The following is a 72,089-nucleotide window of genomic DNA, read 5'->3' as shown; positions in this document are numbered from 1 at the left end:
TGATGCACTTTGAATTAAAAGCGTATATTAGTTCAGGCTTAGGTGAAGTTATATTATATTGACTGTTGTCCTTTACAATAAATGCCATTTGTGGCTTGCTTTATGATATGGCTGTACTTTGATACATGGATTTTGGGGTTAAATGGCATGCAAAATCCAATTAGTTTATTATATCAAGGCATCTTATCTAATTTGTGTATTCAGTAATAAAGCCCACTCAGAATTTGTAAGTGTAGTTATTTTAAACATGGAGATTTAGTGACTAACATGATAAAGTCTCTCAGAGTGGATATTAATTAATATTAATAAGATTCAGGTAGAAAGAGTTTCCATTGGTAGTTTTTCAAACATTTTTATGAATAGATATAACAGTTTCAACTGTCAGTTAACATTTCAGAAAGTACCATCTCTACCATATTTAAGCATAGTCATAATCACATTTTTATTTGGATTCCAAATGCCGTCGTGTTCCAAATTCAGTGCAGACTCTAAGCTAGTTTACTATTTCACATCAAGTTGAGATAAAGTTTGATTCACACCAGCATGTTATCTTACATGGCAGGACACTGAGAATTCCCAAATGACACTGCCCTCTGTTGGCTAAGACATAATCAACCATTTGTTGTAATGCCACACTGAACTGTAAAACTAATGTGTTATCAAATCGTTCCCTTACCTTCAAATTTGGAGGGCATCCAAATGAAGTGTATGAAATAATTTCAGGGCAGAGAACTGTCCCTTTCATTTCATTGCATCACTGGTACGCTACATTTAACATCACCAGTGAATTACAAGTGAATGGATACTTGATTTCATACTTCACTGCAACAAGTTAATCCTTTTCACCATCTCAATATGAGGCACCAAAGTATGTTCAGGGAGGGGGCTGTGCTGAACACATTAAGCTATGTACAGTTTGAGATTTCTGTTCAAACTGACTGTGACCTCATCAAATTGCCCTCATCAGCTTCCAGTCCCTGGTAAGCACAATGTGATTGTTCACACTACAGAGAGCTACAGACAGTGCAATATATGCTAGGATTTGCCTGAGACTTTGGCTGTTGTGTATTTTCAATTAATTTTAAATTAGTATGTATTTATTGCTTCATAATACAAATACCAACAGCTCTTCTCAATGGATTGCTGATTTAGTAAGGAAGAAAACCACATTTCATTCAAACAATTTGTAAATCAACCAATTTTGATTTGCCACTGGTTGTGAATTTTCAAGCTGAGCTACAGTGCTCATGGCAAATGGAACAGTGTAGGTTCCAAACATTTATTTGTAAAAACATGAGTTACGTTACCGTGCACATCAGATGAGGGAGGTGGTTATGCTGCAATCCTATTTAAAGAACATGAAGTGTATTTTTATAACCGGACACTCTCGTGTGGGTGGGTATTGATCTCCTGCTAACTGTTAGCACTGAGCTGTAAATGGAAAATATCTCAGACAAGACGATCAATTACAACCAGAAAGCCTCCTTGATGGCTGTAACTGTGGTGACCCCTTTGCCTTCAAATGGACACAATGGAACTTTTCCAAAAAATATCATACAATACACTCAGATGATTGTGTTTCTTTAATGACGGTAAAACACATGGGTTTTAGAAAAGATATGTATTCATGGATTGTATACCAGTTTGCTCTGTACATAACAGATGTCACAGTAGGATGTGTGTCCTCCTGTATTCAATGGTGAGGAGAATCATATATAATTCAGAAAAAAGAAATCAATCATTCAGCAGACATCCTCATCCAATCAGCCACTGCCAAGCAGAGGAAAGAGGGATACACCACTGAGAGCACTGACAGATTTATGTTTTTCTTCCCCCTGAATTCAGTAAGACAAGGCAAAGCATATTGTCATTCACCGAAATGTAGGGGAAAGAGAGACTATGCCACGCCATGTATGACATAGACAAAGTACTGGATCAGAGAGTCATCTAAACACTGCAACACTACAGAAAGGGTGAATATGGAGAATGGCTAACTTAAACACCATGAGGTGATTCACAAGGTGCCCAGTCCATATCCCATACTCTTTTCAAAACACAGAGCTGTACAGTCATGCATTGCTTACAGAAGTACCCTAAAGAGGCATGTCAAGGCCATCACTGCCTTTGAAGGTACAATGCCAGCTTTCGACTTTGGCATTCTTTCAGCCTCTACAGAAGCTCTGAAACCATGTGGGTTTTTACTGAGAGCTCATACATTCCAGTGGGAGATGAACCTCATAAACATGCGCGAATACATACATGCAGCATGACCTAAAATGCTCAGCCCACAGCGTTGTATACAAATGCACATTCCTTTTTTCTCTCATGAAAGGACATGCCGCCTCTTTTGAGTGTGCCGTGCCCTTTCTCTCTGTTGCTAAGCCCTTCATGTATTCAGGTTTTGTTCAGCGGCATAGACTTCTCCCAGGAGGCATTGTTGTCCTTGTGATTCTCCTGGATGCAACATCACATAGACAGCAACATTGCTGCATTCACACAACACAGCTCCGAGGATGCAGAGCACAGCATAAATGGCGACATACAATAGCATGATACTCAATGTATTGAATTCAAATATTTTTAAAGCCAATGCTGAATATGCATTTTCAGCCTGAATACCTGAATCCTTAAAATGATTTTACAAGTCTCTGATGAATGGATTCCAGTGTAACCCTTGGACTGATACCCATCTGCCATGTTGTTATTGTCTGTATAAATAGAAGGAAATGTATCTGGTTGCTTTATTTCAGCATTACCATAAAAAAGAGAAGAAGCAGTTTGCATGGATGAATGATTTTTAATTGCAATGTTAGTTACAAATGAGTTGTAGGGTGTCACAATGCCTCAAAACACATCCTTTAACAAATGATTCAATTCAGCCCCACACCTGGGGGGGCAAGCACAAAATTGCCACCAATAATTATGACTGGTGTCAGAGAATGATGAGTAATAAATGATTACTCAAATTAGTCGACACATTAGTGAAAGCTGCATTTCAATACATTAAGCAATCTATAGGAGGAGATAATGATAGAAAACGGTAATTGATGTTGCAAATAACACGGAGTAAGTAATAATACCTGAGTAATAAGTAATAAGTAATAAGTAATAAGATAATTACAGCGCTGAAGTGTCTGATCAGCACCACATGAGCAGATTTGCATATTGGCATGAGCCAGAGTTTTTGATGAAAATATGTTTTTTATTGCCTTTTATGTCCAAAATGGTGGAGAAAAAGTCTGAACAAAAAACAACAGGGTCCCTTCACTTTTCATGCTTGGCCCCTAAATATACATGTTCAGTGACCACTGTCACGTTTCATTAGCTGATGAGACCGTGCAATTTCAGCAGAATGGCGTCTCCTCAATTTGGGGTAAGCCTTCCAAAGGAATTTATGTGTTAAAAGGTTTTGGTTGAACAGTCCCATTGTCACAGTTCGATATCTAAATTGAGAAGGATGGAGAACAAGTAAAAACTACGGGACAAGCAAAAAGGAAATGAAAGCTTCGTGGAAGAGACCACCCGGTGTTGACCCCTAAACGACCACCTGCTTACCGAAAGCTAAATAAAGCAGGCATGAAAAATTCAATTCATTCTGTAGAGCATTTATGAGGTCAGGCACTGATGTTGGACGAGAAGGCCTGGCTCACAATCTCCGTTCCAGTTCATCCCAAAGGTGCTCGATGGGGTTGAGGTCAGGGCTCTGTGCAGGCCAGTCAAGTTCTTCCACACCGAACTCATCAAACCATGTCTTTATAGTCCTTGCTTTGTGCACTGGGGCACAGTCATGTTGGAATAGAAAAGGGCCTTCCCCAAACTGTTGCCACAAAGTATAACATTGTCCAAAATGTCTTGGTATGCTGAAGCATTAAGATTGCCCTTCACTGGAGATAAGGGGCCTAGCCCAAACCCTGAAAAACAGGTGTGGCCAAATACTTTTGTTCATCTAGTGTATGTTATTGCATCTGTAACTGCTGTTTGTGTGTAGGGTTTCCAGTCTAAGTTACATGTTGCAGTATGTGTGCATTAATATTCCATATCTGAGAGCTGTGGAATTGCAGTCCAACCATTTACTGCAATTTGGCTGTGACTGAAAACAAAACCAATCAATTAAAAGTAAGATGAAAGCAAAGTATAATACATTATCTGCAATAAATCTTTCAAACAAAGAGTTCATTTTTTTTCAACTGAGAATAATTACTCTTAAATGGATGTATAAGCTATAATCTTCAGATTCACTGGCTTTTGATAGTCATAGAATTTCATGCAGCATTTTGCTATTTAGATAGAACACAGTGGCCTGATGCTTCATGTTTTGTTATAAGCATATCGCACAAAATGCAAATGGTTGCCAAATCATCTGACTTGGATAATGTAAATGAAGAATTGGGAGGAGAATTTTTAGACAATCCCTAGGCAATTAACAAACCCATCCCATCCCAAGTATAAAAAACACTCACCACTTCCTCTTCATGTCACAGCATGGCTCCTATACCCCATCTCTTCCTTTTCCTATTCATATGGATGATGTATGGAAGGAGGGGTCAAAAACCTAGGCTCACAGCAAGGTGCGACCCCTTCCTCGGTCTTCAAGTCAAAGAACTAAACCTCTGTACCCTCATCGACAGCAACACCTGTTATTGCATTAAAATCCATACCTTAAAATATACTCGTTGGGCCACCATACATGTCTTTATTTGTACAATGCCATATTTAAGTGATGATCTGTTGCCATAATACAGTCTGCTCTGGGGGTTCTTTAATGAGTTGGCTTAGAGCTCCAAGGTTTGTAATGACTCTTACTGTTCTTACTGTCTTGTCCACATGCCTCTTCCTGCATTTTCATTTCAGACAGTCACCCTAATGTAACAACTACAAATAGAGTGATTTCATTTTGCTTATCAGACAGTACTTAAATAGCTGCTGTGGGTGGCTTTTAGTCAGCATACTACCTGAAAGTGTATCGCAAGAATAATTATACAGCAATTAGATCAGGCTCATAAAAAAACCGAATGGTCAGTATAACTGTTGCCTCTCTCTTTGCCACCGTCATATAATGTATCTGTTTCGGTTCCCTGATTGTGTATTTAATAAGCATCATTTTCTCTTATTGAAACTCTGAGTCCAACTTGTGTGGTCCCAATAACTTTGGATGGTTGTCATGGTGGTCGATCAGAGATGTATGGGATTCCTGTACCTGTTCTATTAGGAATTGGACCGCCTTCCAGTTTCTCAGAACAAGCTGAACTCAACTCATTTGGCCTGCTCTCAGCCTGTAAAGTGGCTGGCTTAATTTAACTTTCACTTTTATTGGATCAGTGTCATATAAATCAAACCAATCTGCTACAGACATGATCACTCATTGGTTATTAGCCTTGAAAACAGTTTTGTGTCTGTCAAAAGAGGTAAATTAGAGTATTAAGATTTCCTGTTACTTGTAGAGTTTAATCATCCTGAAAATAGAGACACTAAATCAAGTTGTCTCATTATTTTGGATCAGCTCTTTAATGCATAAATTAATTGAATTAACAACAATAATAGCTTCCATGCATCATCCAGGGGGGGTGCAACACACCAGTTTTGGTGAGCCCGACCTTTACAGGCTCATATATAAATGCCTTACATTCTTAATAATAATAATGATAATAATCTTTTGTGGTGAATAAAGAAAATGTACTCTCCACTTCCCATATAATTGGGTAAAGAAATGAAACCATTACTACTGGTATTTTAAAGAAGCCCTATAATTCAAACAGTAGGGAATAGGTCATAGAATCATTTTCCCAATTATTTTATTCCAGTGTAATCACTGTGTACAAGACTATGCAAATTTGCCATCTGCTGTGTCGTCAATTCTCCCTTAGCTTAGTTATAGCAAATACATTTTCCTTCAGTTAGGGCCCACTGTTGCTCCTTTTTAATGTGGAAAAGCCTATTGGGATTTCGCAGTGATTGTTCATTGTAGCAGCTTGTAAAATACTGGTGCCAGGTAAACAATTTTGCCTGTAGTTTATCAGCTTCTTCATTTCTTATTTAGCCTCATTGAAAAAAGAGCAATTCAGCACATTATAGTTGTATTAATCTTGAGCAATTCCTTACTCGTTTACCTTGTAGAAAACCTTAATCACTTCACACTTTGTGTAACACCCCAAAGACACTTGCATCATCATGTATTTGACATCAAAGAAAACCTGCTTTTGGTTTCCTGGTCACCTCTGTTCTTGTAGGACATTGCGGCTTGTGATTGTTAATCTCACAGACCTGCATCTTAGGTTGATCTTTTTTCACTTTTTTCAATGAACATAATGCTGATTAATACAACACACCTAATGTGCAAATAATGGATTTGTAAGATTTATCACTTGTTATATACTAGATGCATTTAATCTGTGGTGTTTTAGTCATATATAGCCCAGGGTGCACAAAGAAGCTCAACTTTTTGTTGTTAAAGTCTAGTTAATTTGTTGACAAGGACATTAAAACTACACACATTCTACAAAAAAAATAGTCTACCTTAAGTATAAGCTTGTATGTAACTATACTTTTCTTTGCACCTCTCTGTACAAACTTAGTTAGTTTGAAATACTGCTTTTACCCAGTCTAGCCTTTACAGATGTGTGAATACCTTTCTAAAAAGCAATGACACATGATATCTGTATCAAAAAAATCAAAGGAAGGGAAATGGGATTGGAAGTCAGCTGATGTTTGCGTATGAGATAACCAGAGCTCACACACACTTAAAATGAAAAAGTATGGCCTGTAGGGGGCGATCTTGCTGTGTGAAAATTATTAAACCAGTAGCAGGACACACGGCCATGGTTATTGTAAAGTCATTTAACTGCGGTGAAAACAACATTCAGCCTCTGGCATTAATTTTAAGCATGTAGAACATGAAAAGGGCGGTCTGGTACAGGAGAAGGTAGTACCTGGCAAAACGTTTGAACTAAACTTGCCAGAGAACCTTTTTAGATATCAACTTAGCCACCTTTAGAAGTTAATTAATGATGTTATCAATTTAGTGATGGTGATGGTTATGGTTATTAAACTGTGTATACATTGCCCCATGTTTATTTGTTACCTTTGAGTAATAAAATAAACTAAATAAAGTAAATAAAAACAACAAAAATCATGATATACCAAAAAGTGTGTGCTGGAGATATGATTGTGCTTAAAAATACCCTGTGCAAACTATTAAGATTAAAGGCATTCTGTTCACAGAATAACAATAATGAATATTTATTATTCATAATAATGAATAATAAAATAACGAATTTTATTGAAGAAAACACAAGGATCCATTGCTGCAGCTGAAGCAAAATTTGATTTGACACTGAGTGCTATGTCACTAAACCTACTAGATAATATGAAAACTACCTCTAAAAGGTACTGTGGAGCTGGCTGGAACCCATTCATGCTGCAGTTCAAAAGGTGGTATGATGCCTAAAGGCAACTTGTTCAGTGTTGTAAAAGGGGTTTCTTGTGCTTTCTTGTCACAATCATTTTTATGATAATCAAATTTCACAGAAAGTTTAATGACAGTGATGACAAAGACACTACCTCTCCTAATTCAAAGCAACAGCAGCTGGTTTCACACCCCTTTGTCTAAATTCTGGAAAGCCCTGGTCTACAGGTAAAAAAATGTCAAGCAGCTTGAATATGAATTGTGAAGGGCATTGTATCAGATTTATTGGCTTGTCATGATCTTCATAAACCTCAATCAGTGTTCTCACAGTATTTTTTAATTGCAGCACATTGACATAATTGGAGTAATTAGATGCTGAACAGCCACCTAGTATCAATGAAATGTCTTCCACCGCCATAATAGCTGAAAAACTCCACGATTGAATCTGGTTAAGTCTGTCCTTCAACTGCATGCATGGAATTATTCAAATGCCACATCTAATTAAAAGAGCTATAAAAGAAGTTATACACTATATACAACTGTTGCTCAGGTATTGTGATGTGTCTTCAGTCTCTCCTCTTCTCTCAAGCCTGCAACACAGTAATTATGGACACATTGCTCTGATGAATGATGTCAATATCTCTGACTGACCTTCCCACCACAGACTAATTTAAAACCACATAAAAAGACCTATTGTTGTACAGTGTTAACTGCCATGAAGCTGACTGAAACTGCATTGATAGTACTTGCCATTCTGAGCAGAACTGGTAATCACATTACAGATCTTATTGTTGTAATCTGCCTTTACAATAGTGTAAACTGCATGCTGCTATGACCTCCAGCATTCAGTGATGTGAAATCTTCATACAGTATTCACTGAATAAATACTGCAATTTCTGAGGGTTGAGGAGAACAGGACATACAATACAAATACAAATTTCCATCAAAACTGGTGCTAGGTCTTCTCACTGAAAATGTTCAAACAGCCTCAGCAGCTTGATATTTAATCCACTGTGTTTTCATAACAATCGCTAATGAAACTGAATGTCATTTCTGTGGACATATTTCACACTGGTCAATGAAATGCAAGATCTCATTCAGTGGTCATTCAGCGGGTACAAATGCAATTACTAATGGATAGATTGGCAACTCTCTAGTGTTGTCTAGTGACTAACATAATTTCAAATTGTGAAAAAAATCTTTGTTCACCTACAATTATGCTGAGCAATTTGTTGGTTTATTTGATATATTGGCTTACCAGCTGCTCCAGAACTAGGGTAAGCCACTGTCGGCAGAACTTGCTTACACTAGGCTTGTTAGAGAACACCTTCAATCACTTGTCAAAATATAATATGCAATCTACATATAAACTTTGAATGACATTTTGGAAATGATATGGCAGTATCATTCAGGGGAGCTCTTAAGGATCAAACTATTGGCCTCTGCAACTTTATAGTTTGCCTGATAGCAGCCTTCCTGGTGCTGGAGAAAGTCTGAGCTTCAGATCTGTGTTCCCAAAATAACAACCACAAACAGCATGATCAAAGCGTCTCTCGCTTCTCTCCTGGTTACATTTTCCCATCTTTAGCACGGATGTATCTGTGCACGTTGTTATCTTTAACCTTCAGATTGGAGCTTTGTCATGGCTTCCTTTGAAACCCTAGATAACCCTAGATAACCTTCAAAGAGACACCATTAATCGCAGGCTCATTTGATGATCCCTTGATGTGTAGAATGCATACACTGCATTGTAGGAATTCTGCACCATGGTGGGTGAAGTGAGGGACTTATGGAAATATGACTTGGCACGCTTCATCAAATGAGGGAAAGATGAAAACAAAGCAGCTGTTGATGCTGTCTTAAGCAGTCTGCCTAGATTGAATAAAAGTGAAAGAAAATCTTTCCTTCATGGTTTATTATTCTTTCCCATCCAGCTGAAATTACAGTAGTTTATGAACCTTCCATAAGGGAATCACAGCAGTACAATGTGTCAATTACTTAGTGAGAACTGAGCTCTTCAATTGGCATATTAGCACACACAGCACTCTCAGATTAAAATAAACCAACACATGTAAAACTTTCTTGCATTGGTTATACAGAGAGATCAGTTTGGCCGTCCTTTCTGAAAATGACTGTGGAGTGTTTGACCACTGAGCACTGTCAGTTACAAGAGGGTAAGTCCGGAAGAAAGGCTTTAAAAGGGGTTGATAGTATTATGAAGAGAAAAGATGCTGTTGATGCGGAGTTATGGTTGGAGACATTGCTGAAAATTGCATGAGGTTCAGTTATCACCTGAGACTTCAGTTAAACACAATGAACTTGATACTCTCCCTCAGCTGAGGGAATACAGACACTAAATGCAAAGCCACTGTTCTGCAACCCCACTGTAGTTAGTTTAAAATACTGTAAATACAGCTGTACTTGCAGAGTAGGGAAAATGCAGAGGCACAATTGCCTTGTGTCCTTAGGTGATAACACCAGATACAAGAGGCTGTGCACTTCAGAGTAGCTACAGAAGAGACAGAATGAGGTTTAACTGAATGAAGAAAGTGGAGGGAAATGAGAACAACGCTAACACGAGAGAGGCAAGCGAGTGAGGAGACAAGCCAAGAGGCAGAGTTGTGCTTTAGCTGAAGAGTGCATAAAACACGAGACAGAAAACCAGAGAAGAATGGTTACCAGAAAGTAAGACACAAAATGACTGATGACAGCACATGGAGTCATAGAGTGCAGAACATCTGAAATGTAAATATGATAAAATCATGAAACTGTTGTGATAAGGCCTGAGAGTGAGCCTGAACAAGACAGTGGTTAAAGAGAAGGGGAAGGGAGAGACGGTGACGCATGTGGAGTGACACAGAGGCCAATAGAAACGGACAAAAAAGAAGGAAGACATAATTTATCAGATCTGGACAGATGACACGCTCAAGTTTGAGATTAAATCTGTGGACCACAGGGGGATAAACCATAACAAAATTACCATGCATCACTTGCAGGTGGGGAAACCCTCTAGGAAACATGATCAGTGTGTTGGGGAAGGTAAGGCCAGAACCAGTCATAAGAGATTTGAGAGATCTGGAGATCACTGGGAAACAGCCACAGAGATCAAACAGCTCTTAAGAATAAGTTAAGGGAGAGCAATTCAAATACTTGAAATTAAAAACTTCAGAATTCCAGTACTGCAGGATTCTAGTTTTAAAAGGGTGTGTTGCAATGTGGGAAGCTTTACATTACATGAATCAGAAATAATTATATTTGAATTTCACATTTGCAGATAATTTCATATTTCACATAATATACTAAATTAACTATTCAGGTCCTCATGAGTGTCCAGAAAGTTTGTATGTTGATATTATTAGCTGCAGTATGTAATGATTAGTTCAGACATCAATGGATTGATTGATTTCTGCAATCATGGTAAAAAACAGAAAGAGGGGCTTTTTAACACATCAATATCACCCAGTCACATTTGTGCAGTATAGGCTACTGCGATTATTGTAGTCAAGATGTTTTTGTTGTTGTTGTTGTTTTTATGGCCACAGATCTCACAAACATTAGAATAAGCCAGATGTTGCAGTACATGCTGCAACATTAATTACCTCCATAAACCCATCTGTGAAATTGCTTTTTATGCAAATATATACAGCATAAATTAAGTTGTAATTGATCCCCTTGAACAAAGCACAGGTCTTTCTGTTGCCAAAGTGCTCTTGATTATTCAACCCAGGTACAAAGTGCACATTTTTTAAAGATGCAGACGTTACCATTTGTGTGCCTATAATTTCACCTTTTCCTTTATTTTGAGAAATTCATGAAATGAATCCCTCTCTGATATAACTTATGATGGATCATATGCAATAAACAAAGAATATTTTCAATTTCATTAAGATTAATCTTTGTTTGTTTAGACACCCCTGACTTAAGGCCCATGAAATCAGCCACAGCTGAGTTTCACTGACAGTTTGTAAATCCAGCCAGATAATATTGTAATGAACACACTGGACCCAGAAAACACACTCAGCACAGTTGTTTTTGGACAACCATAAGGGCATAATGGTTGTTTTTGTCATATCTATCACAATAGTGCTAGCATTGTGTCCTATTGTGTAGGCTGCTGGATGGTGGTCAAAAAAATTAGGCTGTTGGCACAGTGATATTTTGGGCAATAGGCATTTTGGAATCCTTTAATGCCACCTGAAATATGATGGTAAGACTGGAGCAGTGTATTTTTCTAGTAGTCTAAGAGGCTTTCATATGCTTATATCATTTTAAAAGCTAAAAAAGGTAATATCTTGCCAATGTGTGGCATTTTAGCTTATCTGCCATAACTCACCTCCATTATCTCAAAAAATTTGGTGCTGACTGTATCTGCACATAGACAGGCAATACAGTTAATACTTGTTAATACTTGTTCATACTTCATTTTTACTTGCTTGTCAGTGAACCCGTCAATATGTTTATTGTTAGTAAGACATTTCTCTTTAACAGAAGGGGCTAAATATAAATCATTGGGTACATACTAAGTTATATTATTTACCAAATTGTATTCTGCTCACAGCAGGTGAAACAACAAGTGGGCAAAGATACAACAGCAATGGGAAATGTTACTACATCTTTTATAATGTTCTGAATGGGCAGGATATTTTACGATTTCTCAGTTATGTAGTGACTTCCTTCCCTTTATAGTATTTTAAAATTAAAATGACTTGAAATGCCCATAACATTATAGGCTGAATATTGTCTTGCTCGCAATATGTAGAAAAAACACAGTAGCCCTATGGCAGTACAGAAAATGTCACCTCTTGTGAACCACAGACATTCTAAGTAAGGAAGGAAACCAAGTAATACAGGAGAAACCTGAAAGAAAGTCAACTACTTTCAACAGTGAGGAGGCTTCTTTTAGTTTATGCCTGACAATTGTGTAAAAACATGGATCTGCTGCCCTCTATAGGAAGAAGTCCTTCATAAGGTTTTGAATTTTTGTTTTATTTTATTGCGTTTCCACACCATTCCTTGCATTTCAGTCATACTATACTGAAAATGACAGATGAAATGATGGTATACATACAGGCATTTTCCCTCACTGCCCTTGGCTTCTGTTCATTCTGCTCAAATTCATCTTCATTTGCCTTCATGCCTTCATTTCAGATTATAATGCATGTTCATTTTTAAACTCAGTTTCAATTCACAGCTCAGCTGGTGTGGAAAGGAATACCAAGAAAAGCAAAGATTTGACAGAATATTTAGACTCATTTGGGAAAAAAAAGTTGTTTTCAATCTCTTCAGAGACATTGGATTTTTTACTTTTAATCTTCTGAGGAAAATGTAAGGAACAGGGACTCCCTTTAGATCATTGCAGGCTGAAATCACATTTTTTACAGTAAAATGAAAAGCTCTGCAAAATATTTACACTACATACACTGTACATAAATATAAGAACAACACTTACATCATTACACTTACATAGGTCAACTACTTAGTTTACTGTTTAGAGAAAATCACAATCATTGAGAGTAACTGAAAAATGTGGTAACACATTAATAAAATGAGGCTTCATTTACAGACAGAATATATATATATATATTCACCAAAGGTTGGTTTCCCAGTCTTTCATTCATGAGAAGGTTCCCTGTAAAATGCAGTATGATGGATCAACTGACAATCTGTTGCAGTCTTCCTTGCTTTAAGAATGGGAGACACAGAATGAAGGGGCGAGGGGTAAATTTTACAATACTACTGTTCTTTGTACTTAACATGAATTTAATTTGCAAAGAAATCCATATAAACCATTTAACTTCCACACGAGACATGTACAGTCTGCTATATAATTGGGCTCATTTGGGACTCACTGTTGACTCTGAAAATCTGTTAAAATAATTTGTACGGCTAAATGCACTGGATGGACAAAATTTAAAAAAGTCAAAGGGTGGGGTCTTTAATGCTAATGTTGCATATTGTTTTTAGAATATGTGTGCTGTTATTTTTTTTCATTCATTTGTTATCGGGTGTTTGAAGGTATCTGTGGTGATTGTTTCCTCTGAAACATTTCTTTATATGCATACTCTGCAATACAGTTCATTAGAGGCACTATTGATTATTGCATAACTTTGACTCTGGCTGCCATTACAAAATTATGCCAAAAAACTGAAACTTCTCAGACAGGTGAACATTCAAAGGAGACAAATGTAATGAGTGCTCTCTAACCTCATGAGTGAAACTAGTTACATGCGTATCTGTTAAAACAGATCATTAAAAAATTAATCTTCATAACAACTGTGGGAGAAATAACACATTCACTTAGGTATGTTTTACTGATTGGATTAATTGCAACCTTTTCATTTCATTTTCTCATTTTTGCATTGCTTGTGCAAATAACTTCCAATTCTATACGTGGAAACAATGTTATTATTGTGACGGCAATATTGTTGAGTTTTCGTTCTTCATATAGTATAGTCACTACAAAAATATGGGAGGCATCCAAAAATGGCATATGAAAAACAGTGGCAGCACAGATCTGATGTTCTCTGCGGTGTGGAGAAAATGAAAGTTCTAATAGAATATTTCTGAAAAGTGCACAGGTGTACATCACGATTCACACTAAACCTGCTTTTGCCATTTTACCACTCAGTCAAGTTGGAATGGACTCTGTCTCACGTCTACCAAGGACAACATTGTAAGCATCCTGAATACTGTATCAGGTCTACATACCAAAATCTTCAATTTATTATCTGTAAAAATTTATTCAAAGTACTTCTTTGTGTTAAAAATTACAAGCCACATATCCACATAATACTATGTACATTCTATGTAAAACTGGGTTTTGAAATACAATACATATATTACACTATTTTAAAACATCTTTTTTATACAGAAACTGGTCAAACACAAAGATGAAGCGCCCCTCATTTCAGGACAGCATGAAAACATATGATAGATATGGTAATGAGTACTATTGTATATGATTTAACTTTTAACATGTTTAATAAACTTGAAAAACAATAAACATTAACAAACAAGGTGCTGGTGATATGTTTGACACCCAAATGGCAATCAAACATTAATTACTTAGAATGATAAAAAAAAGATCTACTCATGTGTACACACTTGATACATAACAGCATATAATACTTAGGTAAAAGAAAAGTGGGAAACATATTGGTCTTTCTTCATATTGAATACAACATACACAACATAAGAATTTCTTTCTGCTGTTGAAACCATAGCTCAGGTTAACATATTAATCATACTAATATTACTGTGTCACTTCACATAGAGGATGCTCCAAGGGAATACTGCATTTGAACCTTTATAGCATCAGGTCTGTATTGTACTCAGTTGGAATTTTAAGTGCAAATCTTCATTTTCGTTTACAACACTGCATTGGTAACATCTGCTGTTGCCCCACCCAAATATAAGAGTGGTCTTTTTCTATCTGTTTCAAACTGGCTTCCACGTGAAGTAATGGCCAATCTCATCCGCTTTACTGGCCCTAGTAAGAGTACAGCAGATGATATTGGTTCACACTGGCTGCTCATTTCTGCTACGTTTTTAAACACTGCATGTAGACTTGCTCCAATTTTGCTGTGTGCACAGGTCATTCTGAGACACACTGGAGTCAGTTTGAAATGTATATGCAACATATATGCAAATGCTAACTAAAATATGCAACATAGCATATAGATATGCAGTGTATTCCAAGGTCTTCTTCTACAGCTCTCAACCAGGAACACAGTCCATCATTATCAATGGATCTCATGGCAAACACTGGATGCATGATTGTGCAATATTATGGGAGATTTATTATTTATTTATATTGCTTACCTCTACTCACATGAGAGGGGTTTGGGTAGTAAACATATGTCAGAGGACACACCTTTTCACATTAGAAGGAACCCATGGCAGTGCTGTTACTCTACATCTCAGCAACAAGCTTACTCAAAAGGTTGATGGATCATTATGATTGACAGATGTCATTAAAGTGTAAAAGCAATGTTAAAGAAGGAGTTTCCTTTGTGTTATTCACGTTCCTTTTGTGTTTTATGAGTTTTATGTTTTATGATTAATGCTTTGAGTTCATGTGAAAGTCGTGTAAATGACAGGTGCTGATAAACAGAATTCTGTGTAATTGTATTGTACAAATTGTTTTGTTGAACAAGCAAATAAAAACAATCTGTAAAATTACATTAACATTAACATATTTTGGATGATTCAACATGAACTTAAAGCATATTTATGACTTATATACAAGTTGCTGTAGATGACAGCATCTGCTAAATGATAATATGTAATGTAAATGTAATGTAAATTAAATGTAAATACATACATGTAAATACACTCAGTAACCTGTTGAGAGCTGCTCCTTCTGAGATTATACAAATCTTTTTCCCCTACATTACTGTGTTAAAAGTGTAATGTAACAATATGTAACTCAGCATGTAAATTAATTTTACAAGGGGGTAAACGCATTAAGAAATGTTGATGAATCTATTGTACGGACAGACTGGAATCCCAGGTGTCCTCCAGGTTGACAGAACTGCACGATAGGAGTACAAGAGACAAAGTGATGAGCACCACATCACGCCATTGACACCCTGTGGTGAATACATGGTTGCCCCCTTACACTTTCACCGGGTTGAAAAAAACAAAAAAAAACTTTCCTTTCAGGAAAACAAAAAGAAAAGATCTGGTTTTTGTCTTAGTGTAAGGTGCTAAAAAGATACATACCAATAATTACAACTCTGCAGTTTATAAAATACTGCAAAATACTTTTTTTATCGAAGCAGGCATATTAAGATATAATTAACATAAAACAACGAAAGTTTTTAATATAGATTTAAAACCATATTTACTTATTGAGATTGCACTTTACGGATTGCTAATCACAGCACAGAATGCACCAATAACGTTCTTCTAGACCAAAGAATAATCAAAAACAAATAAACTTGTAAGTAAGTAGGTGCTCAAAAAATTCACCATGAGGAGAGTTGTGGACTACTGACTAAGCCTCCTCTAATAACTTTATATTTACGTGCACTTTCAGGGGTGTGCACGATTTAAGATCATGTGCTTCAAAATCCACTTCATGAAAACAAACACCCACACGCACATATGTGTATACATATATGCAGTATGTGTACAAACATGTAACTCCTTGATTACCTTCCCATTTGAGGGCATAATCTCATTAGCTGGTTGATTGGGTTGTAGGCGGTCAAAAATCCACTCCACTTCTGTCCATAGAACAGGACAGACACGGAATCTCTGTCCCATTCGTTCAAGCGTTTGGAGTATTGTCTCTGAACATTATTTCCAATGGAACGATCCAATATCTTGCAGACTTCGTGTGAGGTGCTGGAGCAGAGAGCGGCAGAGAAATGTGATACACTGTGCAACAATACTGTTCTTAGAGGAACCTGCTGATGTCCGTTCCGCCGTGCGCTGCAGGGGCTTGATATTGACCTGGGTCCCTGTGTGAACACAGCAGTTCTGTCCGTATTGTTCTTTCACATTATAGATGCAGAAAAGCAGCCTTTTGTACAATACCAAAACAGTAATGCATATTCAAACCGAAAGAGAAAACATTTTTATGGTTATACTGACATTAATACCTGTTTGTCCAAATGAAGAGCAAAATGCTTTCGGATATAAGAGAAACGTATGAAACAGTGCACAAAAGAACAGCTTCTTTGACTCCACGCACACGAGAATCTTGCGGCTTCTGGGCCGGGGCTTCGGACGCTCCGGGGAGCCAGACCCCGGCTGCACTCCCGGACGCCCGCCTGTCCACCTCACTCATCCCTCGCTCCAGGACACGGAACGGACGTGGGAATGCGTCCAGCTCAGCTGAACGCCGCGCCCGAAGAGAGCCAGCTCTTCCGCGTGTCCGGGCGCGCGCGTGATCGCGGGGTCCGCCCCTCCCCCCTCGTCCTCAGACCAGCATGTGCCGTCGGCGGTGCAGAGCCAGGTGGTCGGAACGCGAGAAGCTGCGGTCGCAGTCCGCACACTTGAAGGGCTTCACGCCCGTGTGCTTGCGGTAGTGCCTCGTCAGCTCGTCCGAGCGGGCGAACTTCCACGTGCAGCCGTCCCAGGTGCACTTGTATGGCTTCTCACCTGTGTTACCAGAGGAAAACATGCACCAAATGTTAAATAATGTGCGTGTGTGTGTGTGTGTATGTGTGTGTGTGTGTGCATGTATGAATGTTTATGTCTGTATATCTGGCTAAAGTGTCTATCAATCACAGTGGGAAGCTGTGTGGTATTATATTGAGGTTGTCTTTATAACAATATAATATAACAAGAATATAATGTAACAATATAATAAGACTTTTGGTTCAATACTGTGCTGGAGATACCATGCTGTCTTGAACTTAACCCTTTTACTTACACTTGCAGCCATTTATTGCATGACTTAGAATGTGGAAGAACTGCAATGCAACATTTAAATTTACATTTGCAAAATACAGTTTACCATACAAAAAATATAAATGCTGTGCTAGTGAACTTGTGGTTCTTTAATATGGAAAAAAGCTGCAGTCTGACATGGTAACAGAACAGAGTGACTCACCAGTGTGTGTCCTCCGGTGGGCTTTCAAATGGGAGCTCTTTGTGTACACCTTATTGCAGCCGTCGAAGTCACACCTGTGGATCCGCCTCTTCTTCGAGTCCGGAGATTCGGACCTCCGCGGACGCCGCAGGCTCTCAATACTGAACGGTGACATGGAACTGCGATGCAGCAGAGGGAAAGACAGCAATACGTGTCATTTGCAATGCTTACAGTGCAACCTAAATTGCATGATATATGTTATCAACTTCTGTGACCAGACTTTATTCATGTGGCACGCAGTGATCCATTTTCTTACTCGTGGCTTCTAAAAGAAAGAGAGAGAGAGCAGAGAGAGTGGGCTGGAGGATACAATAGAAAGGAAAGGGGTGGCTTCAGGCAAGAAAGTTAGATGGTTGGATAAGCTTGTGAGTGAACTTAGTGCTGCCTCAGTAAGCAGAATGTAGCATTTATCTGATATAATTACATGCATTTAATGCACTATTAAAGGCATATGGACATGAATTGTTTGCTTGTTGCATTTTTCCTGTTTTTATATGTGGTTACTCATGCTGTATATATAGTGTGGTTTTGTGGGGATCTCTAGAATGAATTTCCCGAATGTCATTCTTTATATGTATGTGTTCATCTGTACCTATATAAAGGGTTATCCCAACTAATAATCCTTATGTTTAATTGACAAGTCTCCATGCAACCTATCTTCAAGTTTTTTTTTTTTTTGGTACTGTAAGCCAGTAAATGTGATATTGATATTTTGAATTGATCTGCATAGCAACTTCCATTTCAAAGTTTCCAGAGCAACTTACATTGCTTGTATATCATCATTTATAACACAGAACACATACCAAAGCAATGTGAGTTGACTACCTTGCTCTAGGCTACAACAGCAGGGGCTCACCTGGGAATCGATCCAGCAGACTTTAAGCTGGAGGACCTATTCCTTTTCATTATACTGTCAGACAGCTACAGTATGTCTTCCTTTTTCAGCAGGTCATTTTCTCTACTTCATTGACATTTATCCTGGCATGAACCTTTCTGAAACATTAAGAGCCTCCTTTGCATCCTACTTTCCCCCACAGACTTCATCTTTACCCAATTTCTTTTGCATATCATTAAGATCAGGGCACCAGCTTTCACACGTGTGGATGTTTTCCTTCAAGACTTCAAGTCTGTGCCATAGTCCACAACTCCTAATTGAAGAACATTGAAGCATGAATGGACCCAGTCCTGCCTCATTATTCAGAGAATACTTTTTCCATTACTCAGCTTGCTTCTGACCACTAGATGGAGCCATTTCACCTCTTTACTGAGACAGCCATTGAAGAACACTTCTGGGAGTGAGGTCATAAGTGGTAAGGAAACACATACTCACCAAAACAATGTTTTGCACTCTGGTTGGGGCTTTTTTCAAGGAATTTGTATCATTGAACGTTGATACTTAAAAATAGCTTTGTGTTTTGTCCCAATACGTTTAGCCAACAGCGCACTAAGACACACATGATGAAGCTTGGGGTCTCACACTATAGTGTGAGAATGTGAACTGAGAGAAGTTACGGTTTACATGCACCAGGTTAGCGTGTAGCAGTGTGTTTAGTCTGCAGACAAAAGGAGCAGCGAGCACACTGGCTCTCGGCGCAGGCAGCACTGCAGCTCACAGGGGGCATTTGGACACTGGCGGAGAGGAGCCACGTCAGCCCGACCCCACCCACTGAAACAGCACAAACACTGAAACGCCCCTCCGCACCCCTCAGAAAGCTGACACGCGTCCATTTCCTCACAGTCTCGGCTCAGAGATGAACAACCACAAATATGGTAGGCCCCCTAAAACCCTCCCCTCTGTCGCCCCCCCCCCCCCCCCCCCCAACAGCTCTCCCCTGTCCTCTCCAGCAGTGACTGACACGTACGGATGGTGATAAGGCAAGAGGGAGTGACGGGGGCTGGGGTCACATGGGGGGGGGGGGGGGGGGGGGTTGACCAGACAGCCCTTCTGGTGAACTGTCTCCACCACACACAGCCCCACTTCCTGCTTCTCCCTGGCTGCAGGCATCACCTGTTGCTCTTGGCGGCCTGCCACGCTCGGGGCCTGGCGGAAATGAGCGAATCGCGCAGAAATGAGGCCGGGCCGCTGCTCCTGTGGAGCAGGAGGAGGCTGTGAGAAACTCCACGTCGGCGCGTCGGCGCGTTGGCGCGCTAACGGCTCTGAGAAGAGAACCGTCCAGGGCATGCTAAACATCTCAGAGAGGGCCAGGTTCAGCATGACCCCTGCTGTTTCGGGAAAAGGGCTCTGCAACTGACCACGTTCCCCCTTAATTCACAGAGGCTCTCAGGCCTGGCAAGTGAGGCAGCGAACACTGACAAAAGGACGATCGCGGAAGCCAACTCATTTCACCCGCCTCGAGAGCAGTCTAGACACAAACTCTTCTATGTACAAGTGTACAGAAGATTCATTTTTATGCATTTTTTACTATTTGCTGCAGCGAAAGAATCAATAGCTAATTACTGCACTGAGGCAGAAAAACAATAACACTAAAACAAATGAAATTAAGTGCCTCAAATCAATTTCTCATTGCCCTGTTGATTTTGATTAATATTTGATTAATATCGCTGTAGTTTATATACGAGTGCAACAATGTGCAATATCAAGCACTGTAACTGTACTTTTAAGCATATAAAACCCCTCTAACTCATTGGCTTCAACTCTCTGTTACCCTGGCATGCGGCTTAGCCACTTCCCCTGTTTGGCGCTAACAAATGAGACAGAAGAGGAAGTGTATCTGAGGATAGGTTTGAATGAGCTTACTATGTTTTGTCCTGTACAGTCAATTTCCCCCCCGGATCACCCGTCAAGGGGGTTCTACTGTAGCTTCTGTCCCATAAAACTGAACACTTTGCCAGAAGTGACTCCATATTTCTTTTTATAAGACTTTGCATTTCTCAAGAACAATCAGCTAAAACAATCCACCAGACGGCTAGAAATATTCCAGTACGTGAGCCTTCAAAAAGACACAGAGGGTTGAATACAAAAGAGAAGGTTTTGAGATGTTTCCCTTGAAAACCTTTGCAAGAATTGATGCATCCAACCCAGAGTCCCACTGAAAATGAACATAAATCATTCCAGAAATGTTATTGTTCATATGAACGATCACATACATATGTAAGAAGACTTGCTTACAAAGACACACACACACACACACACACAAACATCTATGGTCAGGTAAACAAGCCAACAGGGGACGGGCAGTCAACAAGACACAATGCTACAGTCAGGTTATAAATAATGTATAAGCAACAGAGTGACCGACAGTGCTTGTTAACTTCCACTCCTCGGGCACTTTTGTGCGAGGGTCCCAACTCTACGCTCACCGACCGTCCCTGCACCTGCTCCGCTGAGAGGGCCCCCGGCCCCAAGGGGCCCCCCAGACACCACCAGAGCCTCACTAACAATAGCCGACCAGCCGTCCTCAAGGGCTTCATGAATATGGAGGGGGCAGGCGGAGGAATCTGAGTTACACATGCGCTCCCAAGAGGAGCATCACTTATTAATGGCCTTACCTTGGACTTCACCACAGGCCTACACTGCAGAACTACCCTGTACTGTATCAGGTACTGCTCAGAGCCTCATATCCTGACTGAGCTGATGGGTATAAATTCTCATTGGTGACCATTGTAAATGTAATTATATATAATGTAATATGTAATGTAATATCCTTCGGTCCTCCTTGAAGGATAACATACTGTGAAAGAAAAAAAACTTTCATGCCTCAAACTGCACATCGAGGGCAAAATGACTGAACAAAAAAAAAAGAGCGCAAAAATTGTGTGTATCAGACAAAAATGGTTTTTTTTTTTTCGTTTTTTTTTGGCTGAGGATGTGTGTCATGAGAGTAACTGAAATCTACCCACCTGTAATGACCTTGTGGGGAAAGCCAGCACACTGACTCTGTGAATCTGTGGTCTACAACTCAATCAGTCTATTTGATAGCACGCTCTTTGTGGTTAAAGGAGCACTTGTCAAAATGAAACTGAGAGCTTAAAAATGAGAGAGAGTTTCTGTGTGAGTGCATGTGTGTGTGTGTGTGTGTGCGTGTGTGTGTGTGTGTGTGTGTGTGTGTGTGTGTGAGAGAGAGAAAGAGAGATAAAGAGACAGCGAGAGAGAGAGAGACAGACAGACAGACAGACACATCCAATGTACTAGGCTGTCATGACTAGCACAAACTCAACTCATTTTAAGTTCTGTCTTTGCACAAGATCCAAATCATTTCAACTCAACTGGTTTCCACAAGCAGTTTAATATTTCCAATAAAACACTAAACCCTGCCAACGAGATATATAAACTTGAGAATGCCTGCTGGTCAGTGATCAGCTTCATGTGAATGTGGATATGAGCAGGGGCCTGGTTTTGGTGGACCCTCTCTCTGTCCTGTGAAGCCAGCCAGCGGAACGGGACGTGTGGCAGAGTCGTTGTCACCTTGGAGAGCGGGGCTCTGTCAGCACCCATGTGAGCAGCAGCACCCACGTGGGGTACTCCTGTCACTTTTAGAAACAGGAGTGAAATCAGAGTCCTGCCGGCTGGATGGCTCCTCTTACACAGAGCGCTAAGGGCTGCCACGCTCACACACTCAGCGCACACATCACCATCTGCCCCGCGATAGCAAATCAGCTGTTCCCTGATGCTGAGCCTCAGCTGAAAACACGCAGAGTGAAAGAGTGTGCCATGACAATCTGCCCTAAGCAAAAAAAAATACACACACACGCACACGCACATATGCATGCACACAAGCATACACACATTTGCATGCACACACACGCACACACACAGCCACGCATACGCGCATACACACATTCACACAAGCATATACACACACATTTGTGAACGCGCACACACACACACACACACGCACGCATGCACATAATGCCACATAAGGGTCATTTACCAAAGCAACATGTTGTGTGTAGTCATTTCTCAAAATTCAGTCATTACTGCAGGGGCACATTGTCACTTGTCTTGATCCTGAAATTTGTCACAATGGTGTGGCATCAAGTCAGGACATTAGTTTGACAAGGTGAATTCTGGCAGTTTTATTGTCAGCAGAGAAGTCGGGGGTTTTGATCCAGGCACCAAGCCTGAGGAGGTGGTAGTCTGTGACTCATCTGATTCAAAACAGGCGAGATCCGTGTTAGACAACCAAAAACATGGCGGCTTTTGAAAATGGCTTTGGACAAAAATCCACAAGGGATCCCACACAATGAGATAACTGCTTCAGCACTGTGAAGGAACTAAAAGACTGCATCTGACACAATGCCATTACTGGCCCTGACAGAACCATCACGCACAGGAATCTGAGAAATAAAACCAAGGCAGTTTCAGTCTCTTACCAACAAAAAAAGAGAAATAACAGGGGAGAAATAGACAGTAGTACTTACTCTTGTACTGCTCTGGCTATGGAGAGGGCATTGGATCCTGTTTCATTAACACTGTCCAAGGTCACATTTGGCAGGTCATCATCGTCGCTGTCACTTTTGATTTGCTTCGGCGACAGGCCATTAGGGTCCGCTTTCCCTGCTGTGGAAGGAGCGCAACAAAGGAGGAATTAGGCGGTGAACGGCAAGGCTGAACCTGAGCAAGACGAGGAGCCGGTCTCTGAAGACGTGAGACAAAGGATGAAAGCGACCTGCTTCCAGGATCTCCATTACAGCATCGCTCACAGCAGCCGGCAGGAATCATAGATGCAGAAAGAAACCGCAAGGCTGAATAGTGATCAATCAGTGAAAGTGATGACACAGTGGAAATGTGAGTTACCTTAGAGTGAAAATGTGGGAAAAAATGTGAAAAAAGTTCACGCATACTGTATGTACTAGTCTCTGAATTTCAGGTTGTTGTTACGTGAACAACATGATTTCAAATTTTCTCAAGTGAAAAACTGCTGATGGGTTAAATCAATGGCCTATCAATGAATGCTAAATATGCAGGAAACACTTTCTCTCCCTCTCTACAACTGACAGCTATCACTTTGTGGTAGGCGATCTGTCCTGCAAAAAAATGAATCTTTGCTGAGATTTTTGCTGGTCCTTTGCTGGTCCTGGTGCCCAGAATCGATGCTTTACACACTGTGCCCCACGTTTGGGACACCAGGCCCTCCTGCTGTCAGGACACCCTCCCCCAGCCCCTGCCCCCATCTCCACACCCCCCCCCAGGAGCAGCCTGGAGACTGTCCTTCCTTCTGGGGTAGCACTGTTGCAGAGGGTCATTTCCTGTAGCCAGGCGTACCTCCGTGCTATCGCTGACTTCCCCCGCCCACGGCCTAAAGAAAACAACAGCCCCAACATCACACTACAGACATCCTTATCTGCAGGCCCGGGGCAGGGAGCTGCTGATGAATTCAGATTCCTGCGCGGTGGTCATGCGACTATCCAACAATGGATGGCGTCAGATTGGCCTTTATTTAAATTAAGGCATTTTTTTCTCACTTCCTTTTATTTTGCATTCACAACCTTGCTGGAACTGACATACCATAACACCAGAATGAGTCATAACGGTTAAAAATGAAAGTATCATCAAAATGGATATCGTGGGAAACTACATCGGCACCCGTTAAAGGAAAGCACAAAGTATGCAATTTTGGTAAAAATACCTGAAAACAAAACTAATCCGTATGTGTAGAAGCAGATTTATTAAAAGAAAAACCGGCCATTGCTATAATATCATCACATTGGTTCTGTATCAACAACCGTGAATAAATTCTTATTGTATTATGTATTAAGTATGAACTGTGCATTGAGCGGTCAAAGCAGAATTTACTTGATGTAACTACACAATGGATAATTTGTGGCAAGGTCAACTGCAGATTGCACTACCAACATGTGTATTAGCAATAAAAGCATACCAGCTAAAGTTAAACCACAATCTAGGCGACCAAAAAAAGACTCTACGTTCAAGAGGATCCTCTTGGAGAGGGACTTTCCCGAAGGGGCAGGGAGGAGAGGGGACAGAGCCACTGAACTGGGCTCCAAAGATAGAGGCTTTATTTAGTATCGAATTAGTCTTGGAGAGCATGAGCTGTTGTGTGTTCAGAGAAATGTCACTTCCCATTGGTTGGGCCGAACGTGAACTTCATCCAAGTGCGGCACCACTGTGACCCATGCCCTGCCACTGAAGCCCGTCACAAACCACCCCCAATATTTTGCCCAATTAGTGACATAGTCTCCACAGAAACCACAATCAGCTGTATAAAAAGGACTGCCAGTGACTCTGTGGCAATGAACTCCTTGGACAGTACGCATTACGCATTGGCGTAATACAACACTACAGCACAGAGACAAAAACTCCCTGACTCACAATATGCAAAGGAAAAAATATGATAGCATAGCTTACATTAGAATATGTATCTTATTTTTGACACATTAGTTTTCATTAGTTTATATGTTGCATTATACGACAACATTAGTTTTCTTGACATTTTCCTCAGCTATTAATGTAATTAATTCTTTTTATAGAATTTCCAGTACATACCCATGATTCCATTCACTTAATTCCATGTGCTACATACACTTATGGATTTGAGAAAAGCAGCATTGTTTCAATGTCGGCAGAATTTTACACCCATCTAGGTGGTGGCAAGTATCTCAACATCCAGCCACACGCAAACAATAGGTTCTTCGTGATGCATCCACGCAAAGGAGCCAAGATTAATGTGATTCCACACCAATCTTACCCTCTGACACAAAGATGTGTTTATCAAATACAGGAGCAAAAAGAGGTTTTAAAACTACATAAACCTCTTGATTTTTTTTCCCCTGTTGTTTCTACTCTGTGCCTGTATCCATGGTAACTACACCAGAGTTGAAGAGAAAAAGCCCTCTGGAACAGAATAGCCAGCCTTCGCCTCCACTGTGAGTGTGGAGACGTGATGTTTTAAGGGGTGGGGGGGTATGGGGGCGTCCTGGGGGGGGAGGACAACGGTTGCTAATCCACACCTGGCAACCCTCACCTCATGCTAACCCTGTAAAGCAACACAGAATGCATCGGGAAGCACTACCAAAAAAACGGAATGTAACACCGGAGGGCGTTGGCCAGCGAAACAGGATGTCTGTATTTTTTTGGAGCAGCACCCGCCCAGTGTTCAGCGTCAGTAAGCCAAATAATGAAGAATCTCCCTGGTAGCACAGAGCCAAAAGTGCTTTCACTTCAGGCCAGAGCAATATAAAATTTGCCCGAATTACAACTGTCCGCATTGATGGAGTCATATTACATCCTGACTCAAAAAGCAGCAATTCCTTCTCTATGTCTTGCTCCATTAACTGGCTCTGTTGTGATCTTGTAAAGTAAGCAAACCAGGACAGCTAGATGCTAGTTGGCTTATGTTAGTTCAATTGGGAGCTTTTGTACTGGCTTGTTAACAACACCATGAAAATACTTAGTCACCCACTGTTATTTCAGTGATTGAAGAGCTACACGCAGCCCCTTTTTAATCAGGGCTACAAAGACTCTGCACACATTCAGTGATTTTGGAATGGAATGGAATGAATTTTTTTGTGGAATGTGGATCAGCAGTGAACGCACCATCCAGATCATTTAAATGACAGTGACACCCTGCAAAAACTGTGTGACACTGACCTGACAAAACAGAGAACGGCAAAACCTATTGGAGTTTTGGCATTTCTGGATAGTGGCCAGGATTCAAAATGGATAAATGAATAGAGGACTCTTGTTTTTCCTAACTCCTGCTTTTGTGTTTGGTAGATTCAATTGTTATTTAAGCTCATAAGTTAGATCAGAGGTGTGTAGATAAGAATATCAGAAGATGCATTCATAAAAGACATGCACTGTGATTCAAGATTCACATATTACAGCATACTGCTGTTATCAATGAATGGTTTCATGCTGTTAGCTATCTTTATTCATAACACTCAAATCACAAGTATACAAGCTATTAAGAGAGGAACTGTCAGTGAGTGTGCCTCTGATTGCTAGCTGACAGGGTCTCAGTTTTCATAAATATATTCCTGGTGCCCTAAGTCACAGCGGCAAATTTAAACAAAAAAGACAAGAAAAAAACTTCATCTTAATTTTAAAATGCATTTTAATAAAAATGAACTGTATTCCTATTTCACCCCCAAAATGTTCAAAAACTGCCTGTAGGTGAGAGTAATCTCTTAAACCTACATTAATGGAATATCTGCACGCATTTTTCTATTATAACCATGAAAATGGATGAAATATTGAATGAATCTTTAAGGGGATAATAAGTGGGTCATATTATTAGGCATTATTAGTGCATACAAACCTACAGAATGGAAGTTAAAAAGAAGTTAGACAGTGTAAAGCAGAGTGGTATAGCAAGGGTCCCTTCATGTCCTACGCCATGCATTAGATGCACACTGCTGTACAGTGACTTGCTGTGTTTATATTACTCGTATCCACTGTCACACTTCAGGCCCCTCCCTAGTTTGACCCAGTTTCCCCCATGTTGTTGACTCGCAGCTTGGATAGAGAAAACGTTTCTGTGTACCTAAGCGCAGTGCCACCCATCTTCAACATCGGTCCCACCCTATTACACAAACCTTGTTTTGCTTTTTTTTTTCTCCCTATTTTCTATGGCCAACAACCAACACTTAAACGCCCGTCTCCCAGGATTCCAGCCCATGAGAGTGGGAGAGGCAGGAATTCGAGATAAACAACAACTGTACAACAGACGGGTCCCTTGTGTATCGGCTTAGGCCTCGGCAACATTTGACAGCAACACCCAACCTCGCTTGCGGTGACTTCGAGCAGCAATAAAACCACACCCTCCAGGAAATCGGCCCCGAAAAACAGCAGTTTCGTGGGACAAGCCTATGAGATCTCAGAGAGCTATGACGTAAGACGGGTGGCTCTGAATGAAGCCGCTGTAGCATCCAACTGGGCTACGCCACCTGGACTGGAGGCAAGAGCAGACAAAGATCTCACACTTCAGACAGGCTCCTTTCATCGTACAACCTCCTTCCTGATGACCGGGAAGGCATCACTGCCGCCGGCTGTTCCCCCCACACACTCTGTGCGGAGGAATAATTTCAATGAATCATTTTTTTTTCTTTTCATGGTTGACCTCAAGTGGAGGTGAGCAGACAAAGACACAGTCTGAACGCAGGAAAGCTCCACTCTCCTTTCTATATATGAGGAGTGTATTCAGCCCATAAATGAGGAGACGCGCCGGTAAATGAGGAAGAGAAATGTCTCCATTAATCAAGTAAAGATTTATGAGAAATTTTTATGAGCTGGTTATTTCAGAGGAAAATGCAGAGCTTTAGTGCTGAAGGTGGGCAACAGTGCCATGCCTGTGTTAGATAGCTGACCTTACAGTGAACCTTGCCGAAGGGCTAGTGTTGTAATGCATGGTGCTGAAGGGTGAGAGGGGGTCTCTGCTCGAAGTACCTTTTCCCTGACTCCGGCCTTCCTCCAGCAGAGGTAGCATGATGGTGGAGTTGATGTTCCCCGGGGAGCGCACGGCGGTGTACATCAGGGGCACGGACTGCACCACCACAGGGATGCGGTGCACCTGGCTGGGCAGCTTGCCGGTGTGGAGGTTGACGGGGCTGGAGGGCGGCGGGACGGGGTGGATGATGTGCAAAAACTGCTGGCCCCTGGCCCGGGAGGGCGAGGCCACCAGGGGGCCCGGCGTTAACACCGTGGGCACCCCTGTGGAGGAGGAGATGGAGGTGATGACAGAGGGAGAGGAGGAGGAGGAGGAGGAGGAGCAGGAGGACGGGGAGAGGGCCGACGTCACCGGAGAGGACCGGGATGAGAGGGTGCCTGACGGGGGGGAGGTCCGGGCTTTGTTGATGGACAGGTCCACAGGCTCAGTTTGCGTGTGAAACTGCTCAGGGGAGAGCAGGTCTTCTGGAGGCTCAGGCTTCACTTTGCTCAACAGCAGAGGGACCGTCTCCATGTCCGGGTAGCTGCGCACCTTTGGGGACTGTGAAGGAGAGAGAACAAACACCGATGCAATTTAGACCTCCAGGTCTGAACAGAACATCAGCTATGCATGTACATATACGTGTATAGATAGATAGATAGATAGACAGACAGACAGACAGACAGGCACGCAGACAGACAGACAGACAGATAGACAGACAGATAGATAGATAGATAGATAGATAGATAGATAGATAGATAGATAGATAGATAGATAGATAGATAGATTGATTGATCGATCGACATAGGGAGAAAGAGGGAATTTGCAAATGACTCAAGAAGGACAACTTCTACAAAAGTGGACAATTACTGAAAGTAGGTGATTAACGTTTTTGAGGCATTATGCCAAACAGTTTCCCTCAGGAATTCTTCTTTGCAAATTCTTCTTCTTTATGTCGCAATGACCAGCGGGGGCCACGTCCAGCTTTTCCATTTGCTCAGCCGGCCCGATGAAGGAATATCGAGATTGCCCGATAACAAAGGCGTAAAAATGAAAATAATAGGGATGGCTGTGGGAGAAGGGGCTGGAGAAGGCAGACGTCGGTTATCTCTCCCTCCTGCTTTTCATCACCCCAACAGGAACACATCCCCTCTGGCTCCGCTAATATCTCCCGTCAATCTCTCCTCTGGGTTTGGAAAAACACCGCGCGGGCCCAGTTTCCTGACCCCGCGGACTCCCGAAAAGCTATTCTCGTCGGATTGTTTAACTTCTCCTCTGCTGCTCGGCGAGAAATCAAAACCCCACGCCACTCCCTCCACCGTGAGGAGTGTGCAGCTCAGAGCTGCTCCAGTGAATAAATTAAGCTTTTAATATTCATGTTTGCTCTCTCGCTTCTCCCTTTTGATCGTTTTCACATCCATGTCAGCTTTGTTCCTGCATAAACCCACATCCCTTAATACTGTGGCCAAACACTGTCCACACATAGGTATGAGACAAGTTGTATATAAACACAAACTGAACTGATACAGACCAATGTGGATATGTGGCTTTAAGTGCCACTCTATGTAAACAGCAAAAAAAAAAACCAGCGTAACTGGTACGGCAGTCTTGTAGGGAGCCTCTGTATGAAGCACAGTAAAAACTATGCTTTGGCATGCTCATAATCTTGGGGGACCGACTTGTTAAGTTGAAGAAAAAAGTTTTAAAAGTTTCCAAAAAGCAGATGTGAAAAATGCCCTTGCGGTGTATTTTGACATTACTTTGTTTAAAGACCCGCATTTCTTTCTGTGCGCGTAATGCTGGACGAACACCAGGCTGCGATGAATTACTGCAGTTTTGTGTGTGAGCGCTATTTTTAACCCAGACTTCTACAGTCATTTCTAACCTACAGCACAGGAAATGTCACAATCTCATGAATCAGCAGCTCTCTCGCTAAATACATTGGACTCCATTTCGTTTTACATCAGACGCAGCGCGGCCTCTGACTTCAGTTTTAAGGTTAGATCAAAGTTAGAGGCCGAGTTCACGCGGGTCCCCGCCCGCTGAGTCACGCGTGCATCAGTACCTGGCTGGCAAAACAAATATACAAGCAACAAATAAAAATCATCATAATGGCCTGAGGGATATGAACAGTGGACCATATCTGAGGTCACTGCGTGTAGAATGAAATACACTGAGAGAGAAGTCTGAGAGAAGTTTTCATTTGAACAAATATATAAATAAATACAAGCTAACGCTACAATTAAGGAATACTGTGTTAACTACTCAAACCTTTCAACAGGACTTTTTGATATTACTTGCAATAGAATTACTAATCTGTATTTGTTCATTATTGCTTTGTCTTTGTGCCTAAAAATTGTCCTGAGAAGAAATGGATCGATAACACTAATAAATAAGACTCGTGTCCTTATAGTGAAAACATTAATCGCGTGACCTCAGCATAAGAAGTGCAATACGCTGTAAATTCCCAAAACAGAAGACACATGTTTGTGTGGTGGGAGACACATGGTAACAGACTTGCTTACAGACTGTGCTGAGACATTGAGGGCAGAATTTTCACGGCTGTGGTCTGCAGTAAGTTTATGTCATTGGACACAGCACACTTCAGATCAGTAGGTAAGAGATGAGAGAGAAACCTCACAGGGTCTTTCCGAACACTCTCGACAACAATAGAGGTGTTCAGCCTCTGCTGGTAATAAAGGACATGCAGGTACCTCCTTTTTATTCAGAAAACATCGATGAAAACTGTAATTCACATTGCAACCTGATTGTGGTTGGCAACATGCAAATGAAAACCGTGCAGAGCTTTATTTTTATCATTTTATCAGTGAGGCCTTTAATGGTATGTCAATCAAAGCAGAGACTTTCCCCTCTTATCTCAGCGGCTTCACTCTACCTTCAACATTCAAACACTCACCGCATTCAGGCAGGGCTGTCAGAGACCAGCAATAAAAAAGCTAAAAGCACATTTCGGCTAGCGTAGCTGACAATTAGCCACTGTCCAATAAGCTGTGCCGTCACGAGGGAGAAGCACTCACTCTCTGCGGCCAGACGTTGACTGTGCCATCCTTATCATTTTAATGAGACCCTCCTTTTATCCGCATGTGAAGGGTCCCTGTCAGAGTGAAACCGGAACGGCCGCAATCGCAATTTCTCCAAAGCAGGGTGGCGGGGGCTCGATTCTGACGGCTCAAAACACCCGCAGTTTAAAGTTTTCTCTGATGATGTCTTCACCCTGTCAAATTCAATCATATTCAGCCTGACTGCTAAGGTGCTGAGTCCTTAACTTTCAATAAAACATAGCATGTATCGATAAATATGTAATGCTGTTATTTCTTAAGCTCTTGTACAGTATTTTTTTAATCATGATGTTCTGATGTTCTTAGGATGATGTGTTAAATTGGACATAAATGTAGTATTTGCATAATTTCATAAATTTTTCAATACTGTAAATGTGCCATAGATTGCACTCCCCCTTACCCATGACTCAGGGTAACCCCAGCTGTAAACCCCCAATTTGGATGCCTTGTATTATCTATCATAGTTTTTGTTCTTTGAACATGTGTGTGAGGGATCATTTTGTTTATTTGATTTGAAAGGCAATGTTGTGCCTCAATGTTGTTGTGAAATAATAAAGCCTGCATGTTCTGTGCAACAAATTATGGTATTTTGAAGGGTTACTGTCACAATCATTAACAGCAGCTGCAAAAGGTCATAATAATTTACCTGGCTTCTTCACATATTCTCTATTACCCAGTTTATGCATCATTTTTATGTGATGTTGCCCAACTTCACTGATAAGGGGTCCAGGGTTTTTAACTGAGGAGTCAACTCAGGATCTTCTGCATTTAAAGTGGTGCAACTCTGAGGACCTGAAAAAGACACTTTACAGGGGCTCCTGACTGTCTCAGTTACTAAGGTGTTTGTTCCAAGAGCAGGCAGACTCCTGGAAAAGCATAAATGCATAAAAAACCCTTCGCAGTTTTGCATTTGTTTCTTATTGAAAGTGTCACATGGTTCATGAAACCAGTACAGCCTTTGGCACTGTCTCTTCAGAATCATTTAGTCTTGTCTAATAATAATCAGATTATTTCCCTCTGTTAAAAAGCAATGTCCTGTGTGTTGAATTTGATTTTTTTTTTTTTTTTTTACAAAATATCATTATATTCGCACTTCACAAAATGTTAAGAAACTCCGCAGATTTGGGATTAAAAAACAGCTGCCTTCACTGAATGACACACTGCTGCATTCCTGTATGTGTCGTCTTGATCTTCTTTTCACTGCTAGTCTGTTCTTTCAGCTGTCTGCCCTGGACAGTGATATCTTTCTAGCGCCATGAAGCATTACAGTACTTAAGTACTTGTCATGAATCAACGTGATGAGCACTTAAAGGACCGTTCCCGGTGATTTAGTGAGACTGAGGGTCACGGGGTGAATCTGTTGTCACATAAAATCTGGATTTATTTTGATATGAAGATTTATAGGTATTGAATACATTTCTTTCACTGTGCACCGGATTGGAAGTGATTCCTTTGACAAACAGGACGGAAATTCTTTCCATCCACCTTTCCCGACAGCCACAAACATGTGAATAATGATTTACAAAAAGATTAAAAGGGTAGAACAGGGTTTATCTGTGAAAAATTCTTTTACAACCACTTACATTCAAGTTTTCAGCTTACTGTGATCAGTGTTTCTGTCTTTAAACGTTGACTTTGAAACACGCAAATTCATATGTTCATAGTATTTTACTTCACGTGGAATAAATATACCAACAGTAAACTGAAACTAAGATGCAAATACATTTCAACCAGCACAAATATCTGATCATGCGAAGGTTAATGATGAAGGAAAATTCCATATGCATTCCAGAAGAACGTTCAGAGTCACTTGAATCAACACCGAGGCGTTAAAATTATCCCGAGACAATGGAAGGAAAAACACACAGAACTCAGCATCCGGCATGGAAGAACATGCATGTGCGATATTTTAATGACCACATTTGTCCATTTATGAATATGTAAGGAGCTCCACGAAGCTTCAGCGTGTGCATTCTTGTGTGCTGAAGACATTGCTTCCGCTCGCTGAGAATTCCACTTATTTGCATAATCCTTCCGCTCATTTGCATTGCCACAGCACTGCACGGGGGCTGCAGACATCTGAATCCCCGGCAGCCCATCCCACTGACCTGCAGAGCGGTGAGTGCTTTTTGTCTGAAAAGAACTCTACGCTGGCGCTGTGACTCTCGCTCAAATCTGTGAGCAGTTTTTGCTCCTATGGTCACAGAAAATGTAAGGGTTTTGTTGTTGTTGTTTTCAAGAATAATCCATAGCACTAACTTTGTGTAGTGAGAAGAAAAATATTAATTTGTGTACAGAGCACATTGTGATCTGCCGTGCTCTTTCCCAACCCTTTCCCTTTCAGGAGAAGAGCACAAAGGCCCTTTTTCCCCAGTTAAACCCTTTCACCTTTAAAACCAAACAGAATACCCCCCCTTTGCAATCTGTCCCTGCTGCCACACAACTCATTGGGAGTTAATGATCTGTTAAGTAGGGATAAATACAAGGGGAGCCTACCAGCATGCCCTGGGATCAGCACTTCACATCCACTACTGGTGGAAAGAATGCCGGGCCTCTGTTTTTGGAATTAAATATATCATTAGGCCTTGTAAGTGCCATACCGAGTCACATTCACAGTTGCATGGCCCTGGGACACAGTGGAGTAAGTCATTCGCTGTGGCTGTTCAGGGTCATGACGTGAGTTATGAACTGAAGTAAGTTCAGTACTGCATTTTCAGATTGTAGCCTTTGCTTGAAAGCATGGCTTTAAATTCAACACAAGAGCCGCAGCAACTGAATTGATCATCCTCCATACGGTTGGGAGTTACAGAATGGAACCGCTCAGCTGGTCAGTGTTACATACGGACAGGGCGGGGTGGGGTGGGGTAGCTGCGTGATGGCTAACCTCTGATTTGCATGTCCTGTGTGTGACAGCACTGGGCCTGCGTGAGGTAGTTTCTCAGGTTCGCCCCAGGTGGGATTTCAATGTCCCTGCAAAGGCAGCGTGTGCACTGAGTTCAGGTAAAAAAATGAGTCCGGTGAGGAGAGCCCTTTTCCTTGGGCAGACATCTGTGAAAGGACATTGCTGGCAGAATAATGCTGTGGTGTTTGTTTTGTATTAAGCTCTGGTTTAACTTAAACTCAATTTCTCAGAAGGTTCATGAGGCAGTTGGATCCACCTTTGCAAATAGTCTCATAAGCATCTAATTTAATAACTATGATTTTGTGAGATATATGTGTATACACACACACACAAACATTCACACACGCACACACACACGCACACACACACACAAATATACAGAATAGAATGTAGAATAAAATGCACCCTAAACAAATCTTAATTTAAGATTATCAACAACCAAATCAAAATTTACACTAAACTTAAACACTCACCCTTATAAACATATATGAAGGTAATGTTAACTGTTTGTCAGCAATAGAAAAGGAGAAACCTCTCCTTCCTTGCCATTTTTCATTAGTTCACACGCATCCTGCTCCGTCGCCTGCCTCATTCCTGAGATACTGGTTAGCCTGGCGAATCTTCTGAACGGCAAGTCGCCCACTTAAGAAGGCGGGCCGTTCCCAGCAAGGCCTTGGCAGTGAGCCACACGAGCGAAGGCCGTGTTTCTGCTGTGCGCAAAGCCTGTTGTTCTGAGAAGGCACGTAGATTAGCTCAGCACACTTCAAAGCCGGGCCTGTGAAGCCCGCGCATATCCTGCAGCAAAGTGATGTCACCGCACACGTGGGAATCGGCTCCACGCAAATGCGTTCAACGGCGAGAAAACCACAGAGCCTGAGCCGCTGAACATTTAAAGGACAGCCTCATGGATAGCTGCCTCATGCAGTTCCACATTCCAACACGGTTTAGCATGCTGGGTTCTCTTATGGATTATCGTGGCAATGGCATATCAAAAACCTTGCCGGTTTGATTCCCCACTGGTGTACTGCTGTTGTACCTTTACCCCTGAATTTCCTTAGTAAATATGAGTGTCTCCCTGGAAAATAACATTGGCTAAGCAACTAAACATAAAGGTGGTTCAGGACCATTGTATATTAACATGAAACCTTGCATCCAGAAGGTTTCTGGTTCATATAACTGGTGTGGCACTGCTGTTTCACCCTTGGAAAAGGAATGCAACCTTTAATGTTACTTTCATGCATACAAGTACATACAATGCGCTTGCATGAATCAATCATATATAACAATAAAAGCTCTTACAGGGCTAAGCAATTAAAGCAAATTATCATGAATGATGTAAAAACATACTTCCACCAAGCTCTGGCATTAAAATACCAAGAGCAAAAAACATCCTCAAACCATTTATCACTGGATATCGCATCTTCTTCACACATTGAAACGGACAAAAGGAACTGAATTCCACCACAGCATCATTAAGGCATTGCTTCTGTTGCCTAGAAACAGTACAAGCCAATCTGTAATGCTTATTTTAAAAAAACCTACTAATATTTTACAGCAAAGCAGTGCACTTCCTCACCAATGCTGAATATAGTACCAGGATTTGTTTCCATTGAAAACTGGCATTCTTTAAGTGCTTCATTGAGATTGTATTACAGGAATGTTAGACGAATCTCACTCAGTTATTGGAGTTAGTTGGGGGGTTGTGGGTAGATTGAGCAACAATATTAAAATAGAACAGCAAATTTTCCCTCCTCTTTATCACTGATGAAATTTTGGCCAACCTTGACTGGTTTATTTCTGTTCAGGTGTGAGTGGCTGATCTTGTCCAGGTTGGTTTGTACCACTTTGGGAAAAGTGAGGGAGGTCAATCATGCGGATGATGAAACAGCTGTTTCCATACATGTTTTATACTGATTACTCATGTGGTGTTTGTGAGATCAGGCACTGCCAAGACGATTAGCTCTACCCCTATTCGTCCCCAGATGGAAACGGTTTAGACCTATTGGCAGTCATTTGTGTCTGATTGCGTCAACACTTTAAAAGTAAGGTCAGGTGGTCTGGCATCATGTGACAGGAAGTGTATTTGGGGAAGCGTGAACAGAGCGAGCCCCCGATTGTCTACCAAGGAAATGACGGTCTCCCTACCCATCAGTTTTTGTTCTGCTGAGAAGGATGCACTTGGGGGGAGTGTGTGTGTGTGTGTGTGTGTGTGTGTGCGCGGGGGGGGGGACCCGCGAGAATTCCTGGCCCAGCTGCGGCTCTCCGCAGTGCTCAGCTCAGTAATGACTGGTATTAGCCCTCGTGGACGGGGTCTGGGAGTAATTATGAGCATCGGAGGGAGGAGAGCGGGGAATTGCCCGGAAAACAATGGCTTGCTCACCCCTCGTTCAGATTCCAGAGGCTCTGCTTTGACTCTGACTGCAGGCATCCCGTCCAGCATCAGCATCCTGTTATTGATGGCGCCTGTGGAGGGGGGGACAGCGAAGAGGTGTAAGAGACCAGGTTACACTGCACACCCCACATGGTGTAAACACATCATCCTTCAGTATTGGTGTAAAGATGACCATCATGTCCACAGTCATTGCAAGTGTGTCTGTATGTGGATAAAAAAGTTTCCTTCTGCCCTGCAGAATTGCTTACAGTAAAGAACACTATTGCACCTTTATGTACTGTGTAGAATTTAATACTTTATGATTCTGCATATTGTAACAGTACACTTTACAGTAGATGAGATATAAACACAGCGGGGTATATGCATATTATAGTGATATTAAATCTGTCACAAAGAGAACATTGTTACTCAATTAATAAGTGCATACTAGGACGTTTTCCATACAATTCGGCATTCACCATTCAAAGATGGCAATACCTACCACAAAGTCTTATTCCTGGACTGTATTCCATTAAAGAAAAGCAAAAAAGGACGCTGCTGTCAAAAATTGCCTTGATATTGCCATTCAAATGACACACTTTGGCATGTCTGTTCATGAACAGGTGGAGAGGACTGTACAGTAAGATGTGTGTTACTGACTATAGATTTTCAAGATGCTTCGTCATTTTATTAATGCAAGATTAAAAAAGATAATAAACAAATTAAACAGTCATCATAGCATCGTGCATTGTCTAAATATAAGGGAAGCACTGGAGCACCCTGTCTTCATGGAGCACCTGTGGAAAATCTATCACATGTTGGCTAGGCAATGCTAACCGTGATAGATCTTCTGTGGTTGAGGATGTGATTAACATGTCTGGTTCCATTGGCAAAGTAACAAAGTTCAGAGTTTGTCTCGTTTAAAACTAATAAAACACACAATTTTGTCTGCAGTGAAGCAAAGCAAGTCACTGTCCTTGTTTTAGCCGTTCTCGCTGACTAGATGCCTCAGTAGGTCTAGCCTAGTATACAGCTCATACCAAGCAAAGCCTGTGTCTCTCACAGCTAATTTATAGCTGATCTCCTAGCGGGTTTGTTTAATTTTCTTGGGCCTTGTTTTGGAGTTTCCGCCGCATGTGTGCAGCAGAACGGGGTAGAAGCAACAAACAGTCATGTTGGCATTCGCCCTCAACACAGAGCCCCCCCTCTCCAACCCCCAACTCCCCCCCCCCCCACCCCACCCCCCAATACGCGGAGAAGGGGCAACTCATGTCATTAACCTCTCCGGATATCTCAGGAGGGAACTGGTTTCACAGCGCAGCCACTGCTCAAGAAACACCCCTCAGGCGTCTTCGTGCGCGGACAAAGGAGGAAGTGGCAGGGTAGCCGAGACTACGTTGCCCGCACGAGGAGGAAGGGGTGGGTGGGGGTGGGGCGGTGGCGGTGGCAGCGGTGGTGGGCAGAGCGAGAGGACACAAAGGGAGATAGGTTTAATGAACTGTTAGAATCTGATTACAAGCTAATATAGCTCTTGGAACGCCGCGGCAATATTAAGCAGATGAAATGCCTCAACAAGCCTCGTCAGCGAGCCACTTCTCCTGTCTCCTTATCCTCAGTTTCCTGTGTTCAAGCTATTTAAAGAGCCTTTAACAGAGACATTTCAGTTAGCATGAAAAAGGATGCAGACATGCGCACTTTCAGCGTGACGAAATTAAGCTACTCCAGAAAGCCTGAAAAATCCCGAATCTTCCATTCTTATGTCCAAAATGAATGCAAACTGTGATTTTTACTTCAGGTCAGGGGAGATGTGATGTCCCATGGATGGGGTCTCTGTCATAACCAAAATCAATGAGCGGAAGATTGTCACCTTGATGTGGGACCCGTGAAGCCCACTGCAAGGGAATGTGTTTCAGAGTTCACACAGAAGGTCAGAATGCAGAATCCCTCCCGCTTCTCGCAGGAGGCTGCGCTGTACCTTTTAGAGAAGACGGGGAGAAGGAGAAAAGCAGAGGCAACACAAGTCTCCCTCAACTGGTGATGTCCTGAGGTAACCCACACTGTTATTATACTAGCCGCCATTCGCCAAAGAATGCAAGCAAAGCGAATATGTTCTAAACATCGCTCTTACACTCCGCATTTGGCACCGTGAGCCAGCTCTGGTTTTTTTTCCCTCCGAATTTGATCAGATCTTCTCAGATGAAAGTGCAGATATCGCACGTCGTCAGGCTTCGCAGGATGTCACGCGGACAGAAGGCTCAAATCGAGGAATCGCAGACTGTCCTACTGAAAGACGGCAAGCTACATCTCCAGTAAGATTGCACAAAAGGGCCTTTCAGTACAATAATATGCTTTTGGCTTTCAGTGTTTTGTCTGTTGAATGGTATATGCCACACTAACTACAGGTATCATCCTCAAATTCACTCAGTAGGTTCAATTTCTCCTGAAATTATTATTGCTTATTTATGATATTGTATGCTTTAATTATTTGGCCTGCATTAATAAATCTCATCCACCCATCCATCCATTAATGGTGTGTCTCCGTACAACTAAAGCTGCGGTTGGACTCGCTCTATACGACTGGGAATACTGGAGAACAGACAGCCTGCAGAGGGAAACAGGCTGGGTCTTTCCTGCAGACAGACATCGGCTCTATAATTCTCTATAATTATAACACAAAGCAGTACGTGACAGCACACCCGCATCAATCGCACAGCTCCCTAAACTTCCTGTTACACCCTCCACTGAATGCACAGGGGGCTTCAGCTCCTACACACAATGCCTGCGTGAACCTCACCCCGTTTTGCATAGACAAGCAACCCTACAGAGATTGATGTACACAGATTAAATTGCAGGGCCCTGTACGGGCCACCAGTTTAATTTGTGTGCCACCTATTAAAAATAAGTGATTATAAATTAGATGTAAATGTAATTTCAGTTATGAAAAACATATACATGATGAACACCAGCATATCTTGCAAGCTAAGGCTTTAGGCAGATAAGATGAAGTCATGTTGAAAAAATTGTACAGAATTAATAACTTATTTATTACAATTGTACCAGATGTCTGATAGAAATAAGCATGAAAACAGGTGAAATAAGCATGAAGACAGGTGAAATAAGCATGAAGACAGGTGATCGCTCAAAAGGATCTAAACTCTTTGTTCCCCACTTTCAATGAAGTTCCACATTTGTCAAGAATATTTCTCTCAGAAATAAGTAGTAACGAGCAAAGATCAATTGTTTGTGACTAATAGGCTATAGATACATTTAGAAGTCTAATCTTAACTATGAAAAAATTGCAGGTCCATTCCTACATGGATATATAAAATATTGCCCTTTCATAGACTGACTGCTGGTGTCTTCAAAGAAAAACTGCATATAATGTTCAAAAGCACCAGATTTCAGGCCTGTATTCGGTACATCTCTGGTTAAAATCTTGGAATTTCAGCGTGACTGGAGTGTCCTTTGGCTTCTGGTCTTTGTGGACCAAGATGGTGTAACCATGGAAACAGAATGTGCATTAAGACTGATGGAAACCGGTGCAATTTTGAGGAGAACATAAAGAGACCAGTTTTTCTTGGGTGACCACACAAATGTCAAATAAGGTTACCTGACAGAGGAAAGCAGTACTGTAGACTGAACATTCAGTGCCAGGAAGCGTAGGCTCTAATTATTACAAAATGGGGAGAGAGACCAGAGGGGTGAGGAGAGACTGGTCTAGGGGGTTTCTTTACTGGGCTGTGGACACCTATTTTGGATGCAAAATCCCTATTTTGTTTATCCTCCTTACAGATAGCTGTGATATTTTCTGTAATATTTAAGATAACAATGTGAATTTTAAAAAATTCAATTCTTTCTCTATTCTTACACATATTTATCACCATCACCAGCCTAGCTTGAACCAAATTTGGTTGCAGTATCCGCTCATAATTTTGATTTAACTCAGGAAGGCATGCAGCCAGGCTGTGGTCTCATACCCTGAATAAATATAAATTAATAAGTAAATATAAGGGCACTGCTCCCTTAAAGCAAGTGCAGTTTGTCTTGCCTGTTCTGTGTTAATTGAACTTCCAAGGAGATTATTCCTATTTCAGTCTGTATTATATCACAAGCTCATATTTTATGTCAGATACTCCAAAATGTTTTTTGTGGGATGATGTGGATGTGATCTTATCATTGAGAAAATGGAAATTTATGGACACTTTAAACTAATTAAATGGAACTGTGCATGTAGTCTACTGTTCTGCAACACCAGGCTACAGTTGACACTGTACAGTGTGCGGATCCATACGATTGCCTTCTTTGCGATTCTGTGACGTGGCGAGAGCCCGCGATTCTGCGAATGTGTAAACGACTTCCTCGAGGCTTGCCGATGACCTCTGCTGCTCAGAGCCAGTTCATCACCGGGACCGGCGACAGCTGAGAACAGGGGGAATGAGGAAGTGATCTTTTTTTCCATTCGCTAGGGTCTTCGTGTGTTTGTGTTACTTTGGGGGGTGCAATTATCCCATTCCCATCTCAGATAGGGTCAAAGGGAAGAATCAGCACAATTCAATGGAGGGGGGAGGGGCGTAATGATTAGGGATTTAATACTGTGCTGAGAGATGGTCTCGGCTGCCTTTCTCTGTTGTGGTTTAAAACACCCTGATGGCTATTGGTGCAGGTGAAGGCAATCCCCGTTGCAGTGGGTTAATGCCAAGGCAAGCTGAACAAACGACTAGCCGATCAATACGAGGTGACAGGCCTCTGAAGGAAATCTAACCTTCTGTGACCACACACCACCCACCCCCGCTGCAATCTCATTTAAAAATAGGCAGCAGTTTGCTTATATTGTGCCGCCAAGTTTATTGTGCAACTCTTACATTCTTCCAGCATGAACTTAACTGTGCTTCCTTGATGACGTCTTCAGTGATTGCCTTTCCACATTGGTTTTTTGTGAGGGTGTTTTTAAAATGTCGTAATCTACTCAAAATAAATGTAAATTCCAATCTGCAATTGTGTTTTTGTCAGAATGAGAATATACAACAAATGGCAGTCAAGCAAGAGAATCAAATTTAATAATGTCAACTAATGGCAGAACACAGTTTGCTTCTTTTCACTAGTTTATGGTGGGTTTCACTAGCCAGATTAACCTTGTCCCACCACTTTGGCACCCTTTAGAGGCTTGTAAAGTGCTTGTGAGTTCCTCAAATGATATCAGTGGTGGTATTTACTCAGTTGTGGGACTTGTCTTCAGATGCATGAGACTGTATTGGAGGATTACATTCCTTTTGATTCAGCACACCTCTGTGATGTCAGTGGATATATGCTTATCCTATATGTTAATCAGTGTTTGCTTTGCTGGGGTGCATTGTGGGACTTGTAGTGTAAAAACTGACTGGCTACATGCAACTGTATCAGAGGATTGCATTCCTCTCATGTCAGTGATCCTGTGTGCACACTAAGAATACTACAGAAAGCCGACCTCAGTGAAGTACATTCAGCGACTCCATAAAGGCTAAAACACATATAGAAAATACTAAAAGAAAAAATAGCTAGAATACCAAAGAAAATTATATCTCTCTGTGCTAGTTTGACACTACCACCTAATTTCTTTTTTTTTCTGGAAAAAAAAGTGCACATCTTTGTGGATGGACTTTGTTCCCACAATGCTTTGTTCCCACACTGAGTGCCCTGAGCAAGTCTGTGCATCTGTGACACAGAGAACAGTCGTGCTGCCACAGGCGGTGGGGGAAACAAAGAGGAGGAGTCGTGGGGAAAGTGGACCACAGCCAAAGCCACAGACGTGTACAGAAGACAACCCCTCCCCTGTACAACGAGGAGGAAAAAAAAAAACTGAAATGGGAAAATAGAAACTTATTATCATTATTGTTGTTATTATGGTTATTATTATGATGGTTATAAAACAGTATGAATCATACCAGTGACTTTTTCATATTTTCTCATTTACAGTACAGTTGCGATCGCAGCAGAGACTCATTTAAAGAACAATTGTTTCACTAAAACGTGCATTAAATAAAATGCTCTTTGGCCAGTCGTTCTTTTGCTGGTTGTTAGAGCCAGTAAGGCATTGCTCTTTTGCGAAACCCCAGCAATTGTTTCGCCACAATGTTGAATTGAAGGTGCGGGTCTGATGGGAGCAGAGGGTTGCCTCTGGCCCGAGTGTGTGTCTGACTGGGCTTACAGTCATTTCCCTTTCTCTGTGCCCCCAAACCCCCCAGAATGCAAAGAGTCTGCCAAAAGCAAACCCCAGCAAAGCCTCAGAGAGACTGCTTGCTGTTCGTGTTTGCTTACACACTGCACATAGACTTCCCTGTTCCTTTCCACTAAATTGTTACACAAGCCTTCATGATGTCCTATGGATGTTGTCCTATGGACTGTTACATAGTCCTATGTAGTCTTTATGAAGGCCAGATGTACAACTACATAGCACATTAACATACTATTAATGCAAAAGTAAATGTAATTCAGTGTAATACTACAAGCAGGCAGGTACAGTATTTGAAAAGTAAATGCAACCTGTGTGATTTTTATGAGGGATTCCATATGAGCATATCTGAAAGATTTGACGGTCTTTTTTACCTGAAAATACTGGGAATCTGATTGAGTAATTCTGTTGTGCTGTTCAAATATGTAAATTGCTTTCACCAGAGCAGCGCTGCCCACGCACACATCCCCCTCAGACAGCTCCACAGCAGAGTCTGTTCGACAGGCTCTCTGAGCAAAGGGCCCGGCAGAAGAGGAGTTCACCGCAGACGGTTGCACAAAAGGGCCCGGTCTGTCCGGCCGCGTCCTCCGCCGTCATCCTGACGACACACCGTATGAATTCAAACAGACCTCCGGTCATTCAAATTTCCACCACTCACTCGGCACCCCGGCACTGGGGCCAACTGTTTCTCCAGCCCTAGTTGTACTTCGGACAGCTTTTTTTTTTTTTTTTTTTTTTTCTCCTGCGTCTTCTTTTCTGGCACGCTGTGAATGACTTCAGATTTTCCATTTCATAAAGTGCATTTTCCTTGGCGGGCGAGCCAGCCAGAGGCTTTGGATGCTATCGGGACGTTTCTGGATCAGGCTCAGGAGATTTATTCTGTGCCGGTCTCGGTACCAGCGCAGACCCATTCTGGCCACGGCCGCTGCAGTGCGAGACACGGCTTTGTTCAGCCGCACACCCTGCGTACAGCTGGATAACAGTAATGCCTGCCTGTGGTTAACTTCTTTATTTTAATAACACAGACTTCTTCTCTTGACGGCTTTTGAGATCCCCGGTGTATGTTTCCTTTTTGAATACGCGGTACAGTGGATTAATAATTCATCATAACTTTATTTTTAAAGCACCTTTCACACAACCACTTGCAGCCCAAAGAGCATACAGAGAATAAACAATTACAAGCTTTTAATATATACGAGCAATAATGATAATACAAATAAAATACATGTAAAATAGGTCATACATGTTTGACATGTGGCATGTGTTAATGGCATAATATAGACGAAATTTCATACCTTAATAAAGATCATGATTCGACATTCTCACGATTTAACATTTTAACAGATTTATTTTTTCTAATCAAACTTTCTATTGATCGAAATCAGTCAAGACGCAGACGCAATTTTAAGGAACAAGTATGGTAACTTCACCTTTGTTTTTGCGCACCAAGTGGTCCGTGCCCCCCTGCAACGGGCCTCAACACTCGCAAAAGAGACTGGGTCCATTTATAGAATGGTGACAGCCATATAAACATGAAGTCCATTCCCCAAAAACACGCTGGCAAGAGGAAGTTGATTTACTCAGACGGAGTACCCAGGGGTTCCAGCTATTTCTGCTGAGGAGATACTGTGTCAGTAATGTGGCCCAGATGCTGTCCACTCTGTTCACACATGTAGAGGGTGTCTCAGAGAGGCACTGCTGGATCAGCCCAAGGCCAGGAATTTGCTCAGGTAAAGACACACTGAACTGTGTCATTGTAGCCAATAATTTGCTGTTTCAGACTGAAACAGAATCAAAATTAACCAAATTAACTGTGAAAGGCGTGCTTTACAAAATTAACTTCATCAATTAATGCGTGTTTCAATTAATAACATGATTGACTTTTTCAAATGAGTCAGTAAAAGTCACGTTAAAATATTGGCCCTGTCCTTGCAGCTGTTGAGCGATGACTCAGTTTTTAAGGTCTGTGCCAAATGAAAAGTTCATGTCAGTTTTGGTGTGAAAGTATTGTATGTTGATCCTGCTGAATTGTCTTTAAGCATATTTTCTTATGCTTAAGAAAGACTCTGTCTTTAGAATCAGTGTCTACCACACCCTTTTTCTGTGGAACTGTTGTATCATAATAACCACAAACGTTCTTCCCTCCCGTCCTAAAGGTTTCACTTGTTTAAACTTTTCACGTATGGTATCAGTCAGAAAAGCCAAAAAGTGCTCAGCGCGCCAATCTGCTTAGCTTCTTTAAGCTCAGGCAGTGCGTCTTATCTGCAACACAGCATTGTTCAAAACAAAACTACAAAGTGGAATCTTCCGAGGGTGTCTGAGGTTTACTCACTTCTCAAAAACAAGTCTGGCTTCCTGGGCCACGGTCACATTGCTAAATCTGTCTACACCAGAGCAGCTTGACCTCTGATTGCACTCACACACCACCATCGACTACAGAACACCCCCTTCAACATTAACAGTGCCAACCAACCTGCACACACAAGATTTCTGACAAGGCAAACAAAACATTAGTTTATCTGATTGGCATTTTTTTCTTATGAGCTTGGTTAATAAGAGTCCATCATTGACAATAACTTAATATTTACTAAACTTAATCCACTGCCATTTGTTGTAGTCAAATGCAAATGTATATGTCTACTCATTCAATGTAGAGTATGCATATACAGTACATTTCTATATATGTACATATTTTCCATATATGTATGGAAATGGTCTATCCAAGAAGAAAACTCACAGTCTGTCAGCATTTAGTACACCCCATCCCATCTCAAAATCTGTATACATCAATAATATTTGTTCAAAACAGACCTGAGATGACTCCTCTCATGCGCAGAGTATTGACCTGATAATACAACATTCACAATCAGTTAAGCAAGTGATTGTCTTTTTAAAGACTCAAACTACTGTTTATCTGTCCATGTAACACAAGAAATATTGATATGTATGCCATGCATACATACATATACAAATATGTGGGTGTGTTTGTGTGTGTGAACATGGATGTGAATCTGCCAAATAAAACAAGTAAATATTGACCCACGTATCCTGATTACAGAACCTTGTTGGATGAATTCTTAACATTTTTCAATCTCTGCAACCCATATCATAATCCTTGCCTAACATTGTGGTTCCCAAACTGAACAGAGTGAGTTTCCAATTAATTCACTTTTTGAGAAAATTTGGATTCCTCATCTGAATGCCAGTAACTTTGACTGGAACTGTTGTCTCATACTGCCAGGGATTGACTGCTCTCTGCTGTCAAACCGTACATTAAGGCTGGGACACCTGAACAGCACGTTTTCTATTAAGTACATTTTGTTAGAGGACTAAAGTTATCCTTACACACTCAAGCATTTCATAAACCACCTATTAACTGTTCATGTCAGAGACCCTCAGCATTGCTAGCAGAAGCAGCTGCAGTGCTAGTGATGGTAGTGGTGTTAGAAGAGGTGATTATTTAGAGACACATGAAGAGGTGACTGGACAGCAGTACAATAAAAAAAGCATTGTAGTATTAAAAAAATACTGAACAGCAGTTTTTTATTTTGGAAAAGTGTTGTAATTGTCCAGTTTTCTTGCACAAATGTGTTGCGCAATATTGTGCAACATTATTGATGAGTAGCTCTTTCAAAAAGAAAGAAAAAGAAAAAAGAAGGAGGAAAAAAAAAACGCATATTCTGTTATAGGAGGTAATGCACAACACAGAAGTGATCTGTCCTGCTGCTGGTGCAGTACACTGATGACAACTGCTTTTGCAGCACTGTAAGATCTACATTAAGTATGTACAGACACAGACCTACGTGATGTAATTTTGCGCATTTCAAAATACCAGTGGAGGCGATTTGCCTGCTAACTCGTTAGGCCGTGCAAACGCTCAGTGCAAACACCCAGTGCCCAGCTGTAATAAGCTTTGTAGGAAGCCCAAATGTGTTTAAAGTGAGGCCAAAAGTTAAGTCTTTAAGAAGATTCTGCATGCCAGTAACCAAGCACACTAACAAGTGTGACCGCAAACACCAGCAGACTGCAATAAATTGAACAAATGCCTTTTTGAGAAGTTAACTTAACTTGCAATCACTGGAACAGCCACTATGGAAGAATTCAAAAGGGAAACCAGTAATCGGAGGGCCATTTATATTGTTCCAGCTTTCACAAGGACAGCATGTAGACATCAGAGGATATATTATTATAGTTTATATATAGTTTTACCTTTGTTTTGTTATCCTTCATGATATTTTTATTATGTTTTTATTTTATTTCATTAAAATACAAGAAGTCCTATTTTTCTGGTTACATACACAATTACACACTCAGACATAGGCTAATTTTAAGATTATTCAGAGGGCAGTTAAAAGTTAAAGGATCATTTTAATATTCCACAGATGCACCAATCAAGAATCATAAATAATAGCATGACAGAACACAGTATGAATATACATATGAATGTGACAATTTGATGTGTAGGGATGTTAAAATAAGATACGCACTATGTCATAAGATAGACAAGAATAGGTCATATGCTACATGTCTCAGTATATTTTGATCTCCATCTTCACACGAACCGATTCAAAGCTGACCACCGACACTACTCAAAATTAGAATAGTACCATTCTCTGAAACCTACAACAGCATTGCCCTGCGTGTTTTTTAAGTAATTATTATTATTATTTAATTTATTTATTTTAAGCAGCTTGGGACCCCAAGGTTCACCCCCCGGCTTGCATGCCTTTCTCATGTGTTCAGCAGCTGTATTTACCTTTATGCACCACGCACCACGATTTTGTGTAAAGCACGTTGTTCTCATTTCTGACTACTACAGGGCAGGAAGCACTCTGCCAGTGCCTGCTAATTGAGGAGAGTTATGGCCCATGACTTTGGTATATATTATCACAGCTCTGCCAGTGTTAAATACTGTATAGCTATATAGTGGAATGCTGCTGGTTTGAAACAGAAACCCACATGACTGCATAATTTCCCCATAGGGGTTGATTTACAACTGTAAACAAAGTTCATAGTGATCCTGGTGACGCCGCAGCATATGGAGATTACAGAACCTGGCAACTACTTTGCAATTTAAGCATGAGCCTGCTCTACTTTTGGGCATTAAGAGTCAAAACTTTGTTCCAACAGTCATATTAAGTAGAAGAAGCCACCTACACCTCACCCAAAGGTTACTGTTCTAAGTGGGTGAACTTCAGTGAGCTTTCATAGCTAGGACACAACCTTTGCTAGAGTCCACTAAGCCCTCCTGTTTGTTGTTGTTTATCCAGAATTTTCCAATTAGAAACAAAATTGGTAAATTCAATTGACGAAACGTCTCTGTGAACCATATCTTGGAACCACTACTTGGAATTCAGCATTTCTTGCTGCCACTGTCTCTCTACAGTCACGCTTGCAGATATTGCTGGTACGGTGCTGACACAATGTCAGTTTTGAAATAAAAGAGAAACTGGTTGACTTGGTTTTCTTTCCCGCCTGGCTCAGCTGTTTTTTTTTTTTTTTTTTTGATTTAGTGCACAGGTGTGTCAGGGTAATCTGCCGTTCTGTCGTGTGTAACCTGGTCTCCTTGTTTTTTTTGGTCAGTGTCATTGTTTACACATCCCCCTCAGCGTGTGCGCAGTATGTCTTAAACACAGTAAACATTGCTCAGTAAACAATGCTTGGGATGGATGTGCGGGGCAGGGGTTGAGTACACCAAAGGACTTGCAAAGGGGGCATTTCGTTAACTTAACAGATGCCAAAATGCAAAAACAGGCCCAAGGGAACATAAAAACACAAATCATGCCAGATTTTTTGTGCCCTTAACTCTAAACAAACATGGAAGAGCATCCCTCACAAGTGCCTTTGTTAATGCAAGGTTTTTGAACGAGTGACATGTAGACCTTTGATAAGGCCATGTATGGGTCATTTGTGCTCTTTTTTTTTTCTTGGTCACTATCGGCTTAATATTGTTTGGTAAACGACACCGAAATCATAAATCACATTAAATTAGCAACAGGAGCTTTGTGTTCAAAACCCACCGAGTCAATATGTGTTCACTTTCTCTGTGGATAATGTCACTAAGTGGTCATGCAATTAGTCTAATTACAGCGTGTGCACGCGTCGCCAGCAGTAATGTGCTGCACCTCGAGATCGTCAAAGCTTTTTCCTGGTTTCACCTGAACAGGGCATTAGCGGTGCTAAAACCTGCTTCGTTTACTGGGTGCACTGGACGGAACTGAGAGTGCAGACATGTCTTCCTGGGTGACTCCTGTGCTCATGAATAGCTTGAGTTAGCAGCACTGGGGACACAGAACCTCCGTCAGTGTCCAGAGGTCACAGTGAGCACATACGGGTACAGTGCAGGGTTACGCCCCTCCAGCTCACTGCGGCTCAGCCTGTAGCCATACCCCGCTACGGGGTGGATGAGCACCTCATGGAGTAATGTTGAATTATTTATGTGCATAACAGACGCTTGTCCAGGGTTACTTAAATCTATTTTCATGGTATCTGTTTTTACAGCTAGGTATCTATGGAAACAATAAGAAGACTCCATGCTCAGTGGTACAGCAGCAGTGCTACACTTACGGAGTTGAACCTGCAACCTTCTGGCTATAAGCTCAGTATCAGAGCCAACACTCCACTGTGCCACTCCAGGAATGTCCCTGAGTCTAAAAAGAGTCTTTCAGATCTCAAACTGATTCAGCCAAAAGCGCAGTAAGCCAGTGACGGCTCAATTGAATTATGATTGATCTGGAGTCCGGCAACATGCATATATATTTAATTACACTTTATGTGGGCTCGAAATCATTGCCTCGAGAATTTAAAACTTGCCTAAACTGCTGAAAATAAAATGTGTTTTATGGGCCAATGCAGTGGCCTTTCTGATAGCACTGCGCACATCAATAATCTAATGTTAAGCAGAATCAGGCTCTACTGTAACCTTAACCACTTTGCTAACCCTGATCCTAACCTTAGCCAAGCTTACTGATGGACAGCTACGCTTTCCTCTGGCCCTTAGAGGCACTTGACTCATCTGTTTGAGCTCAACCCAGCGATTGAAATCAAAGCACTGAGCTGCTTGATTGCTATCTTGGACCCAGGGGCTGTATCTCCACTGATAACTGCTGGAAGCCGAGGAAAGAAATCAGCAACACTCAGCAATCAATACTAAAAGGAAAGGGCCCGTTTCTGTGAAGCGGCTACCTTATATTCCCATGGCTATAACTGCTCTTCGGCGCATCTCCTACTGAGAAAGTTGACGTGGGACCATTCTTGCACCTCGGTCAAGCCGTGCATCTGTGTTTGGAGGCGGTTTTTGAATGAAAGCTCAAGAGAAGTCAAATACTCTGTGATTGTGTTACTATAGACCCTGAAACACACTAAAATGCTGAACGGTAGCAAACACAGTGGTCATCGCAGTTGCACATCCTATGACAATTCCTGCAATTATAATGTATTATAATGTATTGCAAGTGTATTTCAGAACACATTACTCATTCATAATGAATTACAATGCATAATGAGCAATGACTTATTTTAAACACTCTTGACTAGTTTTGTCTGCATATAAACATTCACATGACGCCTAATGAGAATAATTATTTTGAAAAATGAATTATTTATTTATAATTATTTTTCCAAATGTCAAAAGGCGTTACAACAACCGCTCATTAGAAAACATTTCTTTCTTTACAACCTACTTTTATTCCAGAAGACAACTCTTGAATGCCTTTAAAATGAAGGTAGAAGTAAAATTGTGGTGCTTGAAGCTGCGGACCACCAGCAGGGACTTGCTGAATCCGCAGCTGTCACTGAGGTATGGAACCTCTGAGGCCCCGCTGTAGCGCCAGGTACGACCGCAGAGGTCAGCAGCCTGATTTTCGGGGGGTCAGTCTCACACTCACCCACCCCCTGCATATTAATGTGCCCTGCTGTCAGCGTTGCCCCGGTCCGCTTTCACTGCGTGTAACAGCCCTTAGCTAAACCCACAGCGTCTGCGCCGTTACAAGTGACAGCTAACCATCAATACCCGCGACTACTACGCTGGAAGTGAGCTCGCAGAAGATGACATGTCAGACACCACCCCTGCAGCACCCGCCCCCTCCACCACCACCACCCCCCCCCCAGCTCCCCCCCCCCCCCACCCACCCTGCACTTCCCACCCCCAGTGTCCTGCCGCCTCCTGAGCCTCAAAATATTTAACCCATTACTACCAGCCATCTCCTCACCACTCCGGAGTAGCCAGCAGCACTGGCTGTCACAAGCTGGCAAAAGCACACACAGTTCTCACATGCACAGCATCTATACTAACTGTCCAGGGTTTTTTAAGGGCATGGAGGTCCACAGTCTCTGCACACAGCCTCCCCCACAGACTCACTTTACACCTTTTCAAAAGAATGTCAAACTCTCACTGAGGACAAGACAAAAATGCCAGAGAAAAATGTAATAAACACTATTAAACTACAGAAATTAATACAGTCCACAGCTTTGTAGTTCACAAGACACATTTTCACAGAATTCCTTATACTTATTATTACCGTCAAGAATAATATTAACTTAACATGGCAATGATTAATGTGAGAGCATTTTAAGTATAACTGAGGCTGACAACGATGTACTGTAACAGTTCTAGCAATGACAGTCCAAGTTGCAGCGGGTGCCCCACAACACACATGCAGCCAAACAGCAAAGGGATGCTACATTTCCTCTGACTTCTTGCACAATAATGTTTTCTATCGCAACACAATGCACAGACGACAATGTAAAGGCAGGAAATATGGCTTGTCATTCAGTTTGATACTGCAGTGACAGCTGACCGTGTGCACAAAAGCAGACAGAATCCAAAAAAAAGGAAAAAAAAAAACAAATTAACAAGAGGAATAGAGGAGAGGAACGAGGAGAAATTAGGCACAGACCTTATCAGAGGCTGCAGAGCGGTGGAAACTGTTTTCCTTACAGAGTCCTCGCGCTCTCTCTCTCGCTCTCTGTCGCTCACTTGCGCTCGCTCTCTCTCTCTCTCTCTCTCTCTCTCTCTCTCTCTCTCTCACTCTCTCTCCGTTTCTCTCTCTGCCTCACTCTCTCTCTCTCCCTGTGACTCCCCTCCTTTCAGCCTCTCAGCTGCTCCGCACAGTTCTCAGGAAATGAATGGGGCTTACAGAGAACTGTTGTACTTGCAAATGACTTTCCGCGGTCACATGATCCGCTAAATGTAGGGTGGGCCAGTGGGTGGAGGCTTCATAGGCAAGAGAGGACAATATACTCTAAGCTTTAACAGCATGCATCAAATTACACGGGGCCCCTAGTGGGAGGTTTCCGACAAGACTGGTTAGCTCTCTCCTCAGAGCTCCGCTGTGTTGATGATAGAGTCCCTCCCCCATAAAAGGGAGAGAGGGAGGGAGGGAGGCAGAAAGAGACAGAGAGATAGAAAGAGAGAGAGAGAGTGGGAGGGAGGGAGGACAGGGACACTGGAAAACAGCAGGCTGTGTCTTTCTTGAAAACAAAAAAAATCCCTATAACCTACTAAACATGGGTAAGCGCACAGCGCCAAGCTGGAAGTACAGCAGGATATTCAGTCAAAGACCTAGTGAATACAGAAGCTTTGCGGAAGAAACACCCACAGGCCTTAGAGTAGCTTTCACAGTGTCCAGCCTGCCTCTTTTCATTTCAGAAATACAGTCCCAAAGCATTGCTGTACACGTTGCTATAACATGTGGCTGATGATTAACTTCGATGACAGGAACCAGATGAGATCTTCTGGGGATCCTAATTAGCATATAGGAAACCGGATCATGATTAATGTAAAGGAAACAAAGATAATTTGCTTCCCTTTCAGAATTTGCAAGAGAAGATCCTGTGAGGCTTTACAGGAAGACTGATGATCAGAAGGTTCCATTGACTTATCTTTACTATCTCTACTTTATCTGACCACATTTGGCCCAACTGCTCCTTTTGGAATTCATGGTCATACTTTAGGAGATGGTGTTAACTATCAGGCAGAGTTGTATCAAGACAGTTAACCGCAAGTCACAGCTTTTAGGATCCGACTATAACAGACATTATGGCGTTGGACTGCACCAACAGCATATATAATACATAAACATATCATAAAACAACATTTGAAAAAATAATGAAATTCACGTATGAATTATAAATATGCCTATTAGCATCACACCCTTGAGCATGATGCAATATCCGTATAGTTTATGAAATACTGTGAACGTTTATAACGAAAAACTGAGCAACTTTTCAAGATAATACTTCCTAGGAGAATATGCAGATTTGTATCATGCAGCATGGTTAGAGATTATATGACCAACCAATGGGGGTAAATAAGTGTTTTCCCAGCTTGACCCTGTTATACTATGTATGTTAATTTTGGATTCTGCTGTTACATTGAATTTTATTGAGCTATCAGCTGAACACTGATCTTTACATCACATCTTTATGTGTAATTGCTAATATGTTATGAAAGATAATGAATTCATGCCAATATAAAAATACATTTCTTTATTCGACATGTTCTTAGTAATTGCTGCCCCTTTGATCAAATATGGGCAGACTGACTCAATTAGGCTTAATTAGTTATTAAATTAGCATCCAGGTCTGATTGAAGAAATTGCTTCAAAAAATAAAGTGGAATACCTGTCTGTGGAACTCATTTAATTGGCTCAAATGAATAAAAATACCTTACAAACCCACCTTTACTCATACCCTTCTCTTAGAGCAACCATATCTCTATTGGTTTATATCTGTAACAAAGCGGTAATGGCCGATGTCCATTGAATGCTGTCAAATTCAAATGCAGATTAGTGTTCAGTTAACAGCTCAATCAAACCTAATTAATGAGAGCTCAGCTGGGATGAAATCCATGCCCCTTGGACCACGGTAGGGGAACCCTGCTATGGGATGAATTATAAAGTTCAATAATATTTTATTGAAGTTCATCATTATCTGGTATAATAATAAGAACAATAACTATAACAACAACAACAACAAAACAACTATAATAATAATAATAATAAGAAGAAGATGGAATATTTAGGGCAAATTGTAGGAGTTTGACCTGACAGCAGATACATGATGGAGCAGTCATCTCAAGGGTGTGTATAGGAACTAATCTTTTTTTATGTAATTTACTTACCTAGCAAGTATCACTACTGCTTATTATTGTTGTTATTAGTAGTAGTAGTTGGAGTTCTATTTTGATTGAACAGATACTCTTCATCTGTACAAATATGTATACATATTATGGACAAAGAACTAAATGATTAGTCAGCACATTAAGTAAGATATTTTTTCACAGGTTTGGGTCATGAAGTATTCTGAAGTATTTATTTATCTGTTATTGGCTCTGAAAAATGAGTTGCTCATAACACTGAATTCTAATGGTAATAATAATAAAATAATGAAATAAATACCTAAGAATGCACAGTGCAGGCAGTGAGAACAATTAAGCCTCCTCTTTTTGGTTGGCGGTGCTGGCTGGTTGAAACAAAAATCTAAAAAAGGAAAACATTCAGTCAAACCTGTGAATATAGATCTAAGAAAATGCACCATTGTACATGGAGAAAAGGGTAACAGCATTACATCAAGGAGGAGTACATTTCAGAGTAGGACACCTTGAGGTGTCTTCCCTTGACACTAATTGGTCATCTTTGAAATACTGAAAATGAATCAAGTTTAGAACTACAGAACACTGAACCTGTAGCAGACGAACACCACTTCTAAAGAAGAGTTAATAAGATGGAGAAATCTAGCACAGTCTTGAGAGTAGGAGTGTCTTTGATCAGAAGTCGTGAGAGTGGAATCAGTGGAGGGCAGAATTACAGACAATCTGTGGTGTGAAATAAGAAATGACGGCTTGCTCTTCATATCACAGGAAAACCAGTATTATTTTTATGATTATTCTCTTTTTTATTTATTAGTTTATTTATGGAGGACACTCATTCAGAACAACTTGCAGGGCATCACGGCTGGATACATTAAAATGAATATCCCTTGGAGCAACAGAAGCAATATAGCAACATGCATCAGGACCTTAGAGCCTGTAAGATAGGCATAGAGCATGGAACACGGAAAGATACAGTAGGTGCAGAATTGGCAGTACCGAAATAAATTCTGAAAACAGTAACATAATATAATTGCGGTTAAACATAAAGCCAAGAAAGTGTCTGTGGGCACCATTCTGTGCAGTATCCTTAAGAGGGAATGCACCTACACTATTGTACACCAACTTACATGTATAGCCCTTAGTTCATAGTTTTCAGGTGGTGCTGAGCAGTAAACCAGTACAGCAATCTACCTTGCTTTACATCAGCGTACTCATAGTGCCTATTAGTGATCAGGAGGAGCTGCATTACACCATACCAGATTTCACTTTTGGATTGAAGTAATCTAATACTTGGTGATAGGCATAGGATATATCTGCCTTCTGGATGCAAAGGTCAAGTCGAAACAGGTGTGTTTTTAATGTTGGGATATAGTGAGTGATGTATTGCCTACTCTGATGGTTGCAGGTAGCACATCACACCAGTAGGGGGCCAGGGGAATAAAAGAGGTAAGTTCAGGAAGTTCAGGATGTAGCCTTTTGGCATGGGCTGTCCAACAGAGAGTTGCAGTTGTCTAAGCAGGACATCAGGAGGGCCTTGACATATAACTGTGAAGGGTAGGTGATTAGAAGCTGACTTCATTTACCTGTGGTTAAACCTGCAGAACTGAGCCACTGTGCAGCATTGTTCTTTATCAACGAGAGAATACTGGAGGTTCTTTCAGAGTTTTTCAGAGATCTTCCAGTGTTGGATTTAGCCAGTAAGTAGAGTAGGTTTGTCCTGAAGACCTGTTCTGTCATTCTGGAAGAGATCTCTCGCAGGCATGCCAAAACTGAGGACAAAAATAACAGGTCAAGTGATTTGGTGTGAAAAGAGAACAGAGTGAGACTGAGCACTGATCCTGGAGCAACTCCTGGAGAGTGTGAGACGTTGGGATAGAATCTTTCCATATTACTTGGTAAAAAGGATTCATGTAGGAGAACAGTTCATAGCAATGCCTAATATTGCCACCCCAAAAAGGATGGAGAGGGAAACCTGATGAACATATATGCTAAATGCGACAGAGGTCAAGAAGGATCATGACAAAGGAAGGGTAGTCTGCTCTTGAAGAGCCATCTTTGCACTGTGCTCAGCCCTGACACCAAACAGGTGATCGATCTAGGAAGCTGTTGGAAAATTGGAAAATTGTTAAAATACAGCACTTTCAAGCATTTTTTGAGAGTAAGAGAGGAGAGACAGGGTGATCATTTTGAACAAAAGACAGGACAAAGAGGGTTTTTTTTTTTTTTTTTTTTTTCAGAAGAGTCTGTCTTCAAGCAGAAAAAAAGCAGCCAGAGTTAAAGGAGGTATACTGAATGGGGAGAGGATGAAAGAAACCAGATCAGGAGAGATCAGTCGTAAACAGGAGTAAACTTAAAGAAATGCCAGCATCTCCCGAGTTCAAATTGGACAGGGGTTTGACAGATGCTGAGAGGACAGCTGGGGTTCTTCCAAAGGGTCAGCGCCACAGTAATAAATATTTCTGAGAGTAAACAGGGGTATTTGTTCTGCCAGTCATTCCAGTCTGCTACGGCCATAACATTGGAGAGTTGTGAAATGTCTGTGGCAGGAGGATAAGACGACAAGTAATAAAGGATGAACCATTTCTACTCAGCCTGTGGACCAGGGAAAAGCAGGCTTTGCAACATTAATAGGATATTTCACCCCAGGTTGGTGCATGTGGAACGCCAAAATCCAAACACACCATTCTCATACTTATTTATCCTCAGAGTAAAATATTTTCATTTTAATTCCTTTAGGTCTTCAGCTAGCGTATTAATAGTAATAGTAATAGCGTTAATCACAGTAAAATACCACAGGCGGACTGTGTTCCTGAAATATCTGGCTTTTTGAATTACAACCACGTTACCACTTGTGCCAGATTCACAATATAAAGGTATCATTCACATGGGTGTGAAATAAACATTACTCTCCAAAAACAGCTGCAGCTGACCCTCTGTGTGCTGAAAAGTGCAGTCAGCCACACCGAGCTGGTGCTCAGTATTGACACATCTGCTGTTTGGAAGTGATAGAGGAGCAGGACATCTGTCCATTCAGCCCCCTCATTCTCGGGCGGCTGTGTTTGTCTCAGTGTCCACACAAGTGAGACCCGAGCACGAGGAACGCAGACAGGAAAACTCTGACCAGCAGCTTCGCCAGCTGCACCAAGGTCAGCGAGTTAGGGCAGGGGAGGTGGGGGAAGGGGGGGCGGTAGCTGCAATCTGACCAGCGCCTCAGTGTCCAATAGCAACCAATGTGTTAGACTTCGCCATATCACTTGTCTCAGTACACACACACAAACACAAACACACACACACACACGCACACACACACGCTCACGGACGCACGCACACACCCACGGACGCACGCAACGTACACACACATGCACACACACACAGACACGTTGGCACATACACACACACACACACACACACACACACACACACACACACACTGCATACACATGCACAGGGATACATGCAGGGAAACACATGTTTGTTAGAGTCACAAAAAGCCTGGCCAACTCCAGTATTACAAATATGGACTCTTGGCTAATCCCAATTTTTGCCTTAGGAGAAAAGTATTGAAAGTAACAGGTTCAGTGTGCTCCAAAGCTGTCTGATATATATCTAAGGCAGTTTACATGGATCCCTTATTCAGATCATCTTTCTTTCCAGCTCTTCTGTGAAATAAAGGGTGGAGCCTGTGCCCACCCCCCCATTTTCTGAAGAGTCCGTCTGTAAATGCATTTCAACACAGTGCAAGTGAGGCCAATGCAATGGCAGCTATAAATTTGCTAAATGGTCACAACTTTTCCATAACTTGCAGATTATGTAGATTAGATACAGCATATTTTGAAGGAAATTATGTCTGTAAACCATTTCCTGATGCCACACGGGGATAAAAGATTTGTGGTTGTAGTAATATTCTTGTAGAAAACAAGATCAAACTATCCCACGCACAGGGCATCGAGTGCATCATGATTGTACATTAACGCTGAGCATGTTGACATGGGCCAGCTCCCTAAATCAATCATCTGACCGAGCAAAAAAAAAAAAAAAAAACTTTCTGTGTGAAGTTTGAAGTGCGGAGATAACATCGAGGCCCTGTTTTGCTTTCCATTGGTCTTTTACCAGCCAACCTCGGGGCTGAGGTCTCTCTGGTAGCAGAGAGAGACCTTTCCTTGTCTCCTAGCAGCTCCGCCCCCTCCCACACGGGCTTGGGTAGGGAACAGCCAGTGCTGTTCTTTGTGGGGGCTCTCCATACACAGAGGAGGCTGCCAGCAGGTAGCCATGGCAACAGCATTGCTTTCGCTAGCTACGTTTCTGCTTTTAAAAGGGACCGTGGAGAAGTGGAGGGGCCCTCATCACAGGCCAGATTAAAGAGGTCACAGCAATTTGCTGGCACCAGTTAAAATAATCACAGCAATGGGACATGTGTGGCACAGCAAAGAAGACATGAGGGAGTGAAATGGGCATTTCATTAAGAGAGTGTATATTACTGCCAGCAACATAATTTTATATCATTTGATTAGTATAGGGAAAAGCTGATCTGTACAAAATCAAGATTGCCATAATTCGTTTAATCCATTAAAATAAAATTGCGCTAAATATCATCAATCAATAATTAACTTCTGTTACTTTTGGTCTATGTAGCCAAGAAGATAAAATTCGATACAAAAGTTTCAACTGATGTTCTGCACCTAACGAAACGCGTGCATGTTGATATGAACTCGGCACTGTTAATATGTATGCAAATACTCACCGCCATTCATAGATGCGAACACAAAACACGATTTGTGCGCGGTGTTATTTTTCATTCGTTCCTTTGATGGCTTGCTGTAGGGATAATGGCATACAGCGCTTGACAAAAATAGCAGGAGCTCTGGAGATCCGTCATGTCATGAATTATTACCTGTGCCGCTGAGTTAATTAGATAAGTGATGTCTCCAGATCCAGGCACTTGTTAATTGATTGATTGACCGGCGTGAGAATGTGACACTGGCTGTGCTCTCATTGCTCAGTCAATCAGTCAGTGAAAAGCCCAGTTAGACCCAACTTCTTTTTCACTTTCCCCAAGAGCTGTCCTGCTCCTTTACCCACGTGCTATACATCTGAAATGAACTTATTTTATATGGGCAGGTTTCAGTTTCATAACTACAACCTGACCTATTGTATTGTCGATACTTCAAAAAGACTGTACGTGCAAATATCTCACAATGACAACATGAAAATAATACATTGCAAAGCATGTATGATTTCCCTGTACTTCAGAGAATAACTTGTTCTGAATGAATAGAAATTGACTTAAAATATTTCAGTATGGCTTAAATTACACATGGTATGTAAATGAGAATCGTCATGAATGTGAGGTCATTTCAGTCCAAAATAATTGGATTACACATGGAGTTATGCTTTTGGCGAGCACTAGGCAAAATCATAATCAAACGTCTATTTCAAAACTTTGTTTAAAGTCGGTTTTGCAAAGACAAAAGCTAGGGAGTGTAGAATGGACTGTAGATACTGCTGCAGCCTAGGAAAACATTTTGATGTCAGATAAAACCTCTGGTATGTTTTCATTGTGAACATAACAAACTAGTGTCATGCCATGGAAAGTATTCTATTTGGCAAAAATTCTTAATGAGCAGCTTAAATTCTCCTGTTTGGTCCGGTGTATTGTTACTCTCTACATACTTCATGACAGAAATGCCGACAGTTGTATAGGTTTATCTATAGTGCATTTATGAGAATAATAATTAGTGTGTATTTTTTTATAATAATAATTGCAGCCTGCTTTGTAGACAAGCAATTTAATCAAAAGGCCTTGCACATGTCTACATCACATAAGGTCCTAGATGTGAGCCAGGGTTTCCAATAATATGTAAATTTATGGACATGTTTATGTAATGTAAATAACAACATCTGCCCATAACTTGGGATGGGAACAAATATGTGTGTAATTGTACAGACTCACACACAGGATCTGTTATGTAAGGGACAACCACATCGATGGGTAATCATGTTTCCTGTGTCCTCAGCAATTCCTGTAGATGACTCATTGCAGGCTAGCTATGTAACATTGCAACCTGTTTTGATAATGGTCTTTAAGCATAAAGATGTAAATACACAAAAAAGAGAAAACCATTAGCATTGCACTTAGAAATGGCAATAACATGTAATTGTCTTTAAGAGGACTTTCTTTCTATTTCAGAGTGCGTAAATCATAAAAATAACATCTATTACAATGATTAAGAAGTAGGATTATTCATGCTGCCTTTAGGATGTGAATGTGCACCAAAATGTTGCCACTGACATGAACATGAGGCTGAGGACCAGCAGAAACAGTGAAAGCTCAGAAGTATTGTAAACATACCATAACAGCAAAGGCATTAAAAGTAGGGAGCAAAGCTGAGGCGGTAGTGTAGCATAGTGGTAACGAGCAAGGCTTGTAACTGAAAGGTTTCTGGTTCAGCTCCCTGCCAAGGCACTGCTGGTGTACCTTTGGGCAAGATACTTAACTCAGAATTCCCTCAGTAAATATCCAGCTGTATAAATGGATAACATTTAAAAAATAAACTGTAACTGTAAGTCACTCAGGATAAGAGTGTCTACTAAATGGCAATAATGTAATGCGGTGATTTATCATAGTGTATGTCTCTGATATAGTTGTGAAATCCACGAATATGACTGCTCTGCCCTGCATCTAATGACAGACTGCCTGTGCTTGTATCAACCAGCAGCATAGACCCACCAGCGAGCCGTGCTGCTGAACAGTGAGCACCGCTGAAGTGCACGATGTGGCGATAGGTGTTGAGGGAAGATGGCAGTCCCGGAGGATGACTGACACATCTGTGCGGAGGAGGAGGTCTGACGCGTTCCTGTCGGCTCCCCAGGTAAAAAAAAATTCCCTCGTTTTTTTTTTTTTTGTTGTTTTTTTCCCCGCATTTGCACCAGATGGGCCTTCCCATCAAGTGCGACTGAGGAATTCATCTGGCGGGGGTGGGTGCTCACGGCCGCGCGGCCCCACCCTAACAAATGCTGACCTATTTGTATTCCCTGCACAACAGATGAGGCACCATGTCCTCTCCGGACTGAGCGTCCCCTTCCAGGTCTGCGCGAGGGAGATTCGTCTCACCTTGTGGCGGGAGCCGAGATGATGGCGACCCCTCAACAAGCAATGACAGGCCTGTCCTAATGTGGTTCCCCCCCCATTTTCCCAGGCGCATGCCTTCAGCTAACCGCGGGCGGGACATTAACAGGGGAACTGTGCTTTCTACCACTCACACTGTGTCAGTGTCCATTAACCCAGTCCATGAATACCTGCTTGATAATCAGTGTATTTTCATTTTTTCAGATCTACCATTGCTGTACCATTGAGTGTACAGGTTGTAATTGAACTAATGAAACAAACAGTACCTTATTCTGTATCCGTATTATCTGTATTTTAACCAGCAACTGTTTGTCATAAATCTGACACTATCATTTATGAAAGCAACAACAGTCAAGCTATTCCCTCATACAAATAAAGACATGTGTGAGTGTGTTCTCTGAGTTTTTAAATTTGCTAAGATATTGTCAGTAGATTCCTTCTTGCCCACAGCCCTTCCAACATCCTGTTGAGTGGGAGTGCTTGTGCAGGGTCTGCACGCCCAGGGAAGTTCATTTGAGATCAGTCAGGCATTTCTGATAGACCCCCTTTTCTCTCTCTCTCCCTCTCTCCATTTCTCAATGTCCTCCCCCCTACCCCCAAACCCCCCCCACCCCTCCAATTCCACGTCCTGTCCGGACAGTCCCTCTCCCACGGCTGCCGGGCCAGGACGGGTTGCCGGGGCCATGAAAGAATGCAGCACTGGATAATCACGGCATCATCATCATCTCGGCTCTCAGAGGTGGCTGGCCAATAATGCACCTTTAATTGAATAACTTATCCGCAGCTATTTCCCAGGGGACAGCTGGAGGCAGAGCGACAGCAAGGAGGCAGATGGCGGAGCAGCGATTTCCAACACCGCGCGGCGAAAAAAGTGGCACTCCACCGCGCGGCAGCCGAGCATGGCTAACCCGGGGTCCGCATTCTCAAATCAGAACGAGAAGCACAGCATTTGCACTCGCCTGTCTCTAATCAGTCCTTTTCTCCATAACGATTCTGCTTTCCTAATGATTGTTTTCTTGTCTTTTTTTTCCATACAGTGAAGCCCCCTTTCCTCTGAGAGTCAGGAAAGCCAGCACAATCCATTGGCCTGGGGGAGGTCTATTAATTAATTCATTCCCATTAAGCCCTTTCCTCTAGCGCTGTGTTCAGCCACCCATAGAGCTGCGATGTGGGGAATGATAAATTCAGACTTGTGTTCCTCCACGGGTGAAAGTCCCCCTTGTCAGGGACTCACAGTCAGATCCGCGATGATGGGGGCGAGGACTACAGATTCAGCGATTCAGGCTGGGGAAAAAAAAAAAACTGCCGACATCTCAGCCATCCATTCAAACTGATGCGTTTTTATTTGGAGGTAAAGTATCACCTTCACTGATTTGTGGCAGAGTGCCTTCCATCACACTCTACTGCTGCCACTGTGTGGGTTTGGATGAGCTCTAATTTTGGACTTAAGGCAGGGAGTTTTCTTGCATTCACTGCCACTGTCCGAACTCTTCATTTATAGATGAAACACAGAAGGGGACATTTGAGAGGACCAATATGTGGAATACTGCTTCCAATATCACGTTTACTCACTGGAGACAATAATACAATTCAATCAACATAAACATTCAATATTCTTAATAATAATAATACTAATAATACTAATACAAATACTACTACTACCACTAATAATAATAATAATAATAATAATAACACACAAGTGCATGCCTTGGACAATGAAGTACTTTTTACTAATTACCACTGTTTCCTGAGGTCCTTCAATGCATTGGTATGTATTTATTTATGTTATGTATGTCTCTAGTAATGAAATTTCTTGTCACAAAGTGATTCTATTTTGTTAACCAGTGTTCCCCTCAATGATATGGCTCCTATGGTCACTCCACTGAAAACATAAAACCTTTATCGATGAAACCATTTTTATACAAAGTATCAAACAGGTAGTCACAAGAGTCCTTATTCTGTATGTTAGTTCATTTGAATACGTGAGACCAAAGCAGTAAGATGGTGATTTATTCTATTCATAGTGCATTACTACACATTTACCCAGAATGGGGCTCAAGTTGGTGTCCCCCAGCCTTTTCCCAATTATTATGTAAAGGAATGTAGAGTAAAGATCCTTCATGGAGCTTGTAATGGACCAAGTATATGCACAGAGCCAACTTCTCCAATCATGGAACGAATCAATGATGCTCATAATGAAGATGTTAAGAAGGAAGTGTGCACGTCAGCAACGCTGGTACACGTGTGGTGGTGTGTGGAGTACAGAAGTGGTGAGTGCAGCAAGAACATAAGAAAGATCAAAACATGCTATATGGACTAGCCTAGCCCAAGAATTTAGCCTATTATCTAGTGTATCCAGCACTGTGCCAAGCCTGGTCTTGAACAATGGGCATAATACAAAAAGTGATGTGAAGACATTACATAACATTTACATGCCCTGCAACCTACCTTGATTTACCCTCAATATTTTTTGCTGTAAATTCCACCATCATATTTGCATTAATAGCTATGTTGTCAGAATGCGTACCTCAGCGGCTGGCACCACATGCAACCGAACAGTCAGAACATGGACAGCTGCTGGTGTAGGTGAGAGGTGACTCTCTCAGATGCTAACCGCTGCTGCACTCTATGTTCTCTGCCCTGTATGACGCTACCCTGGCCCCGCTGCCTGGCCAGCGCCGTTAGTATGACTCACTTGGCCACCTTCAGCATACAACAGACTTGCAAAGGTTCTGTTAAATAAAATACTGCATACTCGCATAGCTGTTATTATAAAGGACACACATTAGAAAATAAAAACTAATAATAATTTGAGTTTACTGTCAATCTTCATACATTATGAGACCATCTTTATTTACTTTGGAATTATGACAATGATAAAAATGATGCAAAATACAATACAGTTAATTTACTTACCTTAATGTAAACATTTTGCGATCTGTGTACATGATGCACAATGACAGTTATACCTAACACCCAGATTTCGCCCGTTACATCAGTGGGGGGAAAATGGTGCTGTTTGTGGTTTTGTTGGTCACCCCTCCTCACAATTAGATTTCCAAACCACCTCAGATGGTAAATGTCACATTTAGATGATTGAAGACTTAACACAACTCTACTGCCTGAAATGTAATCATTTATGTTTCAGTATAAAGTCATTGGTATAGGGTAATATATGGTAATAGGGCATCAAACTCAATGCATAATGCTTCAGGTGATCAACAGAAAACACCTAGTGTTTAATGTCTCAATGCTGGTAACAATTAAGACACATTTAAATGTAACAAGATGACAAATGAATCTCGTCTTTTGTCGAGGAGATGCTGATGAAATCTCTGCATAAAGTGCTGTTATGCAGTTCTTCCAAACGACACACTCTGAATCCCCCACTCTGGGTAGCATCCACCGATGCTCTCACAAAGAGGCCGCTGCTGGCGCGGGAGCGGTGCATCCTGGGAGTTCTGGATGCGTGCCGGAGGCCCCCTCATCCTGCAGAGTGCCGCGGTGCAGTGCTGCTGCAGGCAGCCAGGTGTAGCTGGGAGAGCTGCGATCCTGCTGGGGATGATACTAAATCTCCCCAGTCGCTCCAGCCTTAAAGAGACAGCGTCCGCTGCCAAAGCACTGCTGAGGTGCAAAAACCAACTCCTTCGCCTTCTTGGCTGGAGCCTAGGCAGTACTGCTCTTTTCCATTCATCTGTCAGATTATGAAATACGTTTCACACAGTATCGGTTTTCCAGTGTTCTGCCGATCCACCCCCGTCCCCCTCCTCATTTGCCCTATGGTGTCTGTGCAGCACCGGTTGACTCACTCACAGCCCTCTTCTCTCACACCGCGAGGCTGCCAAAGCACTCCTGTCATGTACCGAGCAAGTCTGTACGGAGCAAGCCAGCCAGACTCATGAACACCCAAGTGCTTACTGCAGCAGGACCTGATCCTGTTATTTTCCTGTTGCCCTTTGAATATTCTCTGTTTGTCACAGTGCCTTCTCCAAGCTGCTTTTCGACGGTCTTTTGGGAAGAAAATACAGGAAAAACAAACAGACAATGGGTTGTGCTTAAGGATTAATAAGACCGTCTACAGAAGTTACAGTGAGACCAAGAAAGAGGAGATGCAATGTTTCTCTTTGCTTCTCAGGCTGAGAGACTGATAAGGTGATAAATTTATCATTCTTGGAGTGCTCATTCCATGTTTTTGCTGGCCGCAGGGGAAATTCAAACACACAGTACAATCACTTACTGTCACTCTGGGGGCATAAAGCCTTTTGCCATCAGAAAATCAAACACCTTTTCCGTTTTCCCCGGCAACCCAGACTACGCCTGCCGTAATTCGTCAGGCTAAATTTCAACAGCATCGCTGCCTGCAAACAAACTCTGAACATTTGATTGAGACTCCAGATGTTTCTTATTGATCTCTCCCTGGATTTGTGGTTTTTTTGGCTTACCTAAGAACACAAATAAAAAAAGGGCTATAGGCCAGAGTGTCTGCTTCTGAGAGGGCCGTTGTGTTCTGGGTTTGGGGTATGGTTTCAGCTGGCGGTGAGGCTGGCCACTCTGTTTTCTCTCTCTCTATCCCTGGTTAATAATGCAGTGTATCTCTTTCTGTTGCCCTGCTGCAAAGTAGCTGCTACTGCTACCATTGCTGTGGGGTTACAAAGTGGTGCACATGTATTTTTGGTTTGAGGATCGACGTGCTGCATGACACATGGGTGGAGTCATCCACTCAGTAACTCAGTTCTGTGTATATTGAATAGAGACCATGGTGGGACTGTACATTACCAGGTCACATGATATTGACAACACAGATACAGTATTGAGAAGCCAGTCAGTGGAAAAAAATACTAAGTTAATTGATAAGGTTTAGGAATGTCAGTAATGTCTGGTGAAGGAAAGGTTGCATAAGATGTTCATTGAAGTTAATACAGACACATACTTTTTTAACTTCTGCATGTAAACTATTGGTGATTGTTATGGTGGAGATTTTTTGAAATAACAGTCATAACAGTACAAAAAGTCTTTATAGCACAAAGATTTTGGGGAGTCACAGGTTGGAATCCAGGTGGGCGGCTGTTTTCACTGTCGCAAAATCAAATTTAATTTAAACTCACAACAAAAATTAATACACTGTAAACAATCTAATTCGCGATACTGTAGACATTTAAATGTAACTCATCTCAAGAAATAACTTTGCTGATTCATTTCTCCAACACTGAAGGGCAAGAAGCCCATTGCATTCTCAAAGGTGACTCTTCCCTGTTATGACCATACTTTCCTTAATCTCTCAGACCCAATCTGGGTCAAGGAATCTGACCTCAGAATATTGGTGCTCCTTGGTCACTGTGTTGTGGGCAAAGGTGCATGGCATCTGGTTTACATCTAACCCTGAGGCAATTTAACATTGTTTTACATTTGAAGGCACATTAGTACATTAATTACCATCAGTGGTACTGTGCATCAGACATGACCTGAAAAACAAACTCCAGTGACTAATCTGTAGTTGATGTAAGTGGTATTAAAATGCATCACGTTTCATCATACTTGTAACTAATAAGTAATAACTGGGTGATAAGTGGTAAGCTAAGGATTCAGTTGTGCTAATTGTTTGTATTTTTTTTAAACAGCTATATGTTATTTACCAGTTGAGGCTTACACTAATTACAACTCATGTTAACTCAGTTTATTCATGAAAACAGCTGACTAATTCAGCTAAAACCCATTGATTGTTAAGAGGGCATGACTTTGACAGCACCCATAAATGTGTTTCAGCACCTAGTATATAGGCATCTTGAGCTTGAAAGGTCTTTGACTTATAGCCACCACATTATCATCAGCATCACGCACAAGTAATACTAGACACATTTTGAAGATAATATTAATTCATATTAAACAACAGATTTATTTTACTTCCCTTTGGACCAAATGCCCAGTCACAGTTACGCAAGATCCATACACGGTGGACACAATTTGCCAAGTGAACATGTAACATCTGAAACGGCATGCCCTTAAGGAGACCCCTGTTCAGGATATTCCCCGCTGTAGCACATTCCATGGTTGTTCTGTTATTCTGGCCCGAGTTCCTGCCCGTTCCTGCCAAAACCAACCCATAAACATACTGATTTCTGAGGTCCGGACTCTGCAGGGGGCAGTTCATAAGCGACAGCTCTCCTCCTCAGACATTCTCCTTTCACTCCCCATTCATCAAAAACACAATTTTTTTTCAACCTGCCTCATGATGTGATTTCATGATGTCATGAGTTTTAGTCACACCCCCGCTCCAAATGTTTCTGTAATAGCATTGCATTGTCCTTAATACTGTGCAGATATGCAAACTGAGATTGAATGTGATTACTGTTTCAGTAATACAATGTCGGACATGAGTTTCATTCCCGAGTTTACTTCTCTGTCTGTTTAAAATGATGTAAGGGTGTCTACTTCGCTTTGTATCATGACTGTGACTGTGTTGCATCTAGCAGCTGAAGAGTCTGTTCAAACAGAGCCACATTTTCATGCCAGAAAGTAATTATTCTGTATGGGAGGAAGGGGAAACCATCCTCTCACAGCAGAGCAGAGCATCTCACACTTTTCTAGACAAGATCTCCCTGTGCAAAAGTTGAAAATAATTCATATTTCACAAATTGCTGTGTCGGTCATGTCAGTTTACAGCAATAAAACAAAATGTAGGATGCAGACTATTTGTTTCAAAGCAAGAAAAAGCAGAAAAAAATCATCTTCCCCAGACAGCCAGAAAATTATAATGGCAGCTGGCTAACTAATACCATCTCTGATGTTTAGTAGGTAGCTACTAAGCAAGCACCGCAAATGATTTTACCAAGGTTAGTGAGATACATTAATTTAGCAGACTCACTTATCCAACTTCCAGAACAAAAGAACAGAAGTGTATCCATTCACGTTGAATGAGCAACAATGTCAGACCGGGCTAACAATATTCCCAGACCAGTGAGTTGGTTAACTTGTGCTAACCTGACTAGACAGCCTAGAAACGAAGGGAAGTCAAGTGCACACACTACCATACATCACAGTCACTAGATCACAGAAAACATAGATTCTGTGGTAGCATAGAGATAACTAGCCTATTTTACATATTTGGCTTAGTCGTCTGCAAGCTAACATTATGTATACATTGACAGTAACCTAGATATCTTGATAACTGTTTTCTTCAATAGGTAGCTAGTAAGCTTTTAATAGTACTTCCACCTTTGTCATGTTGACAACTAACATTATTTATTAATGTCCCTGCACTTCTGTAACAGGTTAGCTAACTAACAAGAAAAGCGTAAGATTATTTGAGTACTCTTTGTACAGTTAACTGTTAGGCAACTGCCCGCGCCTCTTTTGGGTCTGCCGATCCTAATATAGCACACACCCCTTGCAATGCTTTGTGTGGGTGGGATGTGTCAGCGAGCAGTCACACCAGGAAAGGGAGTTCCCTTTCCAGAAACATTATAACTTCCAGGGAAAAGGGCATTATTATCTTACATATAAATAAACAAACATGTCGACAGACTATTTTTATAGAATTTAAAATATGTTGAGAGCATCATTAAAATAGTATTAAAGTAAACATTAAAGCAGCAGATTTTAAAGTTGTCTTATTATCAACCACATTGTCCAACTCAACTTCATTACCCCGCATTTCTCCACACAGGTACGTCTGAATAAGCTAGCATGAGGCTTGCCCTTGATTTTGTCCAAACTGAGTATTTATGACTCATAGAAATTCAAGGGACACTGCTTACTGGTGGAGTCTAGCAAAACCTCTGTTTCCCCTTCTTGTAACAAGTCTGGACACAAAAACATTGTATTAATTGTGCTGTTCTTGCAAATTAGCTGACCAGGGCTACATAGAATATCTCAGAACATACATAAAATTAATCCCCAACTGTGTTTATGCATCCTGATTCAAATGGTATGAGTTATATGTACAGATTAGCAATGGCATGAAAGCAAAATGGACTGCTTATTGCCTACTTCTCAACGTAGGCAATAATTCCCCTCAGGGCATGGCAAGGAAAAGTAAACTGTAACCTAACAGAGTGGTCTCTCCTATCTGGCCTCTGAAAATATATATAAGATGAATGTATCAGCATTTTATTTTCTGTATGGAGAGATAAGCAACATATAGAACAATTGACCATCGACTGAACAGCACATACAACATGGCGGCACCAGATCAGCTACACACTGCCATTGCCAAGCCGCCAATGGTTCAATTTTTCTTCTTCCCATCCATAACATCACATTCCCCTCATCATTTTTGGTAGGAGGCTAAATAGACCCGGCTGGTCTTGGCTGCAAGCAACTGTGCTGTGCGTATAATTGGAGTTCGAGGACTGGAGAAAGGAGTTCATTACAACAGAAAAGTGCATTTGGACAGGAAAGACGATAACAAGACCCTAGGGTCACTGGTGTATTTCATCCCTTGCTACTGAGGTACAATAAATGAGGTCCTCTGCACATACCCAAACCAACCACACCACATTCAGCTAAAAAGTTTCATTGCAACTAAGCTGAAACTAGTTGACACCATTTTTTTTTTTTTTTTACAAGTAAGCTTTTTAGAAGTTACAGTGTTGATCCAATCTTAATATACAGCAGATGTAACAATATTGGCTGTTTACAGATCCATTTGAGCATAAATTGAATCATGAATGACAACATACAGGGATTTGTCAGGCTTTACCCAACAACTAATCTCCCTTTGTTTTTCTGCATTAAGTGAGAACAGCTTTTTAATGTAGGTTGCAATCCAGCTTTTAAGGATGAATCTGTTTTAAGAATCAAATCATCCTGGGTGGATGTGATTCTAATAATGGGCTTTAACTGTGTTTCTGTGGGAAACTCCAAACATGGCTTAGCTAACTCTCTGTAATATTTAGGTATGGCAACCCTCCAAAGTATTGCCATCCAGCCGAGCATACTGCCATACCTCTATTACATACTACTATTTCTTTGACAAGGACATTAAAAATGTGTCTGTGAAGCCATGAACACATACTGTTAAACAGATGTACAAGGAAAAACAAACTAAATAAAATATGTGTATTGAAAATATTAATAAAAAGAAATGCACATATTTTCCTTCCAAACAGCAGCATTATTGAAATGTGTGGCTTCACTGAATAATGAAAGCCTTTGCTCACAGAATACCAAGCTTATATATCTGTAACAAGGTGGGCCAATGGGGCAGCCACAGCTGCAGCTCAGTTACAGAACCAAACGCTTGCCAACCGTGCCAGTTACAGGACGTGCTCCACCCGAAGCACAGGCAGGATGTGGGACTGTTTGCCTGGCGGTTTCCTGTGTGACTGGCCATGGTGCCGGCTAGCGCTGCCGTCTGCTAATTAACCTGCACTCGTTATGCTTGAACGAGAATCTGTAGCCGCATGGGTGCGATCTCATTAGCATTTTTGGTAGTCACATCATTGGTGAGGTAATTGCACCACAACAGGGCACAGGCATCGCGGAGTTTAAACAATCCAGCTGCAGATCATTGGCAATATTTCTCGGCAGCCCCCCCCCCCACAACCCCCTTTGTGTGATCAGTACAGTAAATGTTTCAAGTGTGTTTGTGAAAAAAGGGGGGAAAAAAAGCACACAGGAAATGATTGAGTGTGATGGCGGTCTGTACTGTCTGTTTTGCCGGAGGCGAGACAGATCACAGCTCTGTATGAGGAGTACAGTGGGCTGTCTCTGGGAGACTGCTGGGTCTGCTGCTCACACAGTTTCATCAAAGAACAAATATGTGTGGTTGCTTTTATTACCGAATTTTGCAGTCATCAGAAATATTTATGCTCCATACAAAAAAAGTATGCCATCCATTTTTTATGAATGGGCTGTACATCATCTTGAATAGAGTGCCTGTAAATATAATACAAATGAAAATAACAATACTAATAAGCACAATTATTATTGTATGAAGTGCTGATATTATGTGTTCTATTAGAAAAAAAATCTGAATTAAAATCTGTCTATAAATAATGGAGAGTTTAAATAACTGTCATTAATTCTTGGTTTTACAACTGTATTGCATTTTGTCAGAAAATCAATTCCACTTGAATCCAAGAATGAACAGAAATGGTAATGGTGAAACAATTTCCTTTTGATTGCAACCCACAGTCTGTATTATAAGAATGTGTATATCGTGTCAGTAATTGTAAATGTAAATTCTGTGTTATTCAAACAAAAATAAAATCTTAGCCGTGCAGAAAATCAAAGACAGATGACCTATAACCTGGGCCTAGAGATTATTCTTGATATGTTTTCTTGCATGTAGTTCGGTCCTCCAGCACCAAGAGGTCGATATACAAATTTCCCCGCATGTAGATCAATAAAGTGTTATCTTATTTTACCTTATATAGCCCCTCTTGCAAACCACATATTAAGCAATTATCCCATTGCAGGACCGCAATCAATTTCAATTGATCATTGGTTTCCCTTTTTTTGCACGCAAGAATGCCTGAGTGGGAGGGGTTTGCATTTGATCGAACACATGATTGGCACACATGCGCAAACTCCGCCCACCCGGGGGGCACACTGGCATGCAAAACAAATCCACCCATTTAATCGCCGCAAATTATGCATGTAGGCATGTAGGTCAATGGTGATGCTTATGTCCGTTTTCGAATCCATTTGTTTTCTTTACCAACACAGACAATCCAGCAATAAATTACAATGCTCACAAGAAACATGTACACAGATTGTAGGGGGGTGGTGGGTGGCATGTGAATGTCACATACACAATTTAATGAAAGGAAGTCCAGCGTTCTAAATCTTAGTGATTAATTTCAGTCATTATCAGTTGTTTGCACTCTCTTTTACCGTGGATTGAAGATGCTGTGTAAAATCTTGCCCAAACAGCAACACTTCCTTCAGCATTGACAAAATTGACAACTGATTAGTATTGTTTAGTCCAGCGTTTCCCAACCCTGCTCCTGAAGG

At 41.4% G+C, this 72,089-nt stretch overlaps 1 protein-coding gene across 1 annotated transcript; it reads right to left on the bottom strand.

The window, feature by feature from the left end:
* Positions 1-16,190: 16,190 nt before the first annotated feature.
* LOC118789420 (Krueppel-like factor 12) lies at positions 16,191-51,893 on the bottom strand. The gene is made up of 6 exons (XM_036545834.1): positions 51,813-51,893; positions 36,717-36,799; positions 28,375-28,915; positions 23,388-23,526; positions 17,967-18,124; positions 16,191-17,512 (listed from the first exon to the last, which is right to left on the bottom strand). The coding sequence occupies exons 2-6, from the start codon at positions 36,780-36,782 to the stop codon at positions 17,331-17,333; spliced, it is 1,086 nt and encodes a 361-aa protein (XP_036401727.1). The 5' UTR covers positions 36,783-36,799; positions 51,813-51,893; the 3' UTR covers positions 16,191-17,330.
* Between the last annotated feature and the right edge of the window lie 20,196 nt (positions 51,894-72,089).

The sequence above is a fragment of the Megalops cyprinoides genome, chromosome 14 (genome assembly GCF_013368585.1).
Source record: "Megalops cyprinoides isolate fMegCyp1 chromosome 14, fMegCyp1.pri, whole genome shotgun sequence".
NCBI lineage: Eukaryota > Metazoa > Chordata > Actinopteri > Elopiformes > Megalopidae > Megalops > Megalops cyprinoides.
This window is presented reverse-complemented; position numbering and strand designations above follow the sequence as displayed.

Excerpts from the sequence above, each read along its gene's own strand:
- LOC118789420 (XM_036545834.1), bottom strand. The coding sequence starts at position 36,782 with ATGCTGATGCTGGACGGGATGCCTGCAGTCAGAGTCAAAGCAGAGCCT. Across the intron at positions 28,916-36,716 it reads CTCTGGAATCTGAACGAGGG|TCCCCAAAGGTGCGCAGCTA; the intron begins GTGAGCAAGCCA and ends TCTCCTTCACAG. Across the intron at positions 18,125-23,387 it reads ATAGCCAGAGCAGTACAAGA|TTCCATGTCACCGTTCAGTA; the intron begins GTAAGTACTACT and ends GCTGCATCGCAG.